The sequence below is a fragment of the Loxodonta africana genome, chromosome X, assembly GCF_030014295.1.
Source record: "Loxodonta africana isolate mLoxAfr1 chromosome X, mLoxAfr1.hap2, whole genome shotgun sequence".
In the NCBI taxonomy this organism is placed as follows: Eukaryota; Metazoa; Chordata; class Mammalia; order Proboscidea; family Elephantidae; genus Loxodonta; species Loxodonta africana.
Genome location: NC_087369.1, coordinates 3,188,108 through 3,260,196, shown reverse-complemented (window position 1 = coordinate 3,260,196; position 72,089 = coordinate 3,188,108).

Sequence of the window (72,089 nt, the reverse complement as noted above, 5' to 3'; positions counted from 1 at the left end):
CAAGAAGCCACTTCCAGGAAGAGGGACAGGACGGGAAGCAGAGGCCTGGGCAATTTGGAGGCAGATGAATAATGCTTGGTCCACACACCAGTCTGAGCACTTGAAATCCTTCCTTGTGATTGAGGAATGTGCAAGATAGTCACCTGAGGTCCCCAGCTGCCTGGACTGGACTAGTTCTCCCTGCACCACACCTGAGGCCTGAAATGGAAGAAGGATAGGGAGGAAACAGTGTGGAGGAAGCAGGGAGTCACAGGCCTTTGGCCTCCTCCCAGGCTCAGGGCAATGCTCCACCCTGAGGGCCTTGACACTGAAGGCAGAACAGGCTCCAGCCCCCCAAACACACACCTGCATTCTTCAGGCAGCTCCATGGGCCTCTCCTTTCTGCAGCAAGATCACAGATGGAGGAATTTACCTCTCCCAGAGCATGAGGAGCAACCAGGCCTGGCCAGGCTGCAAAACTTGAACCTGATTTCCTCCAGGGAGTTAGGGCTCCAATGTTGAAGTTGTGAGGTCACCTATGTACCTCTGTCTCTTACAGATCAACACAGGCACCGTCATTTCGTATCAATGTGGGTGAACTGTCAGGATGAAGTTTTCAGCTGTGGTCAATGAACTTATCTAAGTTCATTCATTATTAATTATGTGCAGTTAACACTCTTTTATTATGCTTTGAAATCTTTTTTTCGTTTACAGCACTCTAACATGTAATAGGTAGTTTTCCCGTTGCTTTGCAATGAACATTTCTTTCTTCCCCTTGAGTTTTTCCACCCCCCTCCTTCATTCTCAAACCATGACACCACCAGTCCCTAAACATCTGAAAAATCAGGGAAGGTTGCTAAATATTTGTCTTTCAACCTCATACTAAATCAATCAGCAAATCAGAAAATCACTGAGTTTTCTCTATGGAGCCCTCCCCTGTCTCTGTTCCCATTGCTTTCCACCTTGCTCCCCACCCAGCTGACTGCTATTCTTTCGTTTCTTGATCTCAGAGTCAATGTTCTCTCTCTCACATGATCTTTATGCCAGTGTGTCCCCTTTAAGCTTCATCCTTCCTTTTATTATTTCCTCTAACAGCACTAATTTTAATTCACATCCTTATTCCTAGCCTTATACCCAGCACAAACTATAAGATTGTTTACTTTGTAGACTCTTGCATCCCACGCCAGAACTGCTGAATCAAAATCCACATTTTAGCAAAATCTCCAGAGTTACCCACACTGTTTTAATTATCTAGTGCTCCTATAACAGAAACACTACAAGCGGATGGCTATAACAAACAAACTTATTTTCTCACTGTCTAGAAGGCTAGGAGACCAAATTCACAGCAGCACCTTCAGGGGAAGGCTTTCTCTCTATCAGTACGGGGAAGGTTCTTCTCATCCATCTTCCCCTACTCTAGGAGCTTCTCAGTGCGGGGACCCCAGATCCAAAGGACATGCTGTGCTCCTGATGCTTCTTTCTTGGTGGTATGAAGTCTCTCTGTCTCTCTGCTGGCTTCTTTTACATCCCTAGAGAGACTGACTCAAGATACAACCTAACCTTGTAGATTGAGTTCTGCCTAGTTAACATAACTGCCTCTGAACAAAAAAACAAACCCAGTGCCCTCAAGTCGATTCCAACCATATAGGACAGAGTAGAACTGCCCCGTAGAGTTTCCAAGGAGTGCCTGGTGGTTTCGAACTGCCAACCCTTTGATTAGCAGCTGTAGCAGTTAACCACTACGCCACCAGGGTTTCCTAACTGCCTCTAATTCTCCTTTATTAACATAAAAAAGGTAAGACTTACAACACATTGGAAAACCACTTCAGATGACAAAATGGTGGCCAATCACACAATACTGGGAATCAGAGCTTAGACAAGTTGGCACGCATTTCTGGGGGCCACAATTCAATCCATAACACACATAGACATTCAAGTCACTAACTGATCTATAGCCTGTAACTCAAGGATCAGCAGTCCAACATCCGACGCCCTGTGAACCATCTACATCTACATTACATCACCACACTATCTTCCTGATGGAAACCCTGGTGTCACAGCAGTTAAGAACTATCGTTGCTAACCAAAAGGTGGGCAGTTTGAATCCACCAGGCATACCTTGGAAACCCTGTGGGCAGTTGTAATCTGTCTCATAGGGTCACTAGGAGTCGAAATGGACTTGACGGGAATGGGTTTTTTAATCTTCCTGATCCACAACCCATCTTCATGTCTAGGCCTCCTCTGTCTTCCCTAACTTGTTCATAACAAGCTCCTGCCTGAGTCACTCAATCATGGTTGTCACTTCCAAATCCTATTTGTAGCACAGGAACTGCTGAGTGCCAGTCAGTGGCTACGCCTTTGCCTACAAAGAGCCCAAAGTAGTCAGCTGGCTTCGAAACATCCTGCTGTCACTTTCTTTACTCCGATGTTTCTCTGCTTCAATCATCTCCGACTTTCATCGACGAATGGATACTGGGTTCTCTGTTGCCTCAGGAATTTCAACACTCATTTTTCCCAGCTGAAATACTCTTTCCACCCCCACTCATAAAACATGCTATGAGCCCTACACAATCATGCATGTAGCCAAATAAAACTAATTTTTTGAATCTTCACTTCAATAATTTTCCTTTTCATGCTGTCCAACCTCTCAGCTTAGGTCCTTTTAATACAAGTACCGTATGTCCCTGGTTTTTCACTATTTATTTGGAAACCGTGGTGGCACAGTGGTTAAGTGTTACGACTGCTAACCAAAAGAGTGACAGTTCAAATCCACCAGGTGCTCCTTGGAAACTCTGTTGGACAGTTGTACCCTGTTCCATAGGGTCACTACGAGTTGGAATTGACTTGACAGCAATGGCTTTTTCTTCCTTTTTATGGCTTATCACACTGACACACAGAAATTATTACCTGTTGTATGTATTTACGAGCAACACTATCCAGAAGAACTTGCTGTGAAGACAGCCATGTTCTGTTTCTGCACAGTCTAACATGGTAGCCTCCAGCCCACATGGCTACTTAGCACTGAACATATGACTAATACGATTAGGGAACTGAACATCTTCTTCTACTTGTAATTTGTTTTAATTGAAATAGCAACCTCTGGCTACCAACCACAGCTCTCGTGGACTCACCTCATTTCCACAGCCACACCAATTCCCTCCCCGTCTTCCTCCCCTGCCCCTGAAACCCTTGCCTTTTTCTCAGAAACTGCATGAATAAAGAAAGGCCACTTGACATAACCTGGTACATAAAAGCAATAACCTCCCTGACTCAAAGGAGTCAGTCCTTTGGAGACACTTAGTCTCCCAGCTGACTCCTTTCGCTTGACTCAGGCAAAAGAAATCTTGCTGAAGGTAAAGTTTGTCTTTAAAGTCTATTCTTACTCCAGGAAAAAACAAGGCCCTTTTCCGTGAAATTGAAAACTGGTACCAACAAGGCACGTGTAGGGAAGCTTCCCGCGTTCTTAGGACGACCCACCCAGAACAAAAAGGCCATTAAAAGACCGGAAAAGAACCGAAGGGCTGCACAACAAAACTGAGGCCAAACACTGAGAAACCCGAGGTCCGGTACCAGCATCGGGCTCAGACATCTGCCCCAGTCCCGCTGTTCGTGTGCATAAGATTCCCCACAAACTTCCTGAATATGTATAACTTCCTTATTCCGTCACCCCATAAACCTGCAGTGCACCCCTCATGCAAGGAGCCTGACCTGAGGAAATGTCTCTGGGCTCCCCGCCTGCGGACTGGCAATAAACATTGCGTTAGATTTCCCAAACGCCAGAGTCTTGCTCACTGGCTCTCCCTGCCCCCGTCACGGCCCCCATTCTGCCGGCTCACAGGAGGTCACATCTGGCCGAAGCTGGACCGTAAAGACACAAAAAAGAGAACCGGGGGGCGGCGGTGGGGGTGGGGCACGGACACGCAGGGAGCGACCCAGGCGCCCCAGAGGCCCGGGACCCTGCATGTCTCCCCGCTCCCTGAGCAGCACAGGTGTGCGCGGCTCCCATGGCGCCCAACACCTCACCTCTCCACGCACCAACACATACAGGGAGCGACACCGGCGCGCGGGAGACCCGGGACCCTGCATGTCTCCCCGCTCCCTGAGCAGCACAGGTGTGCGCGGCTCCCACCACCTCACCTGTCTCCCACCACCTCACCTGTCTCCCACCACCTCACCTGTCCAGGCACGGAAACACTCAGGGAGCGAACGCCGCCACCCGGGAGGCCCGGGACCCTGCTTGTCTCCCCTTCCCCTCCCCCTTTGTCTTGATAACACTAAGCTTGTTTTGAGCAGGAAGTCGCAGCAGGCAGTGGCTGGGTCCATTGACTAGCCCTAGTTACACCTTGAAGCATGCACAGATCGAAATCACATCCTTCACCTGACCCTCCCCCCACCCCATTATAGGCAGGGGAGGGCTAAAGGCAGAAAATTCCAGGTACCAAACCCAACCCCTGAGGCCACTGGAAACAAAAAGCTCCCCAGCTTCCCTAGTCAGCCAGCACGTAGCCATAAGGTCGCTAGGCCCCAGGCACTCCTTGTATGTGCAGACAATAAACCTGCCACTTTCTGTTTCCCGTGCAATCAGTGTCCATCTTATTTCAATCGGCTAATAAGACAGGACAAGAACCTGAGTGGTTAGGTTACACTTCAATTCCCAGTACCCAATCGACCACAGACTACACACCCAGGGTGTGTGATACCTATAAATCATTCGTCGCCTGCATTAAGACTGTTCAGCAACATCACATTTTATATTGGACCAACTAGGCCTGGCTGTACGGTTTCTCACACAATCGTGATGAAAATTTCTGCCTTAATGCCCAAGAAATTCCTCGAAAGGTGCCTGTATTAAATGTTTTCCTCCTGAAACTGGGATAAACCTGCTCCTAAACGTACATACTATTTCCAAGTCATGTTTGTTGAGTGTTCATCAGTCCTAAATACATATACCCATCAAAGGAGGAGGTTATATTCCTCCCCACAATCTTCATTCCCCCAGGACCACTAATACTCAACAAAAGTCCTGCCTGATGAAGCACAGAAAAGAAAGAGGAGCCGTTTCGGGCAGGGAGACTGTGATCACTATGCCCCTTGAAGTAACAACAGATTTGCATTTGAGTTCAGACACTACCACTTAGCAGATATTTGTCTACGGGCAAGGTATTAAATTTCTCCGAGATTATTCGACTTCTGTAAAACGTTACAAATCGTCGCTCCCTGGCAGTGCTGTTTGGAGGCTCAAAGGAGGGGCCTTAGACAAAGTTCTTCACCCCGTGCCCAGCCCTCGGAAACACCTCCGTAAACGGTAAACACACAGACGGGCCGGCGGTGACTGAGGGCTGAGGAGCTGCTCGAGGTGACCCCGCACCTGTGTCTGCACCCCACGTAGGGACACGCCATTCAGACGCCGGGAGCACCCCGAGCACCCAGGAGGCCCGGGACCCTGCATGTCGCCCCGCTCCCTGAGCACAAGTGTGCGCGGCTCCCACCACCTCACCTGTCCACGCACCGACACACACAGGGAGCGACCCCGGCGCCCGGGAGGCCCGGGACCCGGCATGTCTCCCCACCCCCTGAGCACCACAGGTGTGCGCGGCTCCCGCCACCTCACCTGTCCACGCACCGACACACGCAGGTCCCACCTCCGCGGCCTCCAGGAACCAGCTGCTGCCACACACACCTCACACCGGAGAGCGAGGGTCAGGACCTTGGCCGCCCTCATCCGCTTCCGGTTTTCGAGACTGTCGGTGAGTACGTGAGTGCTTCCGTGCGGGAACCCAAAGCCCTCCAAATAGGGATCGTGGGGTTCAGTGGTTCCCCTTGGTATTTGGGATGTGACCAGGGTTGTCCTTATTTCCTCTACGGAGAAAAGGCTGGGTTTTCTTAAATGTATACCTGAGCTGTAACGTGGATTTCAGTAATCAGAGATACCCTTGGGGGAACAGAGGATGTTAGTATTTGCATATTTGGCCATTTGAAAAAGTCTTCCCATATTCTGTGTGAGACAGGGAAGAAAAAGGGCCTGTGCCCCTAGGCAAGGTACCCTGCAACACCTGCAACTTGCAAGCTACTTACAAAAATTACGTGCTTGGCTAATAACGCAAAACCCCCATCCTGGAATGTGCGATAAGCAAAGAAGGAGCAATATACTTCCTTGTAAGATGTTTTTCAGAAGCACTGACCGGATCAGGTCCCTGGAGCATGCATAGACATCCACAAGGTGACCGACGGATGACTTCTGCCTGATGCAAGTACTCGCCACAGGAATCGAACAAGCACCATGGGAGGGACTGCGCAGGTGCTACACCCCATAATAAGTCCTGCCACCCAGTCCCAGGATGGTTCCATCTTAGATTCCAGATGGGCATGGAGTCTAATTTAGAATGCACCGCCATTCTGAGAAGTACCGGCCCCTTGAAAGAAACCTGCTAAATAAATATTCGTCACTCTATTATCCTCCCCAAACCCATATAAGCCTCAGAAAAAATCCTTTGTTCGGGGGAACAGAGGCTAGTGTTGCCCAGTCCCTCTCTGTCCCCTGCTCTTGAGGTTTTCTTCCTGTGGAACCTGTGAGCCTCTCCTGGTCATCCTGCTGAGTTTTAGGCAAGAACCGAGGCAGGGCGTACTCCCAAGCTAGGAGCCTTGACCTGCAACACGTAGAGAATTACTTCCACTGCTCCTCATAAATGTTTCCCAATCTTTAGGATTGGTGAAGTCTCTAGTTTGGCTTCTATTTCATGGTTTGTTGTCTCTTGCGTATCCAGTATCTTTCCTTAGGAGCAGCATACAGACTGTGCACACTCAGTCTGACCTCTCTAAGTGCTGAGGAACCTGGGGGGAGGAGTTTTCCAGGGTGAGAGGCAGGGAGGTACCAGTCATAGGTAAAAGGTGAAGTATCTTTGAAAATGACAATTACAAAGTGTATACTTTTGTCTCATATACACACATAATAAAGTGCACGATGTATATTAATCTTAGTGTATGTCTTAGTTATCTAATTCTGCTATAACAGAAATACCACACGTGGATGGTGTCTCACTCACCTAGTGCTGCTATAACAGAAATACCACAGTGGATGGTGTCTCAGTCACCTAGTGCTGCTATAACAGAAGTACCACAGTGCATGGTGTCTTAGTCACCTACTGCTGCCATAACAGAAATACCACAGTGGATGGTGTCTCAGTCACCTAGTGCTGCCATAACACAAATACCACAGTGGATGGTGTCTCACTCACCTAGTGCTGCCGTAACAGAAATACCACAGTGGATGGTGTCTTAGTCACCTAGTGCTGCTATAAGAGAAATACCACAGTGCATGGTGTCTTAGTCACCTACTGCTGCTACCACAGAAATACCACAGTGGATGGTGTCTTAGTCACCTAGTGCTGCTGTAACCGAAATACCACAGTGGTGGTGTCTCAGTCACCTAGTGCTGCTGTAACAGAAATACCACAGTGGATGGTGTCTCAGTCACCTAGTGCTGCTATAACAGAAATACCAGAGTGGATGCTGTCTCAGTCACCTAGTGCTGCTGTAACAGAAATACCGGAGTGGATGCTGTCTCAGTCACCTAGTGCTGCTGTAACAGAAATACCAGAGTGGATGCTGTCTCAGTCACCTAGTGCTGCTGTAACAGAAATACCACAGTGGATGGTGTCTCAGTCACCTAGTGCTGCTGTAACAGAAATACCACAGCGGATGGTGTCTCAGTCACCTAGTGCTGCTGTAACAGAAATACCACGGTGGAAGGTGTCTCAGTCACCTAGTGCTGCCGTAACAGAAATACCACAAGTGGATGGCTTTAACAAAGAGAAGTTTATTCTCTCATAGTCTGGAAGGCTAAAAGTCCGAATTAAGGGCACCAGCTCCAGGCGAAGGCTTTTACTCCCCGTCAGCTCTGCAGGAAAGTCCTTGTCATCAGTCTTCCCTTAGACTAGCAGCATCTCAGCACAGAAACCTCAGGTCCAAAAGACATGCTCTGCTCCTGGCACTGCTTTCTTGGTGATATGAGGTCCCCAACTCTCTGCCTGCTTCCCTTTCCTTTTATCTCTTGAGGGATAAAAAGTGGTGCAGGCCACACCCAAGGGAAACTCCCTTTACATCAGATCAGGGAGGTGACCTGAGTAAGAGTAGTGTTACATCCCACACTAATCCTCTTTAACATAAAAGTACAATCACAAAAAGGGGGAAAACCACAGAATACTGGGAATCATGGCCTAATCAAGTGGACACATATTTTAGGGGGGACACAATTCAATCCATGACAGTGTACAATGCAATGGATTTTTACATCGGGATATACACTCGTATAACCTCCTCTGAGGTGGAGGTAGGGAAATTTTCCAACACACAGAAGATTTCCGCCTGCCCTCTTCCCTGTTGATATTCACTCTAGAAGTAACCAAATGGGCGGCTCATGTCTGGAGGCGCAATGAGAAGGCAGGAAGGGACAGTAGTTGGTTGTATGGACACAGGAAATCCGTTGTGGAAAGGACCCCAGATGCTACTCACCAAAGTGCAATGTTGTGTGTTTATTCAAGAAGCTGAATGGCTGGATGTAACATGATATATATTCCTATTTTTCTTCCTTTCCCTTCTACTCATCATACTTTATTCAATTGATTTGAACACCAAAAACAATGACATTCTATAACTTCAGCTCTCCATTTAAAAATATCTGCATTGGCCTTTCTACCAACTCATTGGAAAGACAAATCACATTGTCTACAAATGACACAAATTATCTATTGCTGTGGCTTTTTTCTTTCCTGAGAGTCATTCGTGAACGACCTGGTGTTGAAGCCGTCAACTCATAGGTTCTTGTGAAGCAGACTAGTGAACTGAAGCCAGCCAGACACAGGGTTGTTGTGGCGTTGGTGAAGAATACTGAATATACCATGGACTGCCAAGAGAATGAACAAATCTGTCTTAGAAGAAGTACAACCAGAGTGCTCCTTAGAAGCAAGGATGGCGAGACTGCGTCTTACATACCTTGGACATGTTGTCAGGAGGGATCAGTCCCTGGAGAAGGACATCATGCTTGGCAGAGTACAGGGTCAGCGGAAAAGAAGAAGACCCTCAACGAGGTGGATTGACACAGTGGCTGCAACAATGAGCTCAAGCATAACAAGGATTGCAAGGATGGCTCGGGACCGGGCAGTGTTTTGTTGTTTTGCACAGGGTTGCTATGAGTCGGAATCGACTCGATGGCACCTAACAACAACAAGACACAAGATTGGAAGAACAGAAAGTTTATTCACAGTTTGCAAACTGGGAGACTGGCAGGGTCTCGTGACCTAATGCTGCTAGATCCCTGGTCCAGGGCAGACTTGCTGGTTTTATAGGGAGTGACATACATATGCAAGAACAGCAAGGGGAAGATCTTTAGTTTTGTGATGTGTGCACAGTCCCCATAATTTTACTGAGTGAGTTTTTGTGCACGGCTCTAAAAATACTGCACACAGCCCTAAAAAAAAATGGCCTTGGCACGCTACTATCACCCCAGTAAGGTCATATAGCGGGTCAATTTGAAATCTCTGCACCTGCGCCTCAGCCTCCTGCCACGAGAGGACAAGGAACCTGGGGATTCAACCGATCATGGTGAAGTACTGTAAAAGTTATAAGAAAAATGTAGCAAGAGTAGACTTTTCTGAAAAACAAGTATTATAGGATGGTTAATAAACCTTAATAACATTTTCAGGACTGCCTGCTTCAGTGTCCTCAAAGAAAAAGTTTTAACAAAACTCCAAGGTTCTCACAATGGTTTTCAGATGGTAAATTGTTCCTACCTTCCCATTAGATGTCGCAGAAAATCCAAATCCACTTGACTCGCCCATAATAATAATAAACCCATTGCCATTGAGTCGATTAGTGACCCTACAGGACAGAGTAGAACTGCCCCATAGAGTTTCCAAGGAGCGCCTGGAGATTTGAACTGCCCACCTTTTGGTTAGGAGATGTAGCTCTTAACCACTATGCCATCAGGGTTTCCATAAACATAATAGTAGATACTACTTACTGAGCACTTATTCTCCCTCAGGTGTTGTGTTAAACATTTTAGATGCATAACTTGCCTCACTGCCCTTTAAGGAAAGCTATCAAGATGACAAATACATAATATGTCTCCTTTTCTGTAATCTTGGTCAAAATTATAAAAACAAAACCCTCAAGCACACCAAACCCAAGAAGTGATAAATTCCAAATTGGATCAATGGTCCATTTTGCCCAACAGCATTTTCAACAACAAGTGTATATGAGACTAAATGGGCGCACCAGCCCGGGGGCAAGGACAAGAAGGCGGGAGGAGACAAGAAAGCTGGACAAACAGAAATGGAAAACCCAAGATGGAGAAGGGAAGAGTGTTGACATGTCGCTGGGTTGGCAAACAATGTCACAAAACCACATGTGTGTTAACTGTTTAATAAGAAACTAATTTGTTCTGTAAATCTTCATCTAAAGCACAATAAATACACATATACAGTCTGCCGACCTCTTGGTTAGCAGCCGTAGCTGTTAACCACTACGCCACCAGGGTTTCCATATAGATATATATATATATATACACACACACACACACACACACCCGTACTCCGATACCCATTGTCGTCGAGTCAGTTCGGACGCATAGTGACCCTATGGGACAGAGTAGAGCTGCCCGATAGGGTTTCCAAGGAGTGTCTAGTGGATTCCAACTGCGAACCTTTTGGTTCGCAGCCAAATTCTTAACAACTGTGTCACCAGGCTTTCCATATACATATATATACACACACACATATATGTATGTATTGTGGGCCATGGGATGCATGTCTTAATTTCGACTGAAAGGTGGTTTCTTGCTGTCGGGGATAGTCTGACAAGTGCGACAGAAGAAAAGTGAGACTCATAGGAGAAAGCCAGAAAACAAATAGAGTTTAGTACTCACAGGTACCAGAGAGGAAACTACCACATGCTTGGACATAAGGCCACACAGGGGATTGCACCTAGGAACAAAGCAACGACACTTTGGGACTGTAGGAGAGCTTTTACGTATGGTATGGCAAGTGTAGGTCTTGGAGTTAGCATGCACAGAGCACTTACCAGTCAGTTAAAAGGTTTCTAGGGCTTTAGTGTGAGAAACGCTCAGAACCAGAAAAAAAAGTATCAAACCACAAGTTGTTTACCCAGAAAATGTCCATCAATCTGGACAAAATGAAAAATGCTGGGGGGCCCAGTGGCAGATTAGTGGTCACAGAAGGCAGTGCCAACAAGAGCCTGTCTTCAGAGGGCCCAGGGGAGTATGTCCTCAGGGGGCCCAGGGGAGCCTGTCCTGAGGGAGCCGAGGATAGCTTGTCCTGAAGGGGATTATGGGAGCCTGCCTGAGGGGACTGAGGGGAGCTTGTCCTCAGGGGACCCAGGGGAGCCTGTCCTCAGGGGGCCTAAGGGAGCCTGTCCTGCCAGGGCTGAGGGAAGCCTGTCCTGCCAGGGCCCAGGGGAACCTGTTCTACCAGGGCCGAGGGGAGCCTATCCTCAGGGGGCTAAGGGGAGCCTATCCTTGAAGTAGAGAAAATACATTTTCTCCAGTGTTTTAATATTAAAGTAGAGAGAATATATTTTCTAGTTTGTTTTAGTATAGCTGTATAAGCTGTGATTAATCTCTAGTCTTTAGAAAATGGCACAGGCTCTGTTCAAGATATGGCCGAGCAGCCTGTTCCACTCTTAATCATAACAGACACCCTAATACCTTACAACGTGTTTTCTCCTCTTCAAAATGGGTGATTGAGAGCTTGAGGTGACTAACGCCGTAATGATGCTCTAAGTAACCGCTAAACACTTTTATATTGCACCAGTGCACGGATCTCTTCCAAAGGGGTGCGGAGCTCTCTCAGTGCCTGTGGCCTTGGTCTCTCTTCTCTTCTTTGTTCTCTTGAGAAATGGCCTTTAGCCTGCAAAACGGCAGAAAGGCTGCCTGGCATTTTTAATCTACAACTTCTTTCTTGCTCACTATCTCAGCCAAGTGGACTTAGCAGAACAGTTCCACTAGCTGAGAGATTCTTATGCGAGTTTTTTTCCAGCCTGTTACAAACATATTGATTAGAGTCCAGATGTCTGATATGCATATCTTTAGTTTAATAAAGGGTTTCTTAAAGTTGTTTTGTGATGTATAAGGCCATCTGGGGGCTCTGTGCTTAAAAAGATTAGGTGACCCTGACCTTCCCCCTACAAAACCCTAGAACTAGCTCTTTAGAATTAGAATTCCGGAGAAATTTAACCCCCTCTGTCCCTTGAATACCAGTGTTCAGTAAAGCCCTCTTGCCTTTTACCTCGTCCTTTTTTTGTCTCAGTTCTGGCTTTGTGGCAGGCAGCTGGAATCCGAGATTCCTGGTAACATCCCCAGGGGGCTGAGGGGAGCCTGTCCTCGGGGGGCTGAGGGGAGGCTGCTCTGAGGGGCTGAGGGGAGACTGTCCTAAGAGGGCTGAGGGCAGTCTGTCCCTAGGGGGCTGAGGGGAGCCTGTCCTGAGGGGTTCCAGGGAAGCCTGTCCTCAGGGGCCTTAGGGGAGCCTGTCCTCAGAGATCCGAGGGGAGCCTATCCTCATCCTCATCGGGTTGAGAGGACCCTGTGCTGTGGGGGCTGAGGGGACCCTGGTCTGAGGGGAACGAGGGGAGCCTGTTCTGATGGGATGGAGGGTAGCCTGTCCTGAGGGGGCTGAGGGGAGTCTGTTCTCAGGAGCCCATGGGGAGCCTGTTCTGATGGTAAGGAGGTGAGCCCTCCTGAGGGGACACAGGGGAGCCTGGCCTTAAGGGTCAAGGGGTCCCTGCCCTGAGGGGATGAGTGGAGCCCGTTCTGAGGGAGCTGAGAGGAGCCCGTCCTGAGGGGGCTGCGGGGACTGTGTCCTGAGGGGGGCCCAGGAGAGCCCGTCCTGAAGGGCCAAAGGGAGCCTGTCCTCAGGGGGCTGAGAGGAGCTGTGCATGGCTGAGAGAAGCTGAGAGAGCTGTCATGCACTGAAGAACAGAGATTTCGCCTACATATTTCCCATACTGCTCCTGAGTTACTTCCTTTTACTTCCTTAATAAGCCACTTAAGTGTACGCACAGCTTCTGAGGTCTGTGAGCTTTTTTTTTTAAGTGTAAGCACAGCTTGTGAGGTCTGTGAGGCTTTGCATCCCATTGCCAAACCTAAACAGGGGGAGGGAACAGTACTGAGGGGAGGCAGAGCACCTCTGTCAGGGATAGAGTGGTACAGCAGCTTGGAGAATATGGGAATCTGCAATGTATTTGACCTCTACCTCACATAAATTGGCTTGGTGCTGATTATGGTCATTGAAATTATTTTTACAATATTAAAATATTATTTTTACTCTTTTCAATATTCATTCATAATCTTATTAAGTTTCCATCTTGAATAATACCCCGAGGCTGAAAGTGCACCAGTAATTCTACTATAGTCAGGAATTTTGTAATGAAAAAACTCACTGGGATTAAAAGCTGGCACTCATCCTAAGGCTGTGGGACCTGCTTTTAATGATGGACATGGAAACAAAAGCACAAGCAGCAAAAGACGAAATAGATAAATGGGACCTTGTAAAAATTATTTTGTTCTTCAAATGACTTTATCAACTCAATGAAAAGACAACCTAAAGATTGGGAGAGAAATTTTCAAGGACCATATATCTCACAGGAGACCTGGTGGCACAGTGGTTAAGAGCTACAGCTACTAACCAAAAGGTGAGCAGTTCAAATCCACCAGCTGCTCCTTGGAAACCCTATGGAGCAGTTCTACTCTGTCCTACAGGGTCACTGAGTCCGAACTAACTCCATGGCAACAGGTTGTTGTCGGTGTATTGGTTTGTTTTCTGTGGTGGCTTGCATGTCGCTGTGATGCTGGAAGCTATGTCTCTGGGTATTTCAAATACCAGCAGGGCCACCCATAGTGAATTGGTTTTAGCAGAGCTTCCAGACTATGACAGGCTGGGAAGAAAGGCCTGCAGGGGCATTTTGAAAATTAGCCAATGAAAACCCTATGAATCAGAAAAGAATGTTGACTAACAGGACTCAAACATATCCATAGATAAATCGTGATGACACAAGACCCAGCAAGGTTTCATTCCATTCCAAGTAAGGTCCCCAGGAGTCGGAGACAGCTCAATGGCAACTGACAACAGGTTAATTATTGGTAATAATTTAGAAGAGAAGATATTACTTTCTTTTTAAAAAAAAAAAAACCTTTTGCCATCGAGATGATTCCAACTCATAGCAACACTGTAGGACAGAGTAGAACTAACCCATAGGGTTTCCAAGGAGCAGCTTTGAACTGCTGACCTTTCGGTTAGCAGCCAAACTCTTAACCGTTGTGCCACCAAGGCTCCTAGTTGTCAAAAGGAGGTTGTCATGGATTGGACTGTGTCGCCAAACAATATGTGTCAACTTGGTTAGGCTGTGATTCCCAGTACTGTGTGGTTGTCCACCACTTTGTGATCGTGATTGTGATTTTCCTATATGTCGTAAATCTTAATCTTGCCTGTGGTTAATCTTGCCTATGGGCAGAGGGGACCTCCTGCCAGCCACTCAATTCCCAGATGCCGGCTCTCCCCTCTAGCTGCAGTGACCTCTCAAGGGACTCCCTTTTGGGCAGCATCACTGCCATCAAACCAAACCAAACCCAACCCACTGTAGTCGAGTTGATTCCGACTCATAGCGACCCTAAGGACAGAGTAGAACTGCCCCCATAGAGTTTCCAAGGCGGATTCGAACTGCCGACCTCTTGGGTAGCAGCCTTAGCACTTAACCACTAGGCCACCAGGGTTTCCTCACTGCCATCCCTGGCGGCCAAAGCCCACCCCACATGTTGGCCGCCAGAGCGCCTGGGACGACACAAAGGTGACCGCCACGTGGCGCCCGACAACCGGCACAACCTGGAGCGACGAGGACTGCAGAGGCTGCACGGTCCGTCGGCGTCTCAGGCCACGAGCACCCGACCACAGCAGTCAGGGGTGACAGGCTGGTCTAGGACGCCTCTGTCCTGGGCGGGGGACACAGACAGCACTTCTGGAAGGTGCCCCTGATGACCAGGACTCACGTGAGGCTGTGGGGGCGCCCTCCACGGCCCTCCCTGGCCATCCCCATCAGTCTCCCCATCTGGAGGAGGACTTAAACGTTTTTGGAAATCAAGGGTGGTTACCACGCCCCATGGGAGATGGCCCTGCAGGGGCGTCCCTAGCCACTCTGGAGGGAGACCTAGAAACACTTTCAGGAGACACATCAGCTAATGGGGTCCACGTGTGATTGTGGCTAGGACCAGAGCCCCCTCCTGGGCCTCTCAGGATGACTCCCCCCTCAAACCCAAACCGGATTCCGACTGTATATACTCACATGTATGGAAACCTAGGTAGCATTCGGGTTGAGAGCTAAGGCTGCTAATCCAAAGGTCAGCAGTTCGAATCCACCAGGCGCTCCTTGGAAATCGCATAGGGCAGTTCTACTGTGTCCTATAGGGTCGCTATGAGTAGAAATCGACTCCATGGCAATGGGTTTATAGTCACATGTATATATGTGGTTTTATGTATATATATACGTCCTCATGTTGTTGTTGTTAGCTGCGCTCCGGTCCGTTGTGACTCATAGAGACCCTACCTACAACAGAACAAAACATTGCTGTTCCTGAACCATGCCCACAATCATTGTTATGCTTCTGCCCATTGTTGGAGACATATATATATATATATGTATAGGGTCATATATAGAGAGAGTTGGAATCAACTCCGCAACAGGTTTGGTTTGTTTTTTTTTTTTAAGTCATTCGGAGAGGCCCGGGGGAGTGCGGGGAATGGTCTGGTCTCAGCCGTGGTCACGTGCGGACCCCATTAGCTAATGTGACCCTATACATATATATGGAGCCCTGGTGGCGCAGTGCTTAAGAGCTTGCCTGCTAACCAAAAGGTCAGCAGTTTGAATCCACTAGCCACTCCTTGATAACCCTATGGGATGGTTCTATTCTGTCCTATAGGGTCACTATAAGTCAGAACCAACTCGACAGCACTCAACAACAACAAAATATATATATGATCCTATATAGTGTCATGGAGCCCTGGTGATGTAGTGGTTAAGAACTTGCTATGATCCTATATAAACAAGCAAAAAACCCAAACCTATTGCCATCAAGTTGCTTCCGACTCACAGCAACCCCACAGGACAGAGTAGTATTTCCAAGGAGTGGCTGGTGGATTTGAACTGCTGACCTTTTGGTTAGCAGCCAAATGCTTCACCACTGTGCCACCAGGGCTCCTACTGGTATTTTCCTCTACAGGGAGACAGAAAATTTTGTAAGTGTCACATCCAGAAACTGGGCCCCACGGGGGCAGTGGCAGGACTGGAGACCCCTCCTAAGGTGTTCTACTCAGCCCAGGCCCGTGGCCTTCTCCACAGGGGAACTGGAAAACTTTTTCAAGAGGCACATGTGACAACCGATACAAACTCAGACGCGGCTTGCCCAGCACCTGACCAGACCCCACCAAGCAGGGGGCTTAGGCACCTTCTCAGGGAGCACCTCCAGACACGGCCCAAAGCAGGACCGTGGCCTCCATGGCTGGGCAGGCTAGGCCTGGCCTCCACAGGGGAACTTAGAAGTGTCTTCCGGAAGTCCGTCCAATGCCCAGGCCCTAAGCGGCTCATTGGGTGCCCCTGGGGCATCTTTCCAGGCCTCCCTTGTTGGCCCGGGTCTGCTCCCCCTAAGGTGGGAGGGGGCCTTAGAAAACATTGAGAGCCACACCCTCAATCTGGTCCCACACAGGGCCACGGGCAGGCTAGGGGGTTCCTCCACGATCATTCCTCTCTGGCTTGGACCAGTCCCAGGCTAGTGAGAAGGACTCAGAAATCTTTTCTGTTAGGAGTCTTAAAAACTGCCACCCAAGCAGGACCAACACCAGGCCTGGTTCCCCCACACCCAGCTTCCCTCCTGGCCTGGTCTGTGTCCCCTCTCAGAGTGAAAGAATACAGTGACCAGGGCCCAAGAGGGACTTGGCTGAGGACTGCTCACACTTCTCAAGCCACACTGGCCCACCCAGTCTGGTCCACACCACTGGAGGAGATTAGAAACATTTTTGGTGGGTGCCTTCCTGCCCTAGGCCTCCCTGGCTGGCTCTGGCCTGTCCATACCAGTGAAGGGGGACTTACAAATACTTTAGGGCCTCCTCCTATGACTAGATCCAATGAGGGACACGGCCTCCCTACACCTCCTCCATGGCTACTACGCAGTTCTCCCATCCAGAAGGAGACTTGGAAATATTTTCAAGAGGTGCACCCATCAAACAGGCCCCACATAGCACCAAGGCTAGGCCGGGGCTACCTACTTAGGCTGCCCTGTTCTACTCAGACTGGTCCTGGCCTCTGGAGGGGGCTTAGCAAACTTTCGGGTGGAGGCCTTTTAACAACTCTGGAATCAAGACCCTGCCTGGTGATGCCCTCCTGGGGCCTCTCTGACCAAGGCTGGCCTCCACCACCAGAAGGTGACTTAGAAATGTTTTTGGGAGATGCTTATTGAGGCTAAGCCCCTGCTGGGGCCATGACCTGGGCAGGACACACTCCCCAGACACCGCTGGCTGGTTCAGGCTGGTTCTCTCCTTTGAAAAGAGAGAAAAATTGGCGGGGAGGCACAGTCAGTGACATGGTTTCACCACGGCCAGGCCTTTCTTGCCGGCCAAGGCCTATGCTCCCTGCTGAAACAGTTTTGGGAGGTTCGTCCTACAAGTGGGTCCACATAGGCTGTGGCCAAACCCAGGGCACCTTCTCCTGGGCTCCTCGTCTGGCCTGGGCTGGTCCCAGACTAGGATTTGGACTTGTCAACATTTTTCAGGGACACCGGCCATACCCAGGCCCTATGTGGGACCACAGAATGGTGTGGGCAGCCTCCCTGAACCTCCCAGGCTGGCCCATGCTGGTCCCTGCCACGGGAGTGAGACTTAGAAACATTTTCAAGAGTGTTTGTTGGGCCAGGCTGCATGCTGGACAATGAACAGGCTCACGGCACTGACCTTGAGCCTTCACAGCTGCCTCTGCTAGTCTCAGCCACTACAGAAGGACATAAACTTTTCAGAGGTGCTCCCAATGCCCAGGGCTCACAAGGGATAGCATCTGGGTCCCTGCACCCTCCACAGGCTTCCTCGTCCAGCCCAGGATGCTGTCCCCCCATTTGGGGGGGAACTTGAATACCTTGTAAACAGGCACATGTGCAACAACCAGGCCCAAAGTGAGGGTCAAGCATGACTCAGTCCAATCCTGCCACCAGAGGTTCTTAGGAGACAGGACCCCCACACTGCTGTATTCTTTAGCTGGCCTCCTCCCCCATAGTGTTGTATTGAAAAGACCTTTCCTTTGCACCTCCCCCCCCCCAGCTTTGCATTTGAATCCTGCTTTTGCTTGGAGGTTGTATGTAAACCCCATTGCACCTGCCTAGTACTAGTGCCACTATAAATGTTGCTGACATAATATGTATGTGAGAACTCCCTACTTGTAAACCCCTTTAAAAGTAGCCTATCTGTGTCTGCGGTTCGTAAGCACTAGCGAGTGGCCATCTAAGATGCAGCAGTTGGTGTCAACCCACCTGGACCACAGGAGAATGAAAAACACCAAAGACACAAAGTAAGTATGAGCCCAAGAGTCAGATTTGGCTACAGAAATCAAAGACTACTATCAGCCTGAGACCCGAACTAGATGCTGCCCAGCTACAACCAATGGCTGCCCTGACAGGGAACACAACAGAGAACCCCTGAGGGAGCAGGAGAGCAGTGGGATGCAGACCCCAAATTCTAGTAAAAAGACCAGACTTAATGGTCTGACTGAGACCAGAGGGACCCGGGAGGTCATGGTCCCCAGACCTTCTGTTAGCCCAAGACAAGAACCATTCTCGAAGACAACTCTTCAGACAGGGATTGGGTTGGACTGACTACAAGACAGAAAATGATACTGGTGAGGAGTGGGCTTCTTGGATCAAGACTCATGAGACTATCTGGGCAGCTTCTATCTGGAGGGGAGATGAGAAGTCCGAGGAGGACAGAAGCTGGCTGAATGGGCACGGAAACACAGGGTGGAGAGACGGAGTGTGCTGTCTCATTCGGGAGAGAGCAACTAGAAGTATATAGCCAGGCGTATACAAGGTTTTGTATGGCAGAATGACTTGATTTATAAACTTTCACTTAAAGTACAACTAAAAAAAAAAAAAAAAAGTAACCTGCCTGCCCGCCCTTGGCCAGTAGCCTTGGCAACAGTGAGCACCATTTCCTTGTAAAAAGAAATAAAGGTGTCTTTTCGTTCTCTCACTTCGGTCTCTCCTTTATTGGCCAATAGGAGTAATGCCAAGTAAGATCCTGAGTTTCCACCCAGTAATCCGGGTCAAACAAGGGGCGGTTGACAGGCTCGGGACTCTTTTCCCCAGACTTCCCTGGTCAGCTCCGCAGGTCTCCTCCCCTGCATGGAGACTTTGTAAGGCATTTGGGAGGTGCATCAAGCCACTGGGCTGCACATGGGACCCGGACTAGGCTGGGGAACCCTCCTTGGGCCTCTGGGCCTCCTGGATGGTCCCTCTCTTTAGAGAGAGACTAGGAAAAAAAAATTTAAGAGCACATTTGTTAACCAGGCCCCGCGAGGGGCTGCAACCAGGCTCAGGGTCCCCAACCCAGGAGTTCCTGGCTGGCCCAGGATCCTGCCTTGATTCCCACTCTGGGAGAGGATTTAGAAACGTTTTCTGGGCCACGTGGGTGTCGGGCGCTGTGTCTACCCCGCCCCGTTTAGCCCGGCCCAGCCCAAAACGTCGGAATGGAACTTAAAAGCCTCTGCAGGCAGAGCCGCCAACCCGGGCTTCCAATTGGTTCAAACCGGCTCAGTCCTGGCTGACAAAGGGAAACAGGAAGAGACCCAAAGTTTTACCATTTGGCACATTCGGCATGGTACGTGGAATGGGAAAAAACATAGATCGAAGCCCTGGAATGGGAGACTTGGAAGAGGCATCGTTAGCCCTTTCAGGAGCCTGATGAGTGAGATTGGGTTATTGGCAGGATTGAGCGACATTCAAAGCAGCACCGTTAGCCGCCATCTTTGAGCGGGGCGCCGCCATCTATGAACAGGGCAACAGGGCTTGGGACTATGCTCAAAATCCAGGGCAAGAGATGTGCTTGCTATGCAATGGATGAGCTGCCCTTGTTCTCCAAGACAGAAGTTAATAAGTTTCTAGAAGGCTTTTGACCTGTAATTTTTCCCATTCCAGCTATCTTTCCAGTTCACGCTAATTTAAAAAAATTCAAATTTCTTTCAGGGACACTTCCTCGGGCCTGACCGAACCGGGCAAAACCGCTTTGAAGCCCTGCGACCAACAACTGGATCCATAGGGGATCGTGGACGGGAAGGCCGAATCACCCTCCACCGTTATTCCTGGTTGGCCAAGTCCAATCCCCTTCAGTGGTCAAACCAAACCAAACCCAGGCCCAGGCCTGTGTCTCTTCGCCCCCCGCCTCAGCGCCTCCTAGAGTGCCCAGCCCTCAGCGTGTTGGCGCGCTCCTGGTGGCCCGGAAGTGGTGAGGGTCCCTGGAGCGAGTCTTCTCTGAGGGCACACAGGTGTGAACCTACAGGCTTGAACACGTGCGTGCACATTCACCCATCAGGTGCTCTTAAGACACGTCTTGAGTGCAAAACAACAGCCAAGTGTGAAAATGAATACAAAACCAAATAATTACCAACCTTGAAAGAATCTCGGGGATGCAAGAATAAACTTGAAATGGTACTAAACCTTCAAAAATAATTTTGGTTTTATTACTAAAAACCTTAGTGGAAAAATTGTGACTTTATTTAAAAAAAAAGAAACAAAAAACCCAACTAAGCCTGTTGCCATCAAGTCAATACTGACTCATGGTGACCCCATGTGTTAAAAGAGTAGAACTGTTCCATACGGTTTTCTTGGACATTATAGTACAGGAGGAGCCCTTGTGGGACAGTGGTGAAGCACTCGGCTGCTCACCAAAAGATTGGCAGTTCGAATCCACCAGCTGCTCCTTGGAAACCCTATGGGGACAGTTCTACTCTGTCCTGCAGGGTTCCTATGAGTCAGAATCGAATCCACAGCAATGGTTTTTCGTATAATGCAGGAATAATCTTTTCTCCCCTCCACCCCTTTTTTAATCGTACTTTAGATGAAGCTTTACAGAGCAAATCAGTTTCTGATTAAACAATTAATACATAGATTGTTTTGTGACATTGGTTGCCAACCCCACGGCATATCGTTCCCAATTACCAGCTTTCCTTTTCCCTCCTACCTTCCAGCCCTTGCCCCTAGGCTGGTGTGCCCCTTTAGTCTCATTTTGTTTTATGGGCCTTTCCAATCTTTGGCTGAAGGGTGAATCTCAGGAGTGACTTCATTACTGAACTAAAAGGGTGTCTGGGGGCCATACTCTCAGGGTTTCTCCAGTCTCTGTCAGGCCAGTAAGTCTGGTCTTTTTTTGTGAGTTAGGATTTTGTTCTACATTTTTCTCCAGCTCTGTCCACGACCATGTATTGTGACCCCTGTCAGAGCAGTCGGTCGTGGTAGCCGGGCACCATCTAGTTGTACTGGACTCAGACTCGGACTGCTGGAGGCTGTGGTGGTTCTGGTCCATTAGTCCTTTGAACTAATCTTTCCCTTGTATCTTTAGTTTTCTACATTCTTTCCTGCTCCCGAAGGGGGTGAGACCAGTGGATTTCCCTAGATGGCCGCTCACAGGCTTTTAAGACCTCAGACGCTACTCACCAAAGTAGAATGTGGAACATTTTCTTTATAAAGTATGTTATGCCAAGTGAGCCAGATGCTCCCTGAGGAATAATAATTTTTTTAGGAAGAATTATTTGTGCCAAATGTCACAGTTTTTATGGTGAATGGAGGCTCATTTTCAACAGAGGAAGATAGAGACACAAGAAGCTTATTGCCAGCTTTCTTCTGCTGGTGCTGAATCCCCCATGCCCAGTACACAGTAGGTGTTCAATAAACACTTGAGGAAATAAAGGGATGCACGTGGGACTATGCCCCTTTACCTGGGTGCACACCCGTCTGCATACCTGCACACACAGGTGTAGGCACATTTACACACCCAGACACAGACGCCATGTTGACTCAGCGTGCAACCACTCAGTTCTTCAATATGCCAGGACTGCAGACACAGTCAAGTACCAGAGAGGCTAGCCCTTGCCCTCATGGAATTCCCAGTCAAGATGGGAAGAGAGACATTAAGCAAATAGTCGATTGGTTAAAATTGGCTTGGGTGTGGCATCGGGTATGAAGGGAGCCTGGGGTTTGGAGAAGCCATACTGGAGGAGGAGACACTGTGACCTCAATACTCCCCGGCATGTTTTCTCCTTTTTCAAAATGGGCGACTGAGAGCTTGACATAACTAACACCATGATGACCCTGTAAGTTCTTCTTGCTCTGACTGCCCCCTCCTTCACATACCTGTTAATGACTTTGTTTTGACCTAATGCTCATGACTTTGTTCTTTGTTTCCTCTGATGCAAACAACTTTGTTTTGTTCTGTCCAACCACCTGTGACTTACAAGCCCCCACAGGAAAATCAGATCCCAGGTATCTGATATGTATATCTTTAGTCTGATAAAGAGCCTTTTGTCACTATCTTGTAATGAATAACTCCTCCAGCCAGGCCATCCCTGGACTACAAAGACACTTCTAAGCCTTATAAGATTCTATATAAGCCCTAACGTAAAATTGCTCTTGGGGACTCCATGGAGACAGTCTGTGTTGCTGCCGGGTCCCCGTTGATGTACACATCTCCTTAATAAACTTTCTCACTCTTTCTGACTTGCAGTACATTTCATTGGCTCGAATGATCCAGGGTGCGGACCCTAATTGGGTAACAACACTGCAGCTCATGTCTTGATGGAGAAGCAGGACTTTTCCAGCCAGAAAAAGGTAATAATGAACAACCACTAACACCTGCAACTAGCCAGGCAATGTTCTGAAAATGTATGCATATGACCCCAGTCAACTCCCATACCAGCCCCGCAAGGTGGGGACCACCATCACAACCATTTCACAGATGAGAAAACTAAGGCGCTGAGCATTTCAGAGCACCGCCGAAGGTCACAGAGGCGGTCAGTGGCAGGGCCAGGAACTGCAGCCAGAGCGTCCATTTCCAGAGTTTGCAAAACAGTCTGCAAAGGAGCGGTTGTTAGCAGGAGAAAAATCAAGAGGGTGGCATCTTGGTAGCCAAATGCATAGTATGTGCAGGAGGAAGTGACCCAGGGTGTTGAAGGCTCCTCAGGGCCCAGGATATGGAGACCTGATGCCGTCAAGTTGATTCTGACTCATAGCGACTCCATAGGACAGTAGAACTGCCCCATAGGGTTTCCAACGAGCCATGGTTGGATTTGAATAGCCAACCTTTTGGTTAGCAGCCAAGCTCTTAACCACTGTGGCACCAGGGCTCCGGATATGGAGGAGGACTGAGAAATGTCTGCTGGAAGGCCCTCAGCAACATGGTTTAGAGTGTTTTTGGTGAAATAGCAGTGGAGGAACTGAGTGGGTAGGTGAGGACGTGGAGGTGGGGTAGGTAGAGGACTCTGAGGATGTGGTTGACAGGAAGGGGGACCATAGATGGGAGAGATGACACAAGGTTCTGTGCTGACAGGCCCCCAGTCGCAGGCCGTTTGCAGAGGTTGCCCCAACAACTCCTGGTATGTAAAATAATGGCCACACCCCCATAGATGTCCTCATTCCCAGAAACTGTGAATACCCAAGGTTCCATGGCAAAACGGAAGTAAACCTGCAGATGGAATTAAATTTGCTAATCAGCTGACTTTAAAACAGGGAGATTATCCTGGATTATCCGGCTGGACCCAATATCCTCACCAAAAACCAAAACCTGTGGCTGTTGAGTTGTTTCTGGCTCACAACAGCCCTATAGGACAGAGTAAAACTGTCCCATAGAGCTTCCAAGGAGCGGCTGGTGGATTCCAACTGCCGACCTTTTGGTTAGCAGCTGAGCTCTTAACCACTGTACCACCAGGGCTCCAAAATGTCGTCACAGGTGTCTTAGTCATCTAGCGCTGCTGTAACCGACATACAAGTGGACGGCTTTAACAAAGAGAGGTTTATTCTCTCACAGTAAAGTAGGCTAAAAGTCCAAATTCAGGGTGTCAGCTCCAGGGGAAGGCTTCCTCTCACTGTCAGATCTGAAGGAAGGTCCTTCTCGTCAATCTTCCTCTGGTCGAGGAGCTTCTTAGGCGCAGGGACCCCGGGTCCCAAGGACACGCTCTGCTCCCAGTGCTGCTTTCTTGGTGGTTCGAGGTCCCCAACTCTCTGCATGCTTCCCTTTCCTTTTATCTCTTGTAAGGAAGCACACACACACAGACACACACAAAACCCTGTGGGGCACAGTTTTGCTCTGACACACATGGGGTCGCCAAGAGTCTGAGACAAGAAGGCTCAGGTTTTGACCGCATTCCACGCCAGCTTCCTACTTAGGCTCGATAATTAATTTATGCGGCATTGCTGCCACCTACTGGCCATTCATTGAATTTCTGACAGTAGCTTTTTTTTTTTCAAGTGAAACTTTACAAATAAGTCAGTCTCTCATGTACACATTTATATACACCTTGCTCTATACTCCCAGTTGCTCTCCCCCTAACGAGACAGCACGCTCCTTCCCTGCAGTCTCTATTTTCATGTCCATTCAGGCAGCTTCTGACCTCCTCTGCCCTCTCATCTCCCCCCTAGACAGGAGCTGCCCACATAGTCTCATGTGTCTACTTGATCCAAGAAGCTCACTCTTCATCAGTATCATTTTCTATCCCGTTGTCCAGTCCAAGCCCTGTCTGAAGAGTTGGCTTTGGGAAAGGTTCCTGTCTTGGGCTAAAAGAAGGTCTGAGGACCATGAGCCCCTGGGTCCTTCTACTGTGGCTTCTTTTTCGGGGGAGCTCAGGTGAATGCAAAAAGTTTCAGCTCGACTACAAACCGAAATGTTAGAGGTTCGAGCCCACCCAGTAGTGCCACAGAAGAAAGGCCTGGCAAACTGGTTCCATTAAGATTACATCCAAGAAAACCCTACGGAGCCGCTCTGGTCTGTCACACATGGGGTTGCCATCAGTTGGAATCCGTTGGGTGGCTACGGGTTATTCTGGTTCAGGATCCAGGCGGAAAGAGACTGTTGATTTCCCAAATTACTATACTTGTGGCGGATCCCTGGTGGCGCAGTGTGCAAGATCCCGGCTCCTACGTAAAAGGTTCAATCTCCCAGGCGCTCCTTGGAAACCCTATGGGGCAGTTCTACTCTGACCTACGGAGGCACCACGAGTCGGAATCGACTCGATGGCCACCGGTTTTTGTTTTTATACCTGTGGAAGAATGGGATACTGGGTCTCCTTATTCCAACTTTTGTGTACATAATGATGGCAGTGTCAATGGCCAGGTGACTGTTTCCAGAAATAAAGTTGGATGTCTAACTAAATGAATGTGCTAAGAAAAAAATTTTCAGTTTAGTATCCTCTCAGCCAAGTGTTTTGTCTTGCAGTACGCTGGGCAAAGAAATACTGTGGTTCATGAAAATATTACGGTTGACACTTCTTTTCCTTTTATGATACAGGTGGTTGTTTTTACTGCTGTTCACAGTGCATCTCGTTTTATTTGTAATCTTTTTTTTTTTTTTAAATAACAGTATATTGTGTTTTCAGTGGAGATTTACACGGGAGTTTAGGTTCCCCGTTCAACAGTTTCTACACAAGTCGTTCAGTGATAACGGTTACATTCTTCACAACGTGTGAACCTTCTCACTGTTTTCATTCTGGCTGTTCTGTTTCCATTAGTCTAGTTTCTCTGCCCCCTTACAGTCTCATCATTGTTTTAAAGTCATTGTTGACTGTCTGGTCTCATGTAGATGACTTGATTGTATTTAAAAAAAAAAAAAACTCTAAATAATACAAAGTACTTAATAATTCTATTGTTGATAGACATTCTATAACTTTGACTAATACGAGTAATCTGCAGAAAAGAAAAGAGCAGTTGCTAGAAAAGGACATCATGGTTAGTAAAGAGGGGAACTCTCAACCATGGACTCAGACATGCCAACGATCGTGAAGAGGACTCAGGACTGACCAACATTTTCTTCTGTTGTACATGGGGTTGCCATGAATCAGAGCCAACTCAACTGCAAATAATGATGATAACCCACCCAAACCCAAATTCATCAGCCCAATGCCATCAAACTGATTCCAACTCATAGGGACCCTATAGGACAGAGCAGAACTGCCCCACAGGGTTTCCTAGGCTGTACATCTTTACTGGAGCAGACCACCGTGTCTTTCTCCTGCACAGTGGCTGGTGGGATCGATCCGCCAACCTTTCAGTTAGCAGTTGAGTGCTTAATCACTGCACCACTAGGGCTCCTTACAATGACAACAGGATACACTCAAAGAATACTGAATATACCATGGACTGACAGAGGAATGAACAAATCAGTCTTAGGAGAAATACAACCAGAATGCCCCTCAGAAGTAAGGATGGCAAGACTTTGGTTCCCTTACTTTGGACACGTCATCAGGAAAGACCGATCACTAGAAAAGGACATCATGGTTGGTAAAGTACGGACTCGGTGAGAACGAGGGAGACCACGCGTGAGATGGATTGACACAGTGACCTCGACAATGGACTCTGGCATACCAATGGCCATGAAGGTGGTGCAGGACCGGGCAGTGTCTCATTCTGTTGTACTTGGTCGCCATGTGTTGTGGCTGATGCGATGACAACTGGTTTTGGGTTTACTGTTGTGTCAGTTACCTAGTGCTGCTATAACAGAAATACCACACGTGGATGGCTTCAACAAATGGAAGTTTATTCTCTCACAGTTGAGGAGGCTACAAGTCCAAATTCACGGCACCAGCTCTAAGAGAAGGTTTTCTCTCTCTGTCACCTCTGGGGGAAGGTCCTTGTCCTCAGTCTTCCTCTAGTCTAAGAGCTTCTCCGCACAAGGACCCCAAGTCCAAAGGACGTGCTTTGTTCACTCCCCGGCTTCACTCCCGTGCTTAGCTTTCTTGGTGGTTTGAGGTCCCTCTCCTCTCTGCTAACTTCTCCCTTTTAAATCTCAAAAGAGATTGACTCAAGATACAACCTAATCTTGTAGACTGAGTCCTGCCTCATGAACATAACTGCCTCTAATCCTGCCTCATTAGCATCATAGAGGTTAGGATTTACAACACACGGGAAAATCACCTCAGATAACAAAATGGAGAAGAGCCACACAATACTGGCAAACATAGCCAAGTTGACACACATTTTGGGGGGTACACAATCGATTCCGTAACACTGGTTTGGCCCTATAGGGCTGCTGAAAACTCTTCTTAGCTTCTCAGCCTTTAGTTGCCGCAAGACCAAGTAAGCTGCCAAGTTTCAGGCTCAACTCTTCCGCTTGTCCTTGAGATCTTGACTTTCAAGTTTCTGCCTCCTTGGTGACTCCAGTGCATCACGATATATATACGTATACATTATTTTTTGTCCAGCCTTTTGAATTGTTCTTGGCAACAGAGTCTACAAGAAGCAGTTTAGCCAACTGCAGTAAATGGAAAATCCTTCTTCCCTTGTTGAGATGATTGTGACACTCGAATTTTTAGCGAGTACCACCTCCTGCTGTGATCACGTTTGCAACTTTATAGCCAGTAATGCAAAGTAGTGCTTCCTTTTCATTTTTTTTTTATATGTATCACTGGGTCCTTTATTTCATTCCACATCCATTGTGGTTTCATATCCCTACATAATTTGGGGTCATTACTTCCTCTCTCAGATTACGTACTTCCAGACAGAGACTACTGCTTTTCAGCTTCTCTCCGTATTTCAGCCTCTGTCTCCGCTGAGCCAAGAGTCTCCTTCTACAGGATTTTCAAGTTCTCAGTCTCTTCTTTCTAGACGACCCGAACTTCAGGCTGCCTCTCAGGGAGTGAATCCGTGAAGAGCTTATTATCTGGGGGTAAACATAAATGCAGTTTGAGGAAGTCAGATTGTATACAAGCACATCCACGCTGTGCGGGTGACGACCCCATTTATGCTAGTGACGACCCCATTTGTGCAGAGTAGAGCTGTGCTCCATCGAGTTTTCAAAGTGGTGGCCTTTCAGTGGCAGATTGCCAGGCCTTTCTTCTGAGGTCCTCTGGGTGTGTTATAAACCATCAACCTTTCAGCTAGTAGTTGTGCGCTTAACCTTGTGTGCCAGCTAGGGACTCCTACGCACATTCATAGGCCTTCCAAAAATGATTTTAAAGTCTGACTTTGCGCCGTAAAAACACATTGCCGTTGAGCCCGCTCCAGCTCATGGTGACCCCACGTGTGGCAGAGTGGAACTGTGCTCCACAGGGTTTTCACTGACTGGGTTTTCAGGAGCAGATCAGCAGGCCTTCCTTCTGAGGCACGTCTGGGTAGACTCGAACCTCCAGCCTTTTGGTTAGCAGCTGGGCATGTTAGCTATTTGTACCACACATAAAACCCACACCAAACCCACTGCCCTCGAGTCGATTCCGACCCATAGCGACCCTATAGGCACCTCTAGGGGAGCTCAAACCACCAACCTTCCCACTAGTAGTCAAGCACTTAACTGTGCGTGCCACCCACGGACTTGTATGCGCATTCATATACCTTCCAGCAGAGGGTCCCAGACAGAGCAGGGGAAAAACGAAGAACAAAATTCAAGTTTACACACAAACCCCAAAAAATAGCAGACTGTCTGGTCTGACAGAGACTGGAGGAGCTCCTGACACGATGGCCCCCGGTCGCCCTGCTAACTCAGAACTGAAGCACTCCTGAAGTCCACCTTTCAGGCAAAGACTAGACAGATCTATAAAACAAACAGTAACACCAGGTGGCACGAATGGTTTGTGCTCAGCTACTAACCTGAAGGTTGGCAGTTTGAACCCACCCTGCACTGCCACAGAAGAAGGGCCTGGCAACCTGCTCCTATAGATTACAGCCAAGAAAAGTGCCCTGTGGAGCAGTTCTCCTCTGTCACAAGGGGTCATCCGTGGGAACTGCCTCCATAGCAGTGGCGTTTGTTTTGCATCCAGCACGGTGGCTAGTTTTCTACCTCCCTCGGGAGAACTGAAGGAGTCTTGGAGGCACAGTGGTTAAAGCGCTCCGCTGCTAACCAAAAGGTCGGTGGTTCAACTCCCCCCGCTGCTGCACAGGAGAAAGACGGTGGCAGTCCATTTCCATTACAGCCTTGGAAACCCCATGGGGCAGTTCTCAGGTTGCTGTGACTTAGAATCGAGTTGTTGGCAACGGATTTGGTTTGGTTTGGTTTCAGAACTGAGAAAAGAATCAGTAGGGTTGTTTTCCTGGGGTTTCATTCTCTTGTGAAACCCCCATTGAGGAAGGCTTGGGGGTTTGTTCTTCACATGGCCAGTGGGGAAAGAGAAAGTAGGAAGGGCATTCCTTTCCCCCTTCCCAGTGTCGTGGTGACCCCCAGGACACCTGCTCCTGTTCCACTGGGAGAATCAGCCTCATAGCCGTACTTACGACTACAAGGAGGCTGAGAAGTAGACTCAGGTGTGTGCCCAGGAACGGGCAAACACAGGTGTTAGTGAGCCTTTCGCTCTCTGACGTGTTGTTGTTGTTAGTTGCAGCCGAGTGCATTCCGACTCACGGTCGCCCCATGTTTTCCGGACTAGAACTGTGCTCCACAGGGTTTTCTTGGCTGTGATCTTTATGGAAGCAGATTGCCAGGACTTCCTTCCATGGTGCTGCTGGGTGGGTTTGAACCACCGACCTTTAGGGTAGCAGCCGAACGTAAACCGTTTGCACAAGACCTACTCAGCATCAGGCTTCCTTTGCATCGTGGAGGCAGAAATCAATCGATGGGGTGTTTTCCGTTGAACTGCTTTTATTGGCATAAAGGTTGCGGCTGACCTGACTTTATTTAACCTGCCTTTGCTCTCTTATCTTTGAAACAGGTGATAGGTCGCCCTGAAATGGAGACTTCTGCTGGAGTAGCGCGGCCCCGTTTCACCAGCCTTCCCCCAGTTCTCAGACTTCACAGAGGCTGAAATGCCCTTGGTATATCTCCGTGATGCTACTTAAACACATCTCTCTCCCTCCTTCCTTGTTTTCTCAGCTTGTCTATGCCCGATAAATACCAAGGAAAGCCTTGCATCCTACGTCCTTTCTGACTAGTCTTTCCTCAGAGAGTAGCGTGTTATCACTCATTCACTTCTTACTGTCCACGAGGATAAGGTTACTGGTTGTCCATCCAAAGAGTCCCCGGGTGGTACAAACGGTCAACACGCTTGGCTGCTAGCAAAAAGGCCGGAGATTCAAGTCCACTAGGAGGCACCTCGGAAGAAAGGCCTGGCGACCTACCTCTGAACTATGAGCCACTGGAAACCCTGTGGAGCACAGTTCTACTCTTGACTCCCGTGAGGTTGCCATCAGTCAGGGCTGACTCCAGGGCAGGTCGTTTGGATTTTTTGGTTTTCATCTATTCAAACTTTTTTTTTTCCTTCATATTACCATTGTATTTCATGTTGGTCATCTGGCCGTTTGCTCCTTATTTTAAGAAGTAGAAAGTAAAAAGATATAATGTCAATATGCCATGTTTATCTCACTAAATTGTTTTGTTTTTTTAATCGTGGGTGGGATTTTTCACCAATATCTAGAATCTGTATTTAAGGATGAGGAAGTTTAATTAAAAAAAAAAAAATTCACCCCCAATGAATCTGGGCTTTCATTGCTGCACGTTGTCTGATGACAGACTCTACAGATACCTTTACTCTCAGTGACAACCAGTTAAAACAAAAACAAAACAGTTGCCGTGGCGTTGACACCAACTCATGGTGGCCCCCACGTGTGTCGGGGGGTAGAGCTGGGCTCCACAGGGTTTTTGGTGGCTGATTTCTCAGAAGTAGATAACCAGGCCTTTCTTCAGAGGCACCTCTGGGTGGACTCGAACCTCCGATCTCTGTTACCAGCCGAGCACCTTCACTGTTTGTACCACCAAAGCCACTCCTCTAGATGCACGGTAACTTCTGTCTTACGGAGAAGAATCTACCCATTTAACCTCTACTATCAAAGGCTTTCACTGCCTTTTCTGTTTCAGAAGTTGCTGTATGTAGAGCCTCTTTTTCCTTTGAACATCCAAACTGTTCTGGGGAAATGATTTATATCAGACGCCCCCCCACGAAAAAAAAACCTGCGGCCAAGTGGACTCTGCCTCATGGCGCCCCCATGTGTGTCAGAGTAAAAACTACACTCCATAGGGTTTTCAGTGGCTGTTTTCAGAAGCAGATAGCCACCCCTTTCTTCCGAGGCACCTCTGGGCAGAATTAAACCTCTGACCTTTTGGTTAGCATCTGAGCACACTGACTGTTTGCATCCCCACGGGCTAGCTTTGATAAACTTCCTAAGAACTTTCAGCATCTCATCTTGCATAAGACATGATGTGTGTGGCTCAGGGGAAGCTAGGAGTTGTGCAGCAAAGCTCTTTTGATCTCCCCAGAGAAGACTAGCTAGCGCAGCTGATTAATTTTGGGGAAAAATATCTCTCTGTCTTTTGGGCTGGTGATCCCTGGATGGTGCAAACAATTAACGCACTTAGCTGCTTACTGAAAGGTTGGAGGTTCGAGTCTGCCCAGAGGTGCCTTGGAAGAAAGGCCTGGCAATCTAGTAACTTTGGAGGTTCGAGTCTGCCCAGAGGCGCCTTGGAAGAAAAGCCTGGCAGTCTACTTCTACAAGAGCACATCTATTAAAAAACCCTACAGGGTGCAGTTCCAGTCTGACACACATGGGGTACCTTGAGTAGGAGTCAACTCAAGGACGACCAGTCCCTGGGTTGGTACTGAAGTCCCTGGAGCCTAATGCAGATTACTGATGGAGCGGTTATGTCTTTGGCAGCCAGTGGATAAAGCTGAGAGCAGCCCAGAGGAGGACAACTTGGAACCCTGGCAGGACCCCCGTGTCCAGACCCCAAAGGACCCAGCTCCGCAGGACACATTGCAGGTGGTATCCAAACCCCTGTCCCTCCTGATTAAATCTCTTTGCCATCAGCACACCGTGGGGCTGCAAGCATACATGGCACACTAACTCAATTTCAGCCCTGCTTGATTGAAATAAGAGCCGCCTGTCTCTCTGGGCTCCCTCTTTCCGTCTGTCTGTGGTCTGTCGGCGTTTGGCTGGGGTGATTGGTCTGCTCTGTCTCCTGCCCACGGCTCTGATAATCCTGCAGTGCTCACCCTAGAAAGCTTCTCTGCAAAGGTTATTTACGTGGAAGCTGACTCACGGCCATTCCTTTTCTGAAATGAAGAGAATCCGAGCTGTGAAACCAAGGGGTGGGGAGGAGGGAGGTGAACATTTCGATCCAAACCCAGGAGCACTCAGTGGTCCTGTCTTTAAGAATACAATGAAAGACACCTGCTTCCTGCCCAGTGCTCCTCTGGGAACAGGTGTTCCCGTCTCAGACTTCATTTTGTCCTTGGATGCATTCGATGACAGCCATGGCTCATGTCTTCTTTGCCCCCTAACAGGGATCTCCTGAGGCATATTGGTTTCTACGTAATCGTAAATGGAAAATAGTCAAAGGCTATTGGTGGGAAAGTGGAGTCCCTGGGTGTCACAAACAGTTCAGCACTCGGCTGCTAACTGAAAGGTTGCTCGCTCGAGTCCACCCAGAGGTGCCTCGGAAGATGGGTCTGGCAATATGCTTCCAAAAACTCAGCCGCTGAAAACCCCCATGGAGCACACAGTTCTGCCCTTGACATGTGGGGTGGCTGAGAGTCAGAGTTGGACTCGACGGGAACTGGTTTTCTGATGGCTCCAGAGAGCTTCTCAGAGAACAGCGTGGCCAGGTTTCAGCTCTCCAAGAGAGTAAAGATTTCCTTAAAGCCTTTTCAACAACTGCAGCTGGTAAGGTGGTGTGGGAGGAGCCCCGGTGGAACAGCGGTTAAGTGCTTGGCTGCTAACCGAAAGGTCAGTGCTTCGAACCCTGCCAGCAGCTCTGCAGGAGAAAGACCTGGCGATCTGCTCCCGTAAAGATGACAGCTTAGAAAACCCTATGGGGCAGTTCTACTCTGTCACACGGGGTTGCTATGAATTGGAATTGACTTGATGGCACTCAACAACAAAATGACAACAACATAGTGAACTCGTCTGTCGACAAACTAGCCTTCCATTTGAAGAGGTATCCAAAATGTGTACCTTGACATGTATATGCAGGATACAAAAAAAAAAAAACAAAACCATTGCCATGGAGTCCATTGAGACTCATAATGACCCTAGAGTGAGCGGCTGATAGATTTAAACTGCCAACCTTTTGGTTAGCAACTGTGGTCTTAACCACTGCACCACCAGGGCTCCGTGCACAGAATAACCCACCAGAAATCATGGAATTTATATTCTCAGAGCACAAAGAGGAATCATGGCAGACCTCACATTCACAGATTTGCCCTAGAGTAGATTGGGACCTTGGTTAAGTTGGTTGACTTCCCCCCAGTATCTGTGAGATACAGACAAGCTCCCCACCACAGAGAGCTGGGGGGATAGGTCGGATAGAGGGTCTCGAGGAAACCCTACTTAGGGCCTGATTTGTACGCTCGGCTACGGTCCCACTGCCGGTCTGTTCTTAGTGGATGACACCAAGAGTGTCGTAGCTCACTGAGGCATTGCCATATACATGGAATCCTACCCCAACCGGCCTGCTCGTGGCTGGGAAGGCAACCTGCTCTCGTCGTCTGTCCATTTAACCAGGCCCTTGGCCATACTCCTGCCCCTGTATCATGGAACATCCCAAACTAGCATCTCGTTTAACAATCTGTTTCACAAAACCAAAGGCCACTTGGTTTGTCGGATTCTCCTTTTCATCACGACTGGTTCAGTCACCACAGTGTTTTGGGACGAGGACTAAGCAGGGCTGCTGTGTGTATCGTCGATTCCAGAATTTTCACCATGAGTCTAACTTAAACCATGGCTCTAAATCCACACTTCTTTATTGTTGATGTTGTTAGGTGCTGTCTAGTCGGTTCCGACTCATAGTGACCCTATGCACAACAGAACGAAACACTGCCGGGTCCTGAGCCATCCTAACAATCATTGTTATACTTCAGCTCATTGTTACAGCCACGATGTCAATCTACCTCATTGAGGGTCTTCCTCTTTTCCACTGACCCTGTACTCTACCAAACATGATGTCCTTCTCCAGGGACTGATCCCTCCTGACAACATGTCCAAAGTGTGTAAGACGCAGTCTCACCATCCGTGCTTCTAGGGAGCATTCTGGTTGTACTTCTTCTAAGACAGATCTATTCATCCTTTTGGGAGTCCATGGTATATTCAATAGTCTTCGCCAACACCACAATTCAAAGGCGTCAACTCTTCTTCGGTCTTCCTTGTTCATTGTCCAGCTTTCACATGCATATGATGCGATTGAAAATACCATGGCTTGGGTCAGGTCCACCTTAGTCTTCAAGGTGACATCTTTGCTTTTCAACACTTTAACGAGGTCTTTTGCAACCGATTTGCCCAATGCCATGTGTCATTTGATTTCTTGACTGCTGCTTCCATGGGTGCTGACTGTGGATCCAAGTAAAATGAAATCCTTGACAACTTCAATCTTTTCTCTGTTTATCATAAGCACAGTGGTTAAGAGCTTGGCTGTTAACCAAAAAGTCAACAGTTCGAATCCACCAGATGCTCCTTGGAAACCCTATAGGGTAGCTCTACTCTGTCCTGTAGGGTCATTATGAGTTGAAATCGACTTGACGGCAACGGGTTTTTCCATACTTCTTGGGGGGGAGAAATGTGATGCTAACCTGAAACAGAATTTTTTCTTTTGTTTTGTTTTTTAACCCTTGCTATTTCCTTAATCAATGGGATGGCTATATTTAGATAGAATGTATGATGGTCTGTGTAGAAGGCAGAATCTTAACTGTGAAAACACCGGAGCAAAAAATAAGTGGAAAAACGAGTGTGTGCCCAGTGGTATCCCCCAAAAAATCCACTGCCTTCGAGTGGATTCCGACTCATAGCAACCCGATAGGACAGAGTAGAACTGCCCCATAGGGTTTCCAAGGAGCACCTGGTGGACTCACACTGGTGATCTTTTGGTTAGCAGCCATAGCTCTTAACCACTACTCCACCCGTGAACTGTAATTCACGTAGCTAGTGTCCATCATGGGTTACTCAATCGGCTGCTAACTGAAAAGTCAGTGGTTCAAACCCACCCAGAGGCTCCGTGGGAGAAAGGCCTAGAAAACCCCATGGGGGCAGTTTTACTTTGTCACATGGGGTTGCTAGTCGGAACTGATTTGACAGCACCTAACGACAGGCCTTTTGTAAGGAGTCCTGGTGGTGCGATGGTTAAGCACTCGGCTGCTAATCGAAAGGTCAGCGGTTTGAACCCACCAGCGACTCCGCAGAAAAAAGACCTGGCGATCTGCTCCCGTAAAGACGACAGCGTAGAACACCCTATGGGGCAATTCTACCACGTCACCTGGGGTCGTCATGAGTCAGAGTGGACTCAACAGCAGAAAACAACTAAGTGTCCAGCACTGACCATCTGGGGAAAGCCTGGTCAATTTTAGTGTCAAACGTGTGTCTGTGTGAGTCTGTTATTACTGCCAATATGTATTTTTGAAAGTCTTTTTCTAATGTGTAGTAAGAAGTTTTTAAAGCAAATGTGTTTATTTTTGTGGACTCTCTTGAATACTAAACAGAAGTAAGGTGTGTGTGTGCTTCAACACCTGCATATTTATATATCATATGTGGAGCCCTGCTGGCATAGTGGTTAAGAGCTCGGCTGCTAACCAAAAGGTCGGCAGTTCAAATCCACCAACCGCTCCTTGGAAACCCTATGGGACAGTTTTACTCTGTCCTGTAGGGTGCTATGAGTCAGAATCGACTTGACGGCAATAAGTTTTTATCACTTAAGAATACAGAAGCCTGGCCATTGAAAGAGGAAATTGTTTAGCTTATCTTGCTGTCCCGGAAGCCCTGGCGGCAGAGAGGTTAAGTGCTATGACTGCTAACCAAAAGGTCAGCAGTTCAAATCCACCAGGCGCTCCTTGGAAACTCAATGGGGCAGTTCTACTCTGTCCTATAGAGTCCCTATCAGTTGGAATCAACTTGACAGCAATGAGTTTGGGTTTTTTTTTGCCATCCAATTCCAAACAGTATAGGTTTAATTTACATGAGGTGAACATTTTCTTCCTTTAACACAGCTTGATTATTTACCGTGATACAAAATTAAGGTTTTGGTGAGTGGAAATATTAAATCAATTGTGCGTGTGTGTGTGTGTGTGTGCGTGTGTGCACAAAATGGTTAATCCCACAGAAATCAGGAGGTGGGTCAGCGGCGGATCACTGGTAGAATTCTCGCCTTCCATGTGGGAGACCCGGGTTTGATTCCCAGCCAGTGCACCTCGTGTGCAGTCCCCACCCGTCTGTCAGTGGAGGCTTGCCTGTTGCTGTGATGCTGGACAGGTTTCACTGGAGCTTTCAGACTAAGACTAGGAAGAAAGGCCTGGCACTCTGCTTCCAAAAATGAGCCCATGAAAACCCTACAGATCACAACAGTCTGATAAACTACTGACTAGGAAGAAAGGCCTGGAGATGTACTGCTGAAATCTACCCAGCGTAAACCCTGTGGAGCACAGTGGTCTGATCCAGGATCCATCATGGGGATGATACAGGACCAGGCAGTGTTTCGTTCTGTTATGCATGGGGTCGCTGTAAGTTGGAGACTGACTCAGGCAGCTCACATTAGAAATTAAACAGCAATTCTCAGGAGAAATGTGAACATATCTACAATGAATATATTTTATAAAATTTCAAAGAACGTGCGCAAAAAGCATCTTACATTAGGTTCAGTATGTATTTTGTTGAAGAAAAAGTGCTGCTGGTTGCAGGCTCTCTCTGAGAACTGACCGTCCTTTATGGCCACCGGCATCTCTAGGGTTGGGGTCACCCCCCCCATGGACCTCCTCCCATACCAGGCTATACAGAATCCTTACTCATGTTTTTCGTACTGATGTTACTCGTGAATCTTAATTCCCGTATATCACTCCTTGTTTTCCTTTAATTACTACTTCGTTCTCAAAAAAGTTGTTGATTTAGGTTCACAAATACTAATTACCACAGTATCGTAGCTAAAACACCAGAAAATTTGACAAAATCAGCGACTATAAAACATGAGCGACAAAAACAGCGCGTGCCTGTAGCGTGTGCAGATGAAACCACTGGATTCGAGGCGTCATTGTAATTGAGTAATAGTGACAGTTCTGACCGGAGGGCATTAGAAGTTCACCAAAGTACATTAGCATAGAGTTTTAGTTTTGTAGGTATATTGATACATGTAAGCTGGGCTTACCAAAAATGTTTTTGTTGTTACAACTAACTGCAGAGATTTGTTTCCAATTGTTCTTTAGATGAAGGTTTACACAACAAACAAGCTTCTCATTAAACAATTAATACATATATTGTTTTGTGACATTGGTTGTCAAACCCATAATGTGTAAACGCTCTCCCTTCTCAACCGTGGGCTCCCTATTACCAGCTTTCCTGTCCCCTCCTGCCTTCTAGTCCTTGCCCCTGGGCTGCTGTGCCCCTTTAGTCTCATTTTTGTTTTATGGGCCTGTTCAATCTTTGGCTGAAGGGTGAACCTCAGGACTGACTTCAGTACTCAGCTAAAAGGGTGTCTTGGGGCCATATTCTCAGGGTTTCTCCAGTCTCTGTCAGGCCAGCAAGTCTGGTCACTTTTTTTAAGTTAGAATTTTGTCCTACATTTTTCTCCAGCTTTGTCCAGGATGGTCTATTGTGATCTCTGTCATAGCAGTCAGTGGTGGTAGCCAGGCACCATCTAGTTGTGCTGGACTCAGTCTGGTGGAGGCCGTGGTAGTTGTGGTCCACTTATTTTACTTTAGATGAAGGTTTACAGAGCACATTAGTTCTTAATAAACAATTAATACACATAGTGCTTTGTGACGTTACTTGCCAACCCCACAATGTGTCAACATTCTCCCTTTCTTGACCTTGGGGTCCCTATTACCATCTTTCCTGCCCCTCCTGGCTTCTAGTCCTTGCCCCTGGGCTGCTGTGCCCCTTTAGTCTTGTTTTATTACATGGGCCTGTTTAATCTTTGGCTGAAGGGTGAACCTCAGGAGTGACTTCAGTACTGAGCTAAAAGGGTGTCTAGAGGCCATACTCTCGGGGTTTCTCCAGTCTCTGTCAGACACGTAAGTCTGGTCTTTTGTTGCTGTTGTTAGAATTTTGTTTTACATTTTTCTCCAGCTCTGTGCAGGACCCTCTATTTATAAAAAATAATGTCTGCTGCAACACCGCACAAAAGTTTTAGAGGCAGTCATTTTGGTGTTACCCCCTCTGGTGGCATCACCAGGTGTGGTGCACTCCCCCCACACCCCCCTTGTGAAACCACTGTTCATGGAATCGATTACTGAGCAGACGGATGCTGTAGACACATTCCATTCAGGGGTGGACAGTGCCAACACCCCTCTTCTGTCGGCTTCTCTTCCGCAGGTCGACCTGGCCGTTTCTGTCTCCGAGATCTCCATCCGGGAAAAGGTCAGAGAACTGAGTCCGGAGGAAGAGCGGAAGAAATGGGAAGAGGGACGTATTGACTACCTGGGCAGGGATGCCTTCGCTCGAATTCAGGAGAAGTTGGACCGCTTTCTGCAGTGATCTGTGCAGCTCTGTGTGTGTGTGGGTGTGGATGCCTTCGCTTGAATTCAGGAGAAGTTGGACCGCTTTCTGCAGTGATCTGTGCAGGTGTGTGTGTATGTGTGTGTGTGTGTGTGGTCAGAGACTATCTCGTTGCCATGGTTCTGTTACTCGGACATCTCCTGTCCTAAAGGGAAACGCTGTTAAACCACGTGCCTCTACTTATGGTCGACCAACTTGAGTGCCTAGGAAAATCACATCGGAAATAAAAAAACCCAGCCCACTGCTGATCCGAGTGACAAACAACCTACAGGCTTTCCGGAAAGGCCGAGTCTGTCTTTTCACCTGTGGGCAGAGTGAGCAGGAGTGAGCTTCTAGCAGAGTCCCGGCAGGGCTTCCCTGGGTGGCACAAATGATGAAGTGCTTGACTCCTAACTGAAAGGTTGGAGATTTGAACCGACGCAGAAGTGCCTGGAAGAAAGGCCCGGCAGTCCACTTCTGTAAACCCCATGGAGCACAGTTCTACCTTTACACTCATGGGGGCGCCGTGAGTAAGAGATGACTTCATGGCAACATTTTTTTTTTATGTGTAGTTAAACATTTCCCTGCAAATTTCCTTCTGCCCCTAAGCTACTGACACTTGTCCATGTATTCCGTATGTTGAAAACCGCAGGGAATAAAACGTCTGCTCCTTTAGGGCTAAGTTAGCATCCAGACGTCCTCTTTGACTGACGCTCATTTAGTCGCGGTGAAGCATGTCTGAGAACCACCATGGTGGCTGTCCTCTCAGCTCTGAAATCCTTCAGGATTCCCGGTGCCTTTGATGGGAACTCAACTTGGGAAATGCCAGAGAAATCTGGAAGGATGATTTTAACAGGCATGGTGGTGATGTAATCTCGTCTCAATTTACTGACTGGTTTAGAAGCACTCAGGGGCTTACCCTAAATGATTCTGGACAAGAGTCCCTCAGTAGCACAAATGGGTAAACGCTTGGCTGCTCACCAAAAGGTTGGAGGTTCGAGTCACCCAGAAGTGCCTTCTAAGAAAGGCCTGGCAATCTACTTCTGGGAAATGGCCCACTGAAAACCCTGTGGAGCACATTTCTACTCTGACACAACATGGGGTCACCATGAGTCGGAATCGACTCAAACGGCAACTGGTTTTAGTAGGATTACTGTATTTTTATGAAAATAATGCCGCAACCTGTAAAAAAAAAAAAGGGCATAGCAGCGCCTATGAAACTGTGTCAGGGTGGAGGAGGGCACGGCTGGCAAACACAGAAGGCACGCATTATTTTCATAAAAATACAGTATGTGGTCTAGTTTGCCTTGTCGGAACTTCATTTTTAATTACACCACCCAGAGGCACCTCGGAAGAAAGGCCTGGCAATCTACTTCCAAAAAATCTGCCATCGAAACCCTGTGGAGCACAGTTCTACTCTGACATACATGGGGTCGATATGAGTCAGAATCCACTCCACGGCAAGTGGTTTGGTGTGGCTTTTTTTGTTTGTTTTTAATTTCAATCAACAGCTCACTCATAGTAACAGGACTTGGAGACGTTCTTCATTTAAAGATAAGCCAATCTGTGGTCAATTTGATGGCAATTTGGTTGGTCTAGCTTGCTATCTCTCAGCCTCACTACCTCAGTCTAAATGACCTTTGGAGCCACTGTGTTCTCCAAGCCGTTCAACCCAGCTCTCTCAGGAGAATTCTCCGTTTTATAAGGCAGGACACTTTATTCCACAGGGGAGCCTCGTCTTCAGAAATATCCTATTTTTCTGTGTTGATGACATACTGTGTTGTAACATCTCATTGGGCCTCCAGTTCGCAGCCACAGCCATTATAATCGAAAACGGAAATCAGCATAACAAAGAGAAGGAAGTGTGATTTGCAAAATTAAGTATGAGTCCTTGGGTGGTGGAAATGGGTAAGCCCTTGGTTGCCAACCTAAACGTTACAGGTTCAAGTCCACCCAGAAGTGCCTTGGGAGAAAGGCCTGGCAATCTACTTCGGAAAAAACCAGCCATTGAAAACCCTGTGGAGCACAGCTCTACTCTGACACACGTGGGGGTGCCATGAGTCGGAGTCGACTTGATGGCAACTCGTTTTCAGAATCCCTGAGTGGTGCAAACGTTGAACGCACTCAGCTGCCCACCGAAGGGCTGGAGGCTCGAGTTTACCCAGAGGTGCCTCAGAAGAAAGGCCTGGTGACCTGCTTCCAAGAAAACAGACACTGAAAACCCTGCGGAGTACAGTTCTGTTCTGCCACATGGGGTCGCCATGAGTCAACTCGATGGCAACAGATCTTTTTTTGTTTGTTTTTCAGTATTAAAAAGCAAAGGATGAATTAGACCCAGGTTTTGAAAAAGCTGGAGGACTATGTCAGATAGTTTGATTAACCGGGTGTCTTCAGTCCTGAAGCAAATTATTTTGGAGCCAACAGGGAATTTGGGTGAAATTTCCCTTGTGTTTCTTTGCTTGTGGCATTCATGTGCGGAAGGCATGTGTTCTGGAGGGTTCGTTTCCCTCTGGGAGGTGATTTGCGGTCTGGATTAGCAGTGCGTACGAGATGTTTCAGGGGCTGACTTAACAGGGCCATAGAGGCAGAGTCTCGGGTGGACTGGGATGCGGCGGGAATCAAAGCCAGTGTACAGGTCAGAGACAGAGCGCAGGTGCCGTGAGCTATGGTGTCGGCTGTGAATAACACAAGTCTCCGCCTGACGAATCCAGAGAGAAGACTGCAGAGAAGAGTGACTCTGTTTTGGTTTCTCTGGAGAAGAGAATGCTTGTTCAGGGCCGCTGGTCAATCGTCTCAAGGTCTAAGTTCCACACGGAATTCTGTATTCTACGTGCATTATCACGTTTGGACTAACGCTAACGCATTTAAATTAAAATTTTTAACCAGCAGTAGTCTCTCTGTCTGGTTTGTGTTTGCATATGTTGCGAGAAATCAGGAACGTTTTGTGTTTGGAAGAAGACGTGTGGTCGCCTTTTTCCTACAGTAGACTTATTAAATGCGTTCTCAGAATTGCTGGAGCACCTGGGTGGTACAGGCCGTGAACGTGCTTGGCTGCTAACTGAAAGGTTGGACGTTTGAGTTTGCCCAGAGGTCCCTCGGAAGAAAGGCCTGGCAACCTAGCTCTGAAAAGGCAGCCATTGAAAACCCTGTGGAGCTCAGGTCTACACTGACACACATGGAGCTGCCATGAGTTGGCGTGGACTTGACTGCAACTGACTACATATGTATGTATATGCTACATGGAAATCCTGGTGGCGCAGCGGTTAAGAGCTACGGCTGCTAACCTAAAGGTCGGCAGTTCGAATCCACCAGGTGCTCCTTGGAAACCATAAGGGGGAGTTCTACTCTGTCCTATACGGTCACTATGAGTCAGAACTGACTCAAGGGTTTCGGGTTTGGTTGATTTTTTATCTGGTTTTTATGTGTGTATATGGAAGCCTTAGGTGGTACAAACATTAAACACTTGGCTTCTATCCTAAAGGATGGCAGTCTGAAGTCACGAGCAGCTGTTCGGGAGAAAGACCTGGCGATTTCCTCCCATAAAAATTACAGCCTAGAAAACCCTATGGGGCAGTTCTGCTCTGCCACAAGGGGTCCCTATGAGTTGAAATCTAATCGACAGCAGTGGGTGTGGCACAGACAGTTAACGTGCTCAGCTGCTCACCAAAAGGTTGCCAATTCCAGTCCACCCAGAGGCACCTCGCAAGAAAGGCCTGGAGATCAACTTTCAAAAAACCAGCCATTGAAAACCCTGTGGGGCACAGCTGTACCTGACACACGGGGGTTGCTGTCACAGTCAACTCGATGGCAACTGGTTTAGGTGTGTGATGTGTGTGTGCCATGTAAATAGTTAGTGCACTGGGCTGCTAACTCAAAGGCTGGAGGTTTGAGTCCACCCAGATGCACACTGGAAGAAAGTCCTGGCAACCTATTTCCAAAAAATCAGCCCTTGAAAACACTGTGGAGCAGAGTTCTACCCCGACACATCCAGGGCCATCGTGAGTCAGAATCTGCTAGATGGCACTTGGTTTTGGAGTCCCCGGGTGATGCAAATGGTGAACACACTCTGCTGCTGACTCAAAGTTTGCAGGTTCGAGTCCACCCAGATGCACCTCAGAAGAAAGTCCTCACAACCTACTTCCAAAAAACCAGTCATTGAGAACCCTGTGGAGCACCATTACTTTGCACCCATGAGGGCACCATGAGCCAGGGTCCACTCAGCAGCAGCTGGTATAACTTTGGACCACCCCCATTGGTCTCTGGCCACTTCCTTGTTTTCTGGGAAAACACAGCTTGCTAGAAACACTGTATGCCTGCTCCTCTCAGACCTGTAATCAGCATTTTTTTTTAAACATCCGATTGTGGTGCTTTTTTGTAAACAGCCCCATCTCATGAATGGAACACAGCCCATTGCTTAAAAAGCCCTCCTCTGAAGCATCCCAATAAAAAATAAACTTTCCTTCCCTTTTTCCTTATCTACAAAAAGAATTTATCATGATGCGTGCTTGCAGGGTTTTTCAGAGAATGAAATAGGATACAGAACACAGCTCAGCGTGACATGTGCTTTTAAGCACTCAGTCTGTAGTTGCTGTTGTCATTGGTAACATTACTGGAATTTCTGGAGACACTGCCAATCATTTGCCTTCTGTAAAACACTAACCCAGTGAACACTACTAAGGCTGAAAAAAAAAAGTTATCCACGTCGTTAAATCATAGACAAACGTTGAAAACTTTTTGTTGTTGTTGTTAGCTGCTCTCGAGTCACTCCTGCCTCATGGCGATTTAATGTACAACAGAATGAAACATTGCCTGGTCCTGCGCCGTCTTCATGATCGTTGGTGCATTTGAGCCCATCGTTGCAGCCACTGTGTCAATCCATCTCATGGAGGGTTTTTTACTGACCCTCCACTTTACCGAATATGATGTCCTTGTCTAGCAGTTGGTCTTTCTTGATAAGATGCCCAAAGGAAGTGAGCTGAAGTCTCACCGTCCTTGTTTCTAAGGTAGGCAGGTAGATAGGTAGGTACCATCTATCTATATATCTATCATCCATCTATCTATATATCTATCATCCATCTATCTACCCATCACCTATCTATATCTATCAATCATCTATTTGTCTGGTGTCCATCTTCTATATATCATCTATCAACCATCTATCTACATATCTACCATCCTCAATGCATCCATCCATCATGTCTGTCTACCATCTATCAATCTGTGCATCCTTCTATCGATCTACCCTCTACCTATCATTTATCTGTCAATCATCTATCTATATATCTATCGTATCATTCATCAATCCATCCACCGACCATCTATCATCCATCTATCCATCCATCCATCCATCATCCGTCTATCTAGCTATCTGTGTCTATCTGTATCTATATATCTACCTATCTGCGTATCATCCATTATCTATAGGGGTGATGCTTGCACAGTCTTGTGAATGTACCTTAAGACGGCAAAATTTACATTACATGTATTTTACAATATTAAGTTTAATGGAAAAAAAAAAACAAATGATGTCTAGTCAGTTCACAGAAAATATAAGAAAGTTCAAAAGATTATGCAGCCATTGCTATAAAACCTTTTAAAAAAAAGGGTAACGTATTTTGTTGTTTTTAAATAGACTATTTTTAGAGAAGTTTATGTTTACAGAAAAACTGCAATCGTTAAGCTCTTAGTGCTTAAACAGAAAGATTGGCGGTTCAAACCCACCCAGCTCCTCCAAGGGAGAAAGACCTGGTTATCTGCTTCCATAAGGATTACAGCCCACAAAACCCTATGGGGCCGTTCTAATCTGTCATAGAGTGTCACTAGAAGTCGGAATGGACTCGATGGCACGCAAAAGGTCAACCTGGTTGGCGGCGATGGTGATGTCCAGGTCTTCTATGTGCTTGCTGAATTCCATGTCCTAGTGAAGGTTGGTAAGAAAATGGTGTAGAAAACTAAGACAATTAGGATGAGCCAAAAATGTTTTGATACATTCATGACTAAAACGCCATGATTGAAGGACCCGCAAACGCTTGGAAAATGTTGTTTCCTGTTGAAATTGTATCAGAGGCTCCACTCAAAACTGGTAGACGTTAGGGTTACTCAGAAAATGGGTCAGTAGAGCTGGCCCAAATCATGTGCATGTTGTCTCCAAAAACTAAAGAGGCCACTAGGATTGGTGCCTTGTTCCCAGTGGCAGGAGGGAACAGATGCAGCAATGTGTCCTTCACATTGGAAAGGACACGTCACCATGCTGCAGACCCTGGACTCCCAGAAATTTCACTAAGGTGGCAGATCTATGGATTTTTAGGGGGTGTCTTAGTTATCTAGTGCGACTATAACAGAAATACCACAAGGGGATGGCTTTAACAAGCAGTTTATTCTCTCACAGTCTGGGAGGCTGGAAGTCTGAATCCAGGGCGCCCGCTCCAGGAGAAGACTTTGTCAGCTCCGGGGGAAGGTCTTTGTCCTCAACCTTCCCCTGATCTAGGAGCTTCTCAGCGCATGACCCCCGGGTCCAAAGGATGCACTCCACTCCTGGCCTTTCTTTCTTGGTGATATGAGATCCCTCTCCTTTCTGCGAGCTTCTCTCTTTTATATCTTAAGAGAGAGTGACTCAAGTCACAACCTAACCCTGTAGGTGGTGTCCTGCCTCATTAACATAACGGCCTCTAATCCGGCTTCATTACCGTCATAGAAGTTAGGATTTACAACACATGCGAAATTACAGCAGAAGACAAAAAGGAGGACAACCACGCAATACAGGGAATCACGGCCTAGCCAAGTTGACACACATTTACAGGGGACACAATTCAATCCATAACAAGGTCTTTATGTCCTACCCACTGGTCAACATTTGTCTTACCAAGGTGTCTAGAAGTGTTGCTACTTCCTGATCAAACCCATCCAAGTCAGCGTAACACCATCGATGTCATAGTGGACCAGTGTGTTGTCTTGTGAAGTAAAATAGTGATCAATCTCTGCAGAGGAAGCCATGACAGAGTCCTGGAGAGTTTCTATATCCTTGAGAAGGCAGAGGGAAGGTGTTCTGGTCCTGCCCCCTAAAAGCAAACATCTTCTTTGGGGATTTACTAGGGCAAATAGACAGTAAATACATTTACCAGGGAAATACCTGCATACCAGGTGCTAAGGACTGTACTGCTTTGTTCCAGCAATGAAAAGACATCTGGGACAGCAGATATATTGGCGTGACTACCTGGTTACGTAAATAACAAGCCACTGTCCTTCACCAAGATCCATTTAGCCTTTGTATACAGAAGTAACTGAGCAATTCATACTTTAATAAAAAAGAAACTGGGGTTAAGATTACACCTCTAGTGAGTGCCTGAATAGGATTCGAACCAGTGTGTCTGACTCCAAAGCCTAGGTTCACCTTCACTGCACCATCACACCTTAACAGCTCTGTAAACCCGTCAAGCCACCATCCTCAAGTCTGGACCCGCAGGTTCATTGGTGGCATAGTCTCACTTTTCCTTAAACAATTTTTAAAAATTTTAAAATTTCCGCCCTCCCCATAATATGTCCATTTAGGTATGTACCACAAAAAAGACCCCGCCCTTCCACTGCAATATTTAAAAGATGTCTAGTGGAAGTTCAAATACTCACTCACTCTCTGGATGACAGTTTCCTAATTGAACAATCCCAAATGGACCTTCCAGGGATGGGCGTGGGTGGTCCTGCTGGTGCCTGACCTTGTGGACTGCGAATCCCATCCGGTGTGTGTGTGGCGGCAGGGGGCGGGGGGGGGTGGCTGCATAGGAAAAGGAGCATTGCAACCCTCACCCTCAGCTTGGGGAACGCAACAAGTAAATGTTTTCCTTTCCCCTTTTTAAAAAATTAAGCTTGTTTAACAATTCCCTTGAGTGATCCTACAATGTCTCTGGGTCAATGTGAATATCGGGCTGAACGATTGCCAACCTGGGATTGCTGGGGAAAATGATAAAGAACTGAAATAAGGCTGGAGGCTGGGGCACCGAGATCTGGAAAGAGTGGAGAGATTTGAGACGCAGGAAAAAAAATCAGCCCCATGTCATCACCGTTCATGGACTAAGGAGTCCCTGGGTGGTGCAAGAGGCTAAGCACGTGGGTACTAACCGAAAGGCTAGCAGTTTAATTACACCCAGAGGTGCCTTGGAAGGAAGGCCTGGTCATCTACTTCCAAAAGATTACAATCATGAATTTTAAAAAAACCAACTAAGGGAAACCCTGGTAACATAGTGATTAAAAGCTATGGCTGCTAACCAAAAGGTCAGCAGTTTGAATCCACCAAGCGCTCCTTGGAAACCCTATGGGGCAGTTCTACTCTGTCCTACAGGGTCGATATGAGTCAGAATCAACTCTACGGCAACGGGTGTGTGTGTAACCAACAAAGAGGATGGATAGTAATACCCCCACCAGAGAGGGAGGAGCCCTGGTGGCATTGTGGTTAACAGCTATGGCTGCGAAGCAAAAGGCTGGCAGTTTGAATCCACTGGCCACTTTTTGGAAACCGTATGGGGGAGTTCTGTCTTATACGGTTGCTATGAGTTGGAATCGACAGGAACACGGTTGGTGTACTACAGAGTCAAAGATATTAAGAATCAGAATGCTTCTGTGTCTGCCCAAGTGCAAACACCTAACATGTATTAGATATGAGATACAGATCCAGGTTTGTGTGATTCCGAAAGTCGTGTCTTTAGTATCATACGGGAAGTCTTCTAACATTTCATTTAACAATTCCTCACTTTGGTTGTACTTCACACTTTATCTTTTGGAAAAGCCGGCTTACTGCTTTTTGCTCCTTTTCTCCTGGGGTGTTCAGTCTTTAAGGTGTCTTGATACTGTAAAGATAGCACTCCTTTTGAGTTATATGGATAAGTTTATTTTTGCTCTTCTAGTAGTTTTTCTGGGAATGTAAGCAGGATTTGAATGCTGCAGGATTGGAACCTTCCTCTTCATCGCAGACTCTCAGAGACTACCTAAACTTATGTATTTGACTCCATGTCCATTACATTGCTCTCTGTTTACTGAGCCGTTTTTAGAATTCTTTAAATCAAGGGTAGAAAATGACCACGGCAAAACGAGCCCAAGTTTGCAGGTCCATGCGAGGCTTCCCGACTGGACTATCTGGATACCATTTCTACAATCTTTAGGGGAAAGATAATCTGATATTGTCAGTCTGTGATGAGTCCAATCCTGACCTAATCTGTGTGGCTGGAGGTGGGAAGAGCATGGCACTCACAGAGCCTCGGGAAGCCACGGTGTGCTGGGTGTGTATGAGCACTATACTCAGCATGAGCGGCCTTCAGAGAAAGGGAACCTGCGCTCATATATCCAAAAAGATGTCTCCTGGAACACAGAAACTCAAATAATAACCAAATGGAAAGAGAGGACCCAACTCAACCTAATTAATAGTACAAGAGGTCCAGTTAGTAGGTGAGGGACAACCTGTGTTCTTGAAGTCTCAGTAGCTGCAAGGCCACCTTGTTCTTCACCATCTCGTATCTCTGTCTTAAACACATTCTCACCACACTGCCTGCCTTCCGGCCTTGAACATCTTAAACAAACCCCTTTCTCGGGGACTTTGCTCTGTCTGCACCCTCTGTGGCACACACTTCCCAGGTATCTTCATGTCTCCTGCACGCTCATCCTTGAGGCCTCTGTTTACACGCTGCCTTGTCTACTGATCTTGCCTGAACATCCAGCAAAAAATAGCAACCCCTGTTCAATCTTGGCTTATTCACCTGCTTTCTTTTCCTCCAGAATACTTGTCAACAATCTGATGTTACAATACTATGTTGTTATTTGATTGCGCACCGATTCCACCATTGGATTGTAAGGACTTCTGCTTTTCAGCACTGTATACCCATTGTCTAGACAGTGCCTGGCACATAGTTAGCGCTCAACATATATTCCTCAGATGAATTTCTCTTAGAGACCATAGAACACATGAGTGCTTCGGGCAATGGCTGGGTGGGCACGCAAGAATTCGCTACTCAGAAATGACACTAGGTATTCCCTAGAGAGGAGCAGACCCATAAACAAAATAGAGGATACCATCTACAATCATCCATCTACCTCAGAATAGAAACTCTTCTATTACTCCTAGGTTCGTAATGTCTGCGTGAAAATCAGTCCTTTTTTTCCTTAAACTTTTCCTCGTACTCAATATGAACGCATGGAGCCAAAATATGATGTGTGAACTTCCAGTTTTCTTCTTTTGGGATTTTCAGAGGAACCAGAATTGCATCCCTTCCTGTCCGGGCCTTCCTGTCCATGTAGGTGGTCACCTTCATGCGGGACCTGACCATCAACCCAGGCATCATCTCAGACTCCCATCTCAAACTGCACGTACTGTCCCTCTCCAGGCTGTCCTCTGCGGACATCGGTTACACCTCCACCACCACCTTAAAGATGCTACTGAACATCCAGACACAGCACAGTCCTCGGTTATGACGGCTGCCTCAGATGGGCTTTTTATGCTGTTTGTAGGGCTAGACAACTTCCTTCTATCCACGATGGCTTCTGTCTGCTTCTGTCGCCTCAAGAAATGCCGCATGCTCCCTCTCACTCTGGGCTCCCACCTCATCACGGGAAAAGCCTGGGCTGCCTGTTGGAGGAAGAGACATCTCATGGAGCAGAGCCCAGTCATCCCATCCAGGGCCATCTTAGATCACCCAGCATCCAGCCAAGCCCAAGTTCGTGAGAGAACCCAGCCTGGAGACGCAGCTGCCTCCTGGACCCTCAGCTAATGCAGGTGCATGTGGGAGCCAACCAAGACCAGAAACCCGTTTTCACCTGCCCACATGTGCCTCAGAAGGCCTCGTAAGAAAATGCCTAGAATAAGAACTGCCAGACTGCCCAAAAGACCTAAGATGTCATAGCATAGAAAACCGTATGGAACACATTTCTACTCTGACAGACACGGGGTCCCCATAAGTTGGCACTGACTTGATGAGCGACTACTTTTCTTGGCAACTTGCTTTGGGTAATAATAAAAACTAGCATGTGCCAGGTCCCAGCCTAGGACTCCAGGGGCCTGAATGTCTCCTCTTACTCTGAGCACCCGATTCTGCCATGTGAATAGCCTAGGCTGCTCCAATTATGCATGGGTGGAGAGTGCGGCCGCCATTTAAATCTTTGCACCACAAGATATTGTGGTAGCCCTAAATGGCTATTACCAGGAATGTTAGTAAGAGAATTAATCCTCAGGCGACTGGAACCCTGAGCACAAAACAACAAATAACAAAGTTACACAGAATGACCCCAACCCCCACCAAAAAATCCAAAACACAAAAAAATGAAACCCATTGACGTTGAGTTGATTCTGACCCATAGCAACCCATAGATGAGAATTACCTACGACACAGTAATTCCACTCCACTAGGTATAGACCCAAAAGAATGGAAAACAGGGACTCAAACATTCTATGAATATTCATAGAAATATTATTCACGGTAGACAAAAGGTGAAAACGACCCAAGTACCCATCAAACCAGTAATGAACAAAATGTGATATATACATACAATGGAGTATTATTATTCAACCCTCAAGAGAAAGGAAATTATGGTACATGCTATGACACGGATGAACCTTGAAGACATTCTGAGTAAAATATGCCAGACACCAAAGTAAAATACCCCAGGCAAACATTGTATGATTTTGTTTATATGAAATGTCAAGAACAGACAAATACAGAGAGACCAAAGTTTATAAACAGTTACCAGGGGTTGGAGGGAGGTGAAATGAGGAGTTATTGCTACATGGGTACAAAGCATGTTTGGGTGATGAAAATTTTTTTTGACATAGATAAGGGTGACGGCTGCACAACACTGTGAATGTACTTACTGCATTTCCATAATTAAGATGGTTACGATGGCAAAGTTTACATTACATATATTTTATCACAATTTTTTTAATTCAGTTATAAAAAACAAAAATTAGACCAAATGATGTCTAGTCAGTTCACACAAAAGGGCCTTTGACAGATTATGCACTCTTTCTTATAAAAAAACTTAAAACGAAAATCGGATACCACATTTTTGTTGACTGCTTTCAAACAGACTTCATTTTCAGACAGGTTTATGTTTATAGAAAAATTGTGTATAGAGTCCCCGTGCACCCCACCGACACCCAGCGTTTCTAATGTCATTAACATCTTGCATTCCTCTGGTGTGGGACACATGGGTTACAATGAACAAATTAATATTAATACATTATAAAATTAGCTAAAGTCCATAGATTACATCACGGTTCACTCTTTGTGTTATACAGTCATATGGGTTTTGACAGATGTATGTGTTCATCATTACAGTACCCTACAGAATACTTACACTGCCCTAAAAATGCCTAGTGTTCCCTCTATTCATTCTGCCTCCCTCTCCCTAAGCCCTTTTTGACCACTGATCTTTGTACTGACTCTACAGTTTTGAGTTTTCCAGAATTTCACAGACTTGGAATCATACACTATGTGGCACTTCTGGAGTGGCTTCTTTTACTTACTTCTTTCCACTTTGCAACATTTTTAACTCCCTAGTCGAAATGTGGAGCCACAATGGTACAGTGGTTAAGAGCACATGGCTGCTAACCAAACGGTCAGCAGTTCAAACGTACCACCCCTCCTCGGGAGAAAGATGTGCCACTCTGCCTCTGTAAAGATTACAGCCTTGGAAACCCTATGGAGCAGTTCTACTCTGACCTATAGGGTCACTATGAGTTGGAATTAACTGGAAGTCACACACCACAAACAACAAAATCTATACTACTGACAGAGCAATAAAGATAGAGCCATAGGCAAAAAAAAAAAAAAAAAAAAAACCCGCTGCAATCAAGTCGATTTCAACTCATAATCATAGCAATGCCATAGGACAGAGTACTACTGCTCCATAGGGTTTCCAAGGAGCGGCTGGTAGATTTGAACTGCCGACCATTTGGTTAGTAGCTGAGCTCTTAACCACTATGCCCCCAGGGCTCCCAACCCATAGCCATTGAGTCGATTCTGACTCACTGCAGCCCTATAGGACAGAGCAGGACTACCTCAAAGGCTTCCCAAGGAGTGGCTGGAGGATTCAAACTGCCAATCTTTTGGTTAGCTGCCATATCTTAGCCATTGCGCTACAAGGGCTCCTTATAAGTATAGGTATATATGCTAAATCTTAATAAATCTTCAAATGACAAAGGAGATGTCCACTTTCAGTAGACTGGACCAAGTCTTCCAGAGATGACACCTTAAAAAGTCTGGATGGAGTAAGACACATCTTCATTAAAGTATTAAACAAGATACTGAGGAACTGCCAGACGAAATTCAGAAAAATATGGAGTAAGAGAGAGGGCAGTCAAGCATTTTGGCTGAACTTTATCAAGAGGGGGCTGATTCACTTAGAAAACTATGGAAACGAGGTTCATATTCAGGGGCATAAATAGGCGCCCAAGCATCCCAAAAGTGGGAGCCATAGGAATACAACACAAGGGCTTGGTGGCCTGGTCGTGAGTCACCCAAATGGGAATCTCACGTTCCAAACGTCTGAAGGTCTCTGACGTTAGCAGCAAGTCCACACACCTGGCATAGCAAAAATGGGCAGTGCCCACACAGGCGGCCTCTTGGCCTCACCAAGTCAGAGGTGAGGAGGGCGTTCCAAGAGGAAATCCAAGGAAGTGGCAAAGGTTCGAAATAAGAAACGGGTGCTACTTTGCAAAGTGATCAAAACGTTAATACTGTAGTATTATCTTCTTAAAGATGTTTCAGTGTATCAAGCGTCCCTTTAATGTTTTACGTATAGAAAAGTCTACTATTATTACATAATAAGGCAAACACTTCACTAACTGATGTTAGATACGAACTGTACCTAAAGGTTCTGACGGACGCACAAATTTGACTTAAGGACAGACTTACGAACAGAACTCGTTCATAATTTGGGGGACTGCCTGTACTGCTATAAACAATTTAAAAGATAAAGGGGAGAGAAGGTAAAGATATTTCTTGCAAATTTCCATTAATAAACATAGGAGAAATGATTGAAATAGAAAACATTTGGCACATTCATAAGGTTTTTCTCCACTGTGAGTTCATTTATGCATAGTGAGGGCTGAGGAATCACAAGAGGCTTTCCCAAACTCCTTACATTCATAAGGACTCCCTCCACTGTGAATTCTCTTTAATGAGGGATAAGGTATGTCTAAAGACTTTCTCCCAATCTTTATGTTCATAAAGGCTTTCTCTACTGTGAGATCTTATGTGTACAGTCAGGTGTAAGAACGAAAAGCTTTCCCACATTCCTTACCTTCCTAACATGTCAATCCGCTGTGAGTTCTCGTGTGTTTACTGAGGTGTGAGGCTTGACTAAAGGCTTTCCCACATTCCTAAGATTTCACTCCACTGTCAGTTCTCATATGTCTGTTGAAGCATGAGGACCACCGAAAGGCTTCGCCACATTCCATACATTCATAAGGCCTCCACTCTGAGTTCTTATATGTTTAATGAGGGATGACGGCTGACTAAAGGTGTTCCCACATTACTTACATTGATATGGCTTCTCTCCACTGTGAGTTCTTATATGTGTTGTGAGGTGTGAGGCCTGAGTAAAGACGTTCCCACATTCCTTACATTCATAAGGTTTCTCTCCACTGTGAGTCCTTTTATGCGCAGTGAGGCCTGAGGGATAACTAAAGCATTTCCCACATTCCTTACATTCATAAGGCTTCTCTCCACTGTGAGTTCTTATATGTCTAGTGAGGCCTGAGGGATAACTAAAGCATTTCCCACATTCCTTACATTCATAAGGCTTCTCTCCACTGTGACTTCTTTTATGTACAGTAAGAACTGAGGGCCCTCTAAAGGCTTTCCCACATTCCTCACATTCACAGGGTCTCTCTCCACTGTGAGTTCTTTTATGTGTAGCAGTGGGCTGAGTAACACCTAAAGGTTTTCCCACATTTCTTACATTCATAAGGCCTCACATCATTGTGAGTTCTTCTGTGTTTAATGAGGCATTTTGCCTGAATATAGGCTTTCTCACATTCCTTACATTCATAAGGCTTCTCTCCACTGTGACTTCTTTTATGTACAGTAAGAACTGAGGGCCATCTAAAGGCTTTCCCACGTTCCTCACATGCATAAGCCCTCACATCACTGTGAGTTTTTCTGTGTAGAGTGAGGTATTTGGCCTGACTAAAGGCTTTCCCACATTCCTTACATTCATAGGATCTGTCTCCACTGTGAGTTCTTTCATGTAGAATGAGGTGTGAGAATCATCTAAAGGCTTTCTCACATTCCTTACATTCATAAGGTTTTTCCATATTAAGAAACTTTTTATGTAACATTAGGGATAAAGGACTATAGGTTTTAAGACATTCTTGACATTCACTCATCTGACCTCTTACATGTGTCCAGAAGGATGAGAAACTACAGGAATCCTTCCCACATTCATTACATTCACAGCATTTCTCACTGGTGAGTCTCATCACAAGATTCCTAAAGGTTGAGATACAAATGAAGTCCTTCTCAAACACCTTACATTTATTGGGTTTCTTTCCATTAACAGTTCTCATAGGAGTGGTTGGCAGAGAGGGAGAACTGCAGGCTTCTCCATATTCCTTACACTGACAGGTACTGCGTCCGTTGTAAGATCTGGTATGATGGTTATGTGGTAAGTGATCCATGAAGGCTGTTGCACAGTTATGGCATTGAAAAGGATTTACTTCGGGAGGATTTCTTTTAAGTCCGGTAAGATCTGGAATCCAACAGAAGGCTTCCCAACATTGATTGCCTTCGTTACTTTCATGGAGGTTCTCTGCTGTATGACTTCTATTAAAAATAGCAACGTGCGTTCGAAGTGAATTTTTTCCGTTGCGCTATTACCAAACACAGTGAAAGTACATGGTTTTGGTCCTGATTTGTCTCATGTTTCACAGATTAAATCGTCTATGATAAATACTACCATTATGTCACTGTTTTTCTGAAACATGAAACTTCTGATCATTGTATCCAAGTGAAATATGTTTCAAATACTCGAAACCTGACTCATTTTTTAAATATGTTGTGTTATGAAAGTTCTCTGAACACACATACAGCTAGATTCATTTATACATACATAGATATATCTACACATGCATACATACACCTTCTACTCACGTATCAACCTTGAGATTCCAAAGATCGGGTCATTGTGCCAAAACGGAGGGTAACCACATCAGATCATAAAATGGAGGATGACTATATCGTTACATAACTGCCAAAGTATATCCTTACATGACTGCCAGACCACTGAGATTCACGGCCTAGCCAAAGTGACACATAATCTTAACCATCATACCCAGTGTTACTCTTGCCTTGCACCTCAGCGTTGTTTACTTGCAAATGTATGTTGTTGATGTGCAAAATAGTCGGAGAGTAGATTTTTCACTATTGTCTTAAATGTAAAATGTTGGGTACAGAAATAGTCAATAAGTGAGGAGGAGGTGTATTTATTACTATACATCAAGGCTTCAGAACGGTTTGTAACAGTTCAGGAACTGACAACATAAATGAAGACAGTATACACATTCCATCAACAGCCAAGCTTGTTGTTCTGTGATTTTGATCCAAACAGGAAACAAAGACCAACACTCTGCTCACAAATGGTGGCCTGTATGCCACACCGAATGTGTGTTTCTCTTCAGAGTCTTGCCAATAATTCCAATCACCCACACAGATCCTGAAACTTTCAGGAGCTTGATGCAAGAGATTGCTTTTCTGGTAGGAATGTGGAGAGCAACACGCATCCAAAGTGGCGCAGTCCACCAGAATCTTTGAGCAGGGCACCACTGATTGTTTGCTAATTGAGTCAAAATCCAAACACACGAAACCCCAAGTATGGCCTCAGGACACCCATATAGCTCAGTAATGTGGTCACTCCTGTGGTTCACCCTTCAACCAAAGATTAGACAGGCCCATAAAACAAAAAAGAAACTAAAAGGGCGCAGCAGCCTAGGAGCAATGACAAGAAGGCATGAGGGTACAGGAAAGGTGGTAATGGAGAACCCAAGGTTAAGAAGGGGAGACATGTCGTGGGGTTGGCAGAAAATGTCACAAAACAGTATGTGCATTAGTTGTGTAATTAGAAACTAGTCTGTTGTGTAAACCTTCATCTAAAGTACAAAAAGAAAAAATGCAGAAAAAAAAAGCAAAGGGGCAACATATTTGGTTGCCCTACAATGTATCCGCTGCCCTCGTTACTTTGGCATTAGCTGAATCGTAACAACATGCATGAAGTCCTAATACACATACATATATACACACATACGTATGTATTTCCGTGTCATCACACTTTAGGACTTTCTCCTGAGGCACTGTTTTCTCTTGTTTGAATGACACTCACCTCAAATGTCTGCCCTGGTTTTTATACTGATCTTTATTGCCGTGCAATTCAAAGGTTTCTCCTAACATGGACAACGAGGTATTATTCTTCATGTATCGCACCACTGTACATTCACTGGATAACTTTTCCCCATCATTAAAGTTTTGAGAGACTGACCCCATAATTCAAGTTCAGGTTCACGACATAAAACAAAAAAAGAAAGGAATTGTTAGGGGATAAAAAAGGCTCTGAACAAAGAAACACGCAGCCACGTTTTGCTGTTCCACCACATTCACGATGGTTAAAAAGCAATTTACTAGGAAATACTTCCGTGAGGATTTACAGTGACGGCGACGTAAAAAAGGTGTAGCTAGGAGAGCTAAATAGAAAAGCGCTGGGCATAACACACATGTAACATTTAAAGAGGCAAAAGGTCTCCATGACCACGGTTGTGAGGATTACTAAAGTCAGAAAAGTAAGCTCGGGTGTCTGCAAAGTTGTCTCCTCAACACAGTAGAGACTTTTTCTGACCGATTCAAATGTAATTCCCTCCAGGCAGGGCTAGTCCTTCAAAAAATTCTTGCTTTCCTGGTGCTTCCCCACACACTGGCCCTGGGTGAATCCTCTCTCCACTGTCCTCAGATCTTTTCCCTGTTTCTCTGGGAAAACAAATGCTTACAGCGGACATGGTGTTCACGGAGAAACACACGTCACAAAGGAGGACTGTGAAGAGCAACGGACATTTCCTTGACATGGAGCCAACACTTTGCTCTTCGGGCTCTCTGAACATAGGTGTGAGTTTATGTGCACCAAGATAATCATATCAGTCTTGTAACAAACACAATAAAACTCTCTACCAGGTCCCACACCACTTATCTCTCAGTACCCCAAAGGGACCCCTGGAGCCAGTATTTACACTTACAATGCTGCAAGAGCCTCAGGACTTTTAATCACAAAGGACATAAAAACTCACTTTAATACACAGAGCTTTATATTCATGGGGACGCCAGGATACGTGAGCTCCACAGACCAAAGGACCACCCCTGTTTTATTTAACAATTTACTGCCATTCCTCAGCCCAAATACAGAAGCATCGTCAATGAGTAAAATATTTATGTTCACTAAAGAAATAAATAGGGGGAAAAAAAAAGAGTCATGCCATCCTTACCTACTGAGGCCAGGTTTCTGAAAGTTTCCATCATCACATCTCTGTAGAGAGTTCTCTGAGCAAGAGTCAGCAAAGGCCACTCTTCCTGGCTAAAGACCACAGCGACATCCTCGGCGATCACCGAGTCCTAAAACATCCCATACATTCGGATCAGGAGGGTACCATGTATTCCACTGTGTCCAAGGACAAAGGCTGAGGCTGACGGTCATGGAGAACTGAGAATTGAAGGGGATTTGACACAGAGTTCTGTGCTCTAAGGTCTACTCGAGAGTACAGCCATCAGCCACGTCCCTTCACTAACTATATTCACTTCCTCCTCACTGACCGCGTCCTGTCTTGTGGCCTTCTAACGCACTGAAATAACATCACCACAGTTTGAAAGCTGCCAACTGCAGTCTTATTCTTCTCTCTTCATGGTCTAGGATAGTTAGAAAACATTGCAGACATTTGAAAAATGCTCTCACTCAGATCACCACCTCTATCTCCTTCCATTAAGACCCACCAGAACATTCAACAAAACACAAAGCACACGGTGAGGATTAACAACTGGATAACACTTCAGAATGGCAGTTTTTCCTTCTGACCTTCACAGCCATGAGAGGAACAAGCGCCCGCACAAATTAGAAACCCAAAGCCCTGGGCTGATTATATTTTCTTGAACTCTAGCAGATCAAGTGGTGACAGGTTCATCAGCTAAAAAAAAAAAAAATTCTCTCAGAGAATTATGGATTTTTATGTCTCAGTCAACTATTTTTCAAAAACTCACTTGTTCTGTCATACTTTCTGTCCCTTCCAGAGGAAGGCAAAGATACTAAAAATTAAAACGAGCTCAGATGAGACAGGGAACATGAGAACCCAGATCTCCCCACAATTTTCAAACTCCAAGACCCCACGCAACTGGATGCACGCCAGTTACATATTAGTGACTGCCCCCTCAACAAACATCAACGCATATGCCCTCACGCGCACACGCTCTCCTGCAATAAGATGACAGACGGCTACCTCTGCAGAAAGGACAACAGCATATACTTGTGTCTGCTGAGAAGTTACAACTTCCATTTTGTAAGGACCACCCAACACGACAAGCATAATCAATGACACCAAGTTACACGTGTAAACACTGTTGAATTTGCAAATGGTTCATTAGTTTTAATTTTTACAACAAAAACATATAATTTTGTAAGTAAGCTGAAATGCAGACGGATTAACTCTAAAATTGCCTGTGAAGCCTAGGAGAGAGGATTACCACCAACCCTCCAGAGGCTCCACTCCAAAATTCTCTAATATTTGCAGCCCCTGGAGGCATACATCCATGACTACCGGAACCCTGACATGTGGAATCCCCCGGTCTGTAAGTGTGACCTCTGTGACATAGCACCGATCCGTCGGCTTCTTCACATAGCGAGAGGGTGCTAAGTCAGAGCGGCTTTAGAGGAAGAAGGCTCCTCTTGTCAGAGAAGTGGTGAAATGTGCTGACTATGTCCTCTCTAATCAGTCCTGGTATGACGGGTCACAACAAATTTTGAGCTAGCAGCAACATCCAATAGTCCCCTCCACTGCAGTGGACCAGGTGCATGTTTTAAAGACATCAAAAACCCTAACCTTCATTATACGATAGAATAATGATAAAATATTCCCCATATAGAGCAACTACCGTTTATGAAAAGTTTTTCAAAAGTTTTCAACACACTAGCTCATTTATATCTCATGGCTCCCCTACACGGATATCATTTCAAACAGCTCACAGTTGAGTAAAGTTAGAGACAATCGATTATCCACGTGCTCGACGCTGCCAGCCAGAATGATGACGTGCCAGGCTCAGGAGGCAGGTCCATTTGTCTTTGATGTCTCAATTTCTGACAACCCCGTTTCTGCTCATATGCTAAAGTTTTGTTCTTAACCCTGGCTGTTATTCTCCAAAAGTACCATGGATGATCTAGAGCCCTGCTGGATACTAGGGAGACGAGACAAAGGAAACATCCTATTCAATTCACACAACCCGGAGATGCTTCTCCTGGTAAAGCCCTGTATCTCAGACAAGACTTTGTGCCTTCAGGTCCTTAACTGTGCTTATGTTCACTTATTAAAATTGATTTACGTCACATTGACACACAGTCTACTTCATGTTGACAAAGCAGATACAGCTTTACAACAAAACAGAAATATATCTGGATAAGCAGAAATCGTTAACTTTCAGAGACATTTTCCTGACGGCACTGCAATACATGGTGAGCAAATGTCTTCTTGGTGTATAAACTGATGTCCATCCTGGATACCAGTTAGTGCACGAGTCTGTGCATGTGTGTAAGCGAACAGTGGTGGACGAGGCCGAAGAGTCTGGCCCAGATGGGACTGCAAAAAAAAAAAAAAGAGAGAACAAAGGGGCGCGGGGGCCGCGGAGTGCAGGTGGGGGCAGGACATTTAGGACAGAGACCTCACACCTGGACAGGACTGCCCAGTCCACAGCTGCTCCCCCAGAACGCTCACTTCTGCTTCCGGTTTCCGGGACTCTAGATGCTCAACAGAGGGCTTCCGTGCAGGAACCTAGAGTGCTCTCTATCTGGGGACCTAGGGGCTCTGTGGTTCTCCCTGGTGTGTGGGATCTGGCCATAGCTGCCCTTCACTTCCTCTACAGAGAAACGCCTGGGTTTTCTTGAATGCGTATATGAACTGAAATGCAGAATTCAACAATCTAATATACTGAAGAGGGGTATGTTCTCTACATTTAATGACATTTCTTAGAAATGACATGAGACACTTTTAGCTACAGCTCACTGAGAAAGCTTAGTCACATGGTACCATCTGGTAGCAAGGACTGCTGGGAAATAAAATGCTATTCCTAGGTGACCACAGTTAGAACTGAAACTCAGGAATTCTATGACTAAAGTCCAAAAGAACAACAAATATTGAAGGAGACCAACATCTGTTACCAAAAGTGGGCAATACTGACATACGTGTTGGGGGTACAAATAGCAGAACTTGAGGACTGATTTAACGGGCAGTGACTGATGAAAGCAGACAGAAAACTCGTAATTTCCACTTTTCTGACCTAACCAACAGGACAAATGGCAGTGCCTTTCTAGAAATGGAGAAATCAAAGGCAGAGAAACTTGAGGCAACACAGGATTCATTAGTTACTATGACCTTGTCCACACAGCCCTGAAGAACAGAAGCAATTTTCCCATTTTCCTGTGCACATACTCAAAGATGTTTTATGACCTGAGATGTGTATCTGTAAGAGGCACAAAGACGAGGATCTAACTAAAGTTCTTTAAGGTTAATTTATTTTTACAAAAATACGGTGTGGGCCATTGAATGCATGTGTTAATTTCCCCCCAAACGGGGTCTGTGGGTGTTCTGGAATACTCTGTCAACCGCAGAAAGAAAAGCGCACTCACGTAACAAGGCCAGATGTAAGCACTCATAGGAGCCAGAGGATGCTACGGCACGCTTGGATACATGGCCACACAGGTGATTACATCCAGGGACAAAGCAACAACATGTTGAAACTATAGGAGAGGGCTTAAATATGGCAAGAGGGTCTAGATCTTGGAGTTGGGATGTGCTAAGAACTTACTGACCAGTTTAAAAGTTTCTACTGCCTTAGTGTGGGAAAAGCCCAGGACCAGAGAAAAAGTATCAAGCCACAAGTTGTTTACAGCTTACCTAGGAAATGTCAACCAACATGGACAAAAAGTAGCAAACCTTCCAAGCCCACTGGCAGTCACTGGTGACAGACAGCAGGGACACAGGAGCATGTCCTGAGGGGGACAAGAGGAGCCGGTCCTAAGGAGGCCAAGAGAAGCCTCTCCTGAAGGAGCTGAGAGGCGGCCTGTCTTCAGGAGGCTACCAATAGAGATGCTGGTGTTGGGATAAGCTGGGATGTATGATGGGCCACAGCATTAAGCTGCCCATCAGGCACAAAGGGAACTCTTATGCAATGCACATACACTGTAAAACGAAACACTGACCCAAATCCTAAAGCAGACTACCTCCTAGGAATTTTATCTGACTTGCAGAGAGCAAAGTTTCAGCCCTGGGGAATAGGATCCATGACCAGAGAGCCTGGAGCTCTACGTTGGAAAGCACTAAACGCTGAATATCCTAGAAGCAATTTGTAATTTCAGGGGTCACTTTGGAAAAATGAGATCCCTCCTATTTCTCCTTCCACTTTGGGAAAATGAGTTCCCATTTGCGTTGTCTTTTCTTTCCCCTTTGAGGAATACTTCTTTGGTGTTCAAGTTTTCTCACAGGGTCAGATACCTATACATCTGATATTCTGGCAAGTTAATAAGTTTTCTTTAGGACCTGTTTTTCTGCAGAATTGAGTCAACCTTACCAAGGAATTCATATACATTTTAAGACCCTGGGTTCCCTATTTGCTTTCTATTCTGTTACATTGTTTAAGAGTACAGGCCTGACTTTTCATCTGAACTCAATAGACTGATGAGTTTATGTTGTTTCTCTGTCACATTTTGCTCTGAAAGCTTGACTGTGATGTAGTAATTGTAACCGTAGTAATCTTTTAGTCCATTCAGTCCCATGTAGTTAATTTTGGTTCACTGTAATTCTGGACCAGCAGCACTATGTAACTGGTTGTTTTCTACACAAGAGTTCTAGAAATCTTAATTCAGTCTAGTAGTATCCACATTCAAACTATAGTAGTCTTTTTTATAAGGCTGAGAGATGGAATTACAAAAGTAATGCAAAGTTAAATAAAATCAATACAAAAATATAACCCAACTGAGGGAGCAGAAGAGCAGTGGGATGCAGACCCCAAATTCTCGTAGAAAGGCCAGACTTAACGGTCAGTCTGGGACTGGAGGGACCCCGGAGGCCATGGACCCCAGACCTTCTGTTACCCCAGGGCAAGAACCATTCCCAAAGCCAACTCTTCAGACAGGGATTGGACTGGACTATGGGATAGAAAATGATACTGGTGAAGAGGGAGCTTCTTGGAGCAAGTGGTCACATAAGACTATGTGGGCATTTCCTGTCTGGAGGGGAGATGAGAAGGCAGAGGGGGCCAGAAGCTACCCGAATGGACACAAGGAGAGAGAGTCGAGAGAAGTACTGTGCTATCTCATCAGAAGGACAGCAATTAGGGGTGCATAGCAAGGTGTATGTAAATTTTTGTATGAGAGACTGAACTGATTTGTAAACTTTCACTTAAAGCACAATAAAAATTAATTTAAAATATATATATATAACCCAAACATATCTCTAACAATGACTTTCTTTTCAAGTGCTTTTTCACATATCATAGATAGTAATCTTGAGATGCAATAATGTATAGTGAGAATACCACATTTTTGCTGAAATAAGGCACACCTTCTACACATTTGTTAACCAACCACGGCCTATCCTAGACCAGCTAGCATCCAGTTAAGCCCGACCTTGGGGGAAAATCCAGCCTGGATTAGCAGCTGCCTTTCTGACCCACAGCTGATGCAAAGGCATCCAAGGGCCTGCCAGGAATAGAAACCTGTTATGTGGACCCAAAAATAACAGCTTCTTTTTCTAACTCCCTGAGTTTTTACACAGTCATAGCAACTTAACGATTTTCATATACATAATTTAGTAACTTCAATTACATTAATCATGTTGTGCAACCATCACCAGTATTTGCTGTCAAACTTTCCATCACTATAAACAAAAGAAACTCAATGCCTGCCACAAGTCTGAGTTGACTGGAAAGCAACTTTTTTTAGGTAGCATAGGTTGGTAGAGGGGAAAGTCTGGGTGATTCAGGATCTGACAATCACATCAGCATTGGCCAGGGATAAGGGCAGAGCCTGATGACATAATCATCCTGGCCTTTCTACTAGGTGAGTCCAACTAGCACAGAAGCAGCTGCACGTGATTTGTTCTATGAATTTTACACTGTCTTCTTTGATTTCCCTGGTCCCTATATCTCAACCTACTGTGTATGTCCGGGCTCAACACACTACACAACCCCAGGCCAATTCTGCCCCAACAACTGCATTTATAAATAGCATTTCCTTGGAACATGGCCACGACAATTCAGGGAAATACTGCCTATAGCTGCTTTCAAGATACACTGACAGAGCCAAGGCTTTGCAAAGCTAAATATCTGGGCTGCAAAGTCTAAAGTGTTTACTATGTAGTCCTTTACAAAAGTGTTTGCTGGACCCTGCTCTAAGTCATGGTACAGAATACATTTCACTTTCAAAGTAAACTTTCTTACTACAAAGGAAATGAACACCCTACCCGTGTATGTAACTTAAAACCTGTCACATCACTTGAAATATGTGAATGTGTACCCCAGCTACACCCATCAAATGACGGGATCAGAGGGAACATGTACCATAACAACACTTTGTCAAAAATAAGCCGTGCTTTCCCCCGCCCTTCCAGTTCTTCTACAATCTGCAAGATTCAAAACAGAAATAAGTAGCAGGAGGATCAAGATGGTGGCACAGATACGGCAGAAGTTGGAGGTCAGGCTTCCCAATAGTGGGAGCCATATCATTATATCACAGAGACTACATGGCCTGGCTGTGATTCATCCAAAAGGGAATACTGAGCTCTGAATGATCTAAGGTTTCTGAGATTGGTAATAGTAACTCCAAACACCTGTCTTGGCAAAAAAAAAAAAAAAAAAAAAGCTCTTTGGAAAAAGAAAAATTATATCTTCAATTATGTCCTTAGTTGAAATATCTAACATATTGACAACCATTAAGCCTTGATAACAAATATATGAACAACTCTTATTCTTTTAGTATACCTTAAACATGATTCCAAATAATAAAAAAAATCTAAAAAATATGACATCACAGAACCACAAAATTATCAGACACACAGGAAATGAACCAAATAGACAACAGGAATAGATACGAGAAACTAAACACAGTCATAAATTCTATACTGAAACACATGATTACAAAATTAGAAGCGGTAGATAGGTTTCATATCATTAGATACACAGCAGGAAGTAGGTTTCGTGAACTTAAAGATTGTTGTTGTTACATGCAATTGCGTCAATTCCGAATCACTGCGATCCCATGTACAACAGAACACTTTTAGGTCCTACGCCATCCTAACAATACTTGCTATGCTTGGGCCAACTGTTAGAACTTCTGTGTAAATCCATCTCTTTGAAGGTCTTCCTCTTTTTTGCTGAACCTCTGCTTTACCAAGCGTGATGTCCTTCTCCAGGGACTGACTCCTCCTGACTACACGACCAAAGTATGTGAGACGCAGTCTTCCCCTTCTTGCTTCCAAGGAGCATTCTGGTTGCACTTCTTCCAAGACAGATTTGTTCGTTCCTTCGGCAATCTGTGGTATAGTCAATATTCTTCCCCCAGCACCATAATTTGAAGGCCTCAATTCTTCGCTCTTCTTTATTCACTGCTCAGCTTTAAAATGCAAATTAGGCAATTGAAAACAGCCTGGCTTGAGTCAGGTGCACCTAAGTCCTCAGGGTGACATCTTTGCTTTTTAACACTTTAAGGAGATCTCTTGAAGCCCATTTGCCCAAGATAATGTGTCTTTTGATTTCCTCACTACTGCTTTCATAGGTGTTGATTGTGGAACCAAATAAAGTGAACTTAAAGATAGGTACAAAAATAAACAGAATAAAGCAGAGCTATAAAAGTTGGAAAACACTGATGGAATGGAAGGAAAAAGAGGACAAAAAAACTCATGAGAAGGAAAGTAGAGGTGGGTGAAAGTGGGCAAACCTTTCTTCCTGTAATACCCAGAGATCTTGTTTGTGGATATTCTGCTTTTTGTGAAAAAGCCTCTTTTCTCGAGATTTCTTCTGGGTTTTTAAAAATCAATTCAATGCTTTCAATTTTATCTCATACCCTTTGTACCTCTGATTCCAGGAGTGAGGTCAGAATTAGTCTCAATCCCTAGTACCACTTGGGAGTTGATCTTCTTCCACTCTCATGTAAAATCCCTTGTCCTTTTACTGTCTTTTGTCTATACCAGCTTCTTTCCATCTTCACTGTTGTATGCCCATGTCCCAGTCATTTAGTGGACTGATCCATGACTTTTGAATCTGGCTCATCCTATTACAAAGATCCCCTCTTCCAGGAACTCCAGTCCTGGATCCCTTGCCCACTAGTGATACAGTGTTTCCGTGTTGCTCGTTCTTACTGTTTGCAGCTGGGCAGAGGCCAACATCTCCTGTAAGTTCAGGTAAGGGGTTGTGCAGGGGCAGGGTCCATGCTCTGCATTTCCCTCTCCCACCACCTGATGAAGGGGGCTCACATGTGCGGTGCCTAGGAGGGCAGCCTCCTAGCCTCCCAAACTCAGAGGTGAGAGAAATGTATCAAGACAGAATCCAATAAAGTGGCAGAGGTTCATAATAACACACGGTTACAACTTTGTAATGCACATCAAAATGTCATTACTGTTATCACTGTACTATCATGTTCAAAATATTTTATTGAAACTACAAGTGTTTTCTTAGACCTTTTTTATGCATAGAAAGGTACTCTGTACAGTATATTCTAAGGAAAACATCCGAATAAATGACATTACATACAAATAATCGTACCTAAGCGTTCCGGTGTGCAAATTCAACTAAAAAACGCACTTAGGAATGGAACTCCATCATAATCTGCACACTGCCTATACTATTATGAATAATCAAAAACAAATATCAGAGTGAAAGAAAATCTATTTCTTTCAGAATGCCAATTTATAGATATATTTTATTGGATATTGGAACAAAAAATATCATCCGGTAAAGACCACAGTAATAATAATACATAATTATATGCAAATACTAACATAGGTAGGCCAAAGTACAATGAAAACCAGAGTATTTACACAGTCTCAAACTATCACTATATGACAGTTATTAATTATAACAGACAAAACAGTTTACGATAAGAATGGAAGGAATGTTTCAAATATGAAAACAAAACAGCCTGATCCAAATATAAGATGAGTGTATTTTATTCTTTGCAAAATAACATCAAGGATATAACATTAAATAATATAAAACCTCATTTGCTCGATGCTATTCCCTGCAGCCTCATTGGTAATAGCAAAGACTTTAACAAAGGTAAAATTTAGCTTAGACTGAGAAAGTAACAAACACTTATGAGGACAGTCCCAGTTACAATGAAACTGGCATTTCTCCCAAAGGCATAAATTATGTTTGAGGATCCTTTGAGTTAGTATTTATTTCTTACTAAAAGTCTTTGTTCTTTATTTATAAACTTTCAGAAATTTGCTGTTCAAAAGCATAACTGTAAGGATGAAATATCTCACTTTTGATCTAAGAGTAATCAATCAACTCGCTGTGAGTTCTATGTGAAGTGAGGTGCGAGGAACAAATAAAGGCCTTCCCACATTGCTTACATTGATAAGATTTCTCTCCACTGTGAGTTCTTTTATGAATAGTAAGGGCTGAGGAATAAATAAAAGCTTTTCCACATTCCGTACATTCATCAGGCCTTACTCCATTGTGAGTTTTTTTATGTCTACTGAGGGCTGGGGAACAACTGAAGGTTTTCCCACATTGTGTACATTCATAAGGTTTCTCTCCACTGTGAGTTTTTTTATGTGAAGTGAGGGGGGAGGAACGAATAAAGGCTTTGCCACATTCCTTACATTCATGAGGCCTCTCTCCACTGTGAGTTCTTATATGTGAAGTGAGGTGGGAGGAACAAATAAAGCCTTTCCCACATTGTTTACATTCATAAGGTTTCTCTCCACTGTGAGCTCTTTTATGCATAGTAAGGCATGAGGAATATATGAAGGCTTTCCCACATTCTGTACATTCATAAGGCCTCACTCCATTGTGTGTTTTTTTATGCCTAGTGAGGGCTGTGGAACAACTAAAGGCTTTCCCACATGGTATACATTCATAAGGTTTCTCTCCACTGTGAGTTCTTTTATGTGAAGTGAGGTGGGAGAAACGAATAAAGGCTTTCCCACATTCCTTACATTCATGAGGCCTCTCTCCACTCTGAGTTCTTATATGTGAATTGAGGCAAGAGGGACAAATAAAGGCTTTCCCACACTGTTTACATTCATAAGGCCTTTCTCCAGTGTGAGTCCTTTTATGCACACTGAGGGATGAAGAACTACTAAAGGATTTCCCACACTGATTACATTCAAAAGGTTTCTCTCCACTGTGAGTTCTTTTATGCATACTAAGGGGCTGAGGAATAACAAAAGGCTTTCCCACATTCCGCACATTCATAAGGCTTATCTCTGTTAGGACATTTTTTAGGTAAAATGAGGGATAAAGGACTACAGATTTTACAACATTCTTTACATGCATGCTTATGGCCACTCACGTGTGTACAAAGGGATGACAAACTACAAAATCCTTTCCCACATTTGTTGCATTTGCAGCATTTCTCACCAGTGAGTGCTGTCACAGGATTCTTAAGGGTTCACATACAAATCATATCCTTCCCAGACACCTTACATTTATGGCGTCTATTTCCATGAAGAACTCTCAAAGGAGTGGTTAGGTGAGAGGAACAGCTGCAGGATTCTCCACATTCCTTACCCTGAAAGGCACTGCATCTGGTGGAAGATCTGATATGATGGTTATATGCTGAGTGATCCATGAAGACCTTTCCACAATCAGAGTATTCAAAAGAGTTTACTCCTGGAGGGTTTCTTTTGAGTGCAGTAAGATCTGGAATCCAGCTGAACGTTTTCCAAGACTGAGTGCCCTCATTACTTTCATGGAAGTTCTCTACTGTATGACTGCTGTTAAAAATAGGGAACATGGTGTTGGAAATTAATGTGTTCCCATTTCACCATTACCAAATATTCAGAACATGCTTGCTTTTTTCCTGACTTGTCCCATGTTTCCTAGGTTAAATCCCCTAGTACAGATACGACCATTACTCTCACAGAGTATCCTTAAAATAAGAGGCTTTCCGATAACCGCGTCCAGGTGAAATACGTTTCAAATACTCTGTATCTCACTCATCTATTTGAATATGCTGTAATATACAAATTTCCAAAACGCATACTTTTCCATCTATATTCATATACATAGACGTCTGTGTGTGTTGTGTACACCTTCTCCTCATTTATCAACATGGTTAAGTTCCAAAGACCAGCTCGTTATGCAATTTTGGCATTATGTGAAAATGGAGGATGACATTAGATCAGAAAATAAAGGATGACAACATGATTCCATAATCACCAAGTTATATCATTACATAAGTGATAAACCAGTGAGAATCGTGGCTCCGCCATGTTGACACAATTTTAACCATCACAGCCGGCATTACTTAGTTTTCATCTCAACATTCATTACCGCCAAATATCCATCATTAACGCTGAAAATAGTCGGATACTAGATTTTTTTTATCATAATCATACATGCAAAATAGATACAGAGACAGTCAAAAGTGAGAACGTATGCGTTTGTAGGTATCAAGATTTCAAAATGGTTCGTAATGCTTCAGGAACTGCCTACAGAAACAAAGGCAGCAAATACTTTGCATAGAAACTAAATATTTTGCCCATTCAATTTTGATGTCAGTAGGTAAAAAACAGCTGTGCCCCGCTCAAAGATAGCAGTCAAGTGTGTGTCAATTTGAATGTGTGTCATTCTGTCAATTTGAATGTATGTCGTTCTTCAGGGTCCTGTCAATAATCTACTCTCCCACATGGACACCAAAAGTCTCAGGAGCCTGATGCAGGAAACTGGATTACCGGCAGGACTGCAGAGAGTGACACATACTCAAAGTAGCACAAATAGTTGCCATTCTTGAGCAGGGCACCACTGGCTATTTCCTACTTGGGTCCAAACCTGACAGGGAACAGATTTGTTTTCTATGCAATGCATACACTGCCCTCGTTTACCTTGGCAAGTACTAAACATTTACAATACTGGCTGAAAGTGCTTATATACATACATAAATATATATGGGTGTACATTAATGTCAGGACACTTTTGGTCTTCCTCCTGAGGCACTGTTTTCTTCTTTGAATGACACTCACTTCAAATATTTCCCCTGGGTTTCAGAGTGATCTACATTGCCATGCCATCTGTAGACTTCTCCTAACATGGACAACTGGGGGTTATTCTTTATGTATTGCAGCATTGTATCTTCACCGGATAACTTTCCTCCATCAATAAGGTTCTGGGAGACTGACCCAAATATTCAAGTTGAGGTTCAAAATACGAAATAAAAAACAGAGGAGTTATTGAGAAAAAGGCTGCTGTGAACAAAGAAAGACTTAACCACATTTCATTGAGCACATTCACAATGGTTAAAAAGCAATTTCTACGAAATAATTCCATAAGGACTGAGAGTGATGGTGACATAAATAAGTGTAGTTAGGAGAACGAAGAAGAAAAATACTGGACACGATACACAATATAACATTAAAGAAGAAAAGGCTCTCCTCTCCGTGACCACGGTTTTGACGACACTGCTAAAGTCAGAAAAGTAAGTTCAGGTATCTGTGACGTAGTTTCCACAACCCAAAAGGGAGTTTTTTTAGCTGACTAATTCAAATATAATTCCATTCACACAGGGCTTGCCCTTCCAAAAATTCCTGCTTTCCTGCTGCTTCCTGACACAGGGGTCCTGGATGGGTCCTATCCTCACTGTACTCAGATCTTTCCTTTTTTCTCTGAGAAATCAAATGGGTATAGCTCACATGGTCCTATTGGAGAAATGCACATCATGAGAGAAGACGGTGAAGAGCAATGAACATTTTCCTGACAGTGAGCCAATATTTTCCTCTTCAGGATCTCTGACGATAGACAGGTGTGACTTTATATACAGCAAAACAATCATGTTGAACTTGTAATAAATAATGTAAAACTCTCCACAAGGTCCCAAACCACCGACATCTCAATGTCCCATAGTGACCCTGAAGCCAATGCTTACACTTACAACACTTAGAAAGCCTCAGGGCTTTTAATCACAGGAGAAATGAAAACTCACTTTAATATAAGAAGAGCTTTATGCTCATCCAGAATCCAGGATAGGTCAGCTCCATGGACCAAGGGACCACACCTGATTTAGTTAACCATTTATTCCCATTCCTCAGCCCAGATTCTGGAGTAAAGTCAATGAGTCAAATATTTTTGTTTGCTAAAGAAAGAAGTAAAAAAAGAAAAGATGCCCTTCTTACCTACTGAGGTCAGGTTTCTGAAGGTTTCCATCATCACATCTCTGTAGAGTTTCCTCTCAGCAACATCCAGCAACGCCCACTCTTCCTGGCTAAAGACCACAGCCACGTCCTCAATGACCACTGAGTCCTAAAACATTCCATACATGATGAATCAGCAAGGTTCCATGGACTTCAGTGTGTACAAGAAGGAAGGGTAGGGCTCACAGCCCAGGGGAACTAAGAATTCAAAGGGATTTGACACAAAGTTCTGCATTTTACCAAGGTTTACCTTTGGCTAGTCATCAGCCTCTTCCCTTCACTAACTACATTCACTGCCTCATCGATTCCATCCTGTCTCATACACTTTCAACAAGCACAAATAAGCTTTCCACAGTTTGACTGAGACCCACATAGCAGAAATTAGAGAAATACTCTCATTCAGACTATCACTTCCTTGTTAAAAAACAATTCCACTTCCTTCCATAGGACCCACCAGAACACTCAACAAAACAAAAAGCAAAGGGTAAAGGTAGGCTGAGGTATTACCAAGTGGAAAACACTGCAGAAGGACAGTGTTTCCTTTTGCCCCTCACAGCCATGGCAGGACCAAGGTCCTACACAAACTGGCAAACCAGGACCCTGAGCTGATCATATGTTCTCGAACTCGAAGACATCAGAAGGTGACACATTCACCTGCTGAATTCTTTTGGAGAATTAGGAATTTTTACAAGTCAATCACCTATTCCTCAAAAACTCAGTTCTTCTGTCATCTTCTGCCCTTTTCAGAAACATGCAAAGGGAATACAATTTTAAGAGCTTAGATAAGACAGGAAACAGGAGAATCCAGACTGCCACACAATCCTCACATTTCAAGATGTGATGTAACTGTACATTAATTATTAGTGACTGCTCCCCTCAACAAACATGAATTCATACATCCTCAAATAAAAAGAAACTAATGTTACCCTATGCCAAAGAGCACAACCTTCGCAGACACAAGAACGGCACACCCTTGCGTTTGCCGAACGAGAAGAGGTTATGATTTCCATTTCATAATGATGGCACAATGTGAGAAACGTAATCAATGTCATCAAGTCATACACGGTAAACTTTGCTGAATTGGCGAATATTACAGTATATGTAATATCTGCAACAATAGACACCATTTTTTAAGTAAGGTGAAGTGCAGTTTATCTGTTAAATTGCCTGTGAAGCCTAGGAAACAGTTACACACCAGCCCTCTAGAGACTTCGCTCCAAAATTCTCTCACATTTGCAGCCCCTGGAAGGCACACAACCACGACTATCTGAACCCTGACCACTGGAATCCCTGGGTCTGTAAGAGTGACCTCTGTGAAAGAACACCAATCCATTGGCTTCCTCCTGTCATGAGGAAAGAAAAGGCTCCTAAACCAGTGCAGCTTTACAGTAAAAAGACTCCTCATCTTAGGGAAGGGGTGAAATGAGCAGTCTATGTCATTTCTAATCAATCCTGGTATGACGAGATCACGACAACATATTGGAGTGGCGATACATTCTACATAAAATGCAGGCCAGTAAGGGGATAAGCAGCCAAGTAACAGAAGTATATTTCCCTTTAGTAAATTAGTGAAGGGAGCAAAATGATTATTTCACAAAACATTAACTAGCGAAACTTGGCTTGGCAAGACAAAAAGGGATAGCACTTTCAGTTCTAAAAAATTAGAAGCAGACTGTAAACATTCTGCAAACACTCACATATGTTTAACATGCTTTTTGATGTCAACAAGTCCCAGAGTAGAGGTGCAGGAGCCAAAGGGCTCCACGAACCTTCATGCCCAGTAAAGGAAAGATATACTGCTTAAACCCAGGGAAAGAAAAAAGTCATTACCAGTAG